Below are 72,089 nucleotides of genomic sequence, written 5' to 3'. Positions count from 1 at the left end.
TGAAGAGGTAGACCCAATGAAGAGGTAGACCCGATGAAGAGTGGTGGGCAGCAAAGTGAAGTTTATTGAGCTACAGTAAAGTTTATTGAACAATAGCACGAAGCTCTCAAAGAGGGAGGGCACCAGAGAGGGTCGCCACTGGAGTTTCTAAGCCTAGGGGGTTTTATGGGCTTGTTGGCAGGCTGTTTTAATCTGATTAACCCTCCCTGCACCTGTCATCCAATCAGGTTTTTGTCCTCTATCTATCATGTGGGAAAGGGTGAAGGGCTCCCTTCCTGTTAGGGCAGGGCCCTTGTCCCAACTACCCTCTGTAAGAGTCTTCCTGCCTGAGTCCCTAAGTGTTACAAAGACAAGCTGTGCTTAATATGCTGTATTTGAGTTCCTGGCCCATAGAATCTACCATCAAAAGAAAATTCACAGAGTTTTACTTGATATGAATATTTTGAGTGAGAAGCAAACTGTTCGCAAACAGGAGACTTTAAAACTGAAAGTGGTATTGTTAGGTAGAAGCTAGATCTGAGCCATAGAAGGAATGCCCTGAGGAACTTCATTTACTGACCCAAAAGATTAGAGAGCCCAAGTCCTTGAGGGGAAAATGATTAGAGTAGGCAGTTGGTTAGAATTGGACGGGAGCTGGGGGCAAGGACAGAGATAAACAGGTTACACATTAGAAGCCCGAGGGCACAACATCCTGATGTTAGAGCCTCCCAGACCTTGGAACTAAGAGCTATGAGTGCAAAGCATGGGCTCTCCCCTTCCATCTCTGCTCCAGACTCATGATAATACAGTTACTGTGTGGTTACAGCCCCCCTCCTCCATCCCATGGAAAAAGGCTGCCCCATGTCAGTTCTGGTACAAATTTGATAGGGTCAGAAACTACCCTCCCAACCGTGGAAGGAGTTCTCCAAATGACTGGAAGCAGCCTCCATTAGAAACTACCCCATCCATGATGCAAGACCCAACTCACATATAAGAAAAGGATCCCTGTAGTCTCAGGACAGTTGCCACCTCTGAGCCTACCTGCTTTGTCCTACCTTGAGAGTATACTGTCCTTAATAAACTGCTTTGTGCTTTCTACTCTGTTTCTGGCTATCTTCATTCGAATGTGGATCTTCACATAAATCTTTCCTGGAAAATCCAAGAACTGAGACCTCCATTCACACACAACGCAGACCCTCCCACTACTAACAGTATGAAGCTCAGGTCTCAGAGTTACAGCTCAATTTACAAAGCATGAATGAGAAAGTACATTGTTTTCTGTTGTGATTGATTACTAGCAACTTACATTCCATTTAGGGTAGAACCACTGTATAAGTTATGTGTAGCTCACTGGAAACTGAAGAAAACTTACATTCTGTAAGAAAGCTTAAGGTAAGAGTCAGTGATATGGGAAACAAAGGCAGAAGGAACTGCTTTGACAAATACTTGAGATGGCAGATTATAACATCCCTCCAGGGTCCTGTGTCTTATTTAGCCTAAGAAAGTCTTTTTGGAACTTCCCTTTAATAAAACCACCATTTTGCACCTCAGCAACACACTGACATTCCAAAACTACATCATTTGGCGCCATGTTGGGTGCCACACTGGGCCATATTGGGCACCAAATAATGCAGTTTTGGACTGGCAGTGTGTTGGTGAGGTTGGTAGGGTCTGGAGCCAATGGCCAAGAGAAAGTTCTTGAGACATCTTCAGTGCAAAGTGGCGGTTTATTAAAGCACGGGGGACAGGACCTGTGGGCAGAAAGAGCTAATACCTGCTGTTCCTAGCTGCCCCAGGATCATGAAAAGCAAGTGATTGTATACCTTGGGGTTGGAAAAAGTAATATTAAGGGCCACACCTGCTACCTTTCTTGTTTGTCAGGACAACAATTAGCATTAAATCTCAGCTTAACACAGCTGGAGATGTGCTGAGCCTTACAGGGGAGTAAAGAGACTATAGCCTAAAGAATTATATGAATGAACTGTCATATGATAGGGAGAATCAGGAATCTATGCCTGAAGTGGACTTTGAAAGTTCTTTTTTTTTTAACTTAAGATTTATTTGCGAGTGAGTGAGTGTGTGTGTGTGTGTGTGTGTGTGAGAGAGTGCCAATTGTGGGGTGGGGGGGGGGAGTAGAGGAGGGAGGGAGAAGAAGAAAGAATCCCAAGCAAACTCGATGCTGAGCACAGAGCCCAGCACAGGGTTTGATCCCACAACCCATGAGATCATGACCTTAGCCAATCAAGAATTGGATGGTCAACTGATTAAGCCACCCAGGTGCCCTGATTTTGAAAGTTCTTGATCAGTGGGGACAGAATGTACAACTGAAAAAGCCAGAATTCATTGACTTGGGGATACTTTATTAAGACTCAGGATTTAAAAGTCCAGCAAGGGCCCAGAGGATAGGTAAACTCACCACTGAGGTAGCCCCTAGAAGCTTGGGTAACTCTCAGTCAAGTGGAAATGTCTACATTTTCCTAGCAGAAAACAAATGAAGGAATTAAGTAGCTGAAGAAAGTGATTATGTGATATGGATACGTAAGGCCAGAAGACCCACCAGAAGATAATGTTCCACAAGAGGGCCCAGATAGCACATAGTTCACTAAGGCCATCAGGAAGGCACTGGTAAGAAGAGAACAAGCACCACTGAGAAATTCTGTGATGGCTTTCCTCTATATGTCAGAAATGCTGGTTCTAGAAATAGTTGCATAACTGGACTGGCTAGCATCCCTGGAGATGATGGGGCCTTGAAGTAATAGAGGCCAGATGGCAGCACTTGTCCATCAGGAGCTAGGAGGCTGTAATTACCATAATGACTGGCAAGACCGCAGGGCAGCCAAGGCTACTTGACCCAGAGGGAGTTATAGAGATGGTTAATAGAGCATAGTGTCTCTCGGGGCAAAACAGATGGACAGCTAACAAGGGTGTTGCTTAACATTACAACCAAATAAGCACAGACGATCAGAATGCTGAGAGTTGTTGCCCAACAAAGTCACAGTCACTTGCTCAGTTCCCAGATCAGGACACATTTTCACATTTATAACCAATTTGCTAAAGAAGGGGCTAAGATCCAGGAGGAAGGACTCTGCCACACCACAGCAAGTAACTACCATAACAATACAGTGTGGGCATGCATGATCTGAATTGATACATTTGGCAGTTGGAGTAATCCTCACATCATGTCGCTGGCCTCTGGAAAAAGAGTTATCATAGCAGGAGAGTCAAATGGAAACCTCTGAAACCAGCCCCCCCCCCAACACAATAAATTTAAAACATAATATCTCATGATATTATAACATAATATCTCATGAATAGGTGTTGCAAAGATAAGCATCAGGATTATATACTTGAAGGATGCAGGAATAGTTGATTGTATCATATCTCCATTTAATTTGGAGTCAGATGGATCCTGGAGAATAACTGTAGATTATCACAATGTCAACCAAGATTGTAAATTGTAGCTACTATGCCAAGCCTGTATAGTTGATAGAAAAAAAATCAATGTGGGGCCAGGGATACGAAATACAGTCATTAATCTAGTGAATGTATGTATTTTATTCAATCCCAATCAAGAAAGAGGATCAGAAACAATTTGCATTCACATGGATGGACACAATATTCAATTTTTCCCTCAGGGCTATGTTAACTCTCCTGCCCTCAGTCACAGTCCAAAGAGATGTAGACATCCCATAGAATATCATGCCTGTCCATGATATCCATGATATGATAGTGAGTGAGCAGGAGGAAGAGGTGATCAGTACGCTGGAGACCTTCGTAAGATGCATGCGCTCTAGAGGATGAAAGATCAAAGATTAAGGTGCCAGTCTTTTCAGTGAAGTTTTGAGAACCCAGTGATCAAGGGCATGCTGAGACATGCTCCAAAGTAAAAGACAGTAAATTACTGTATCTTGCATTTCCTAAACAAAGGAAGGAAGGAAAGCATTTTGAAGGCCTCTTTGGCTTCTGGAGGCAACATATTCCAAACTTGGGAATATTCATCCTGCCCATACTGTGGGATGACACAAAGGCTGCCAGCTTTATGGGGACACCTGGGTGGCTCAGTGGGTTAAGCCTCTGCCTTCAGCTCAGGTCACGATCCCAGGGTTCTGGGATTGAGCCTCACATCTAGCTCTCTGCTCAGCAGGGAGCCTGCTTCTCCCTCTGCCTGCTGCTTCCCCCCTGCCGTGCTCTCCTGCTGTCAAATAAATAAATAAAACCTTAAAAAGAAAAGATGCCAGCTTTAAATGGGGGCCCTTCGACTGCATGGCAGTGTAGAATGAGTTTTTCCAAACAACCTTCCTTCTCTTTATTCTTCACCGGGGTTTAGTCTTGTACCAAGATCTGACTGCCAACCCAGCCTTTGTCCAGCTCCTTTCCTATCTTCAATCCCAGATGTATAGCCTAATGAAATTCTGTCATGTCTACTCCCATTCAGCCTCTGATTCTTGGAAGATTTGGACTAAGACAAGTGTTTCAGGGAAAACTCATCTAAAGAATAAGGAATCACTGCCATACTTAAAAAGAGGCTCTGGAGGAAATAAAAGGGGGAAACCAAATTTACAGTGTAAGGAGAAGATGGGTACTTGGGTAAGAAAAAATGAGAGTATGTGTAGTAGTTCTCATCATTCCACCCTCAACTAAGAGAGACCAGACCATTGCCTGGTGTGCAGAAGAGTTAATAATAGGTGTCATTAGTATGACTTTGGTGGTGTTGACTACAAAGCCAGACAAAGGTATGAGATAGTGAATCCAATCAGCCCTTAGTAAAATATCATTACGAATTGTGTCTCAGTCAAACAGGAAGACTATTTTTTTTAAAGATTTATTTATTTATTTGACAGAGAGAGAGATCACAAGTAGGCAGACAGGCAGGCAGAGAGAGAGGGGGAAGCAGGCTCCCTGCTCAGCAATATGGGGGGAGGGGGGGCTCGATCTCAGGACTCTGGGATCATGATCTGAGCCGAAGGCAGAGGCTTTAACCCACTGAGCCACCCAGGCACCCCAAACAGGAAGACTATTAAATAGATGTGTCAACCAGGTAGTTAAGGATTAGTGAAGGAAGCTAGTTATTGCTGGGTCAAGAGGTACAATCTCAAATCACTAGAAAGTAATTTAATTAACTTTATTTAATTTAGTAATTTAAGACTCAAACTTGAACCTAATCATAAACAGCCTAGTCTGAAAACTATGGGCTTAATGTTCTCCTTATTGTGATGACTATAAGGCTCACCATGTCTGTCTCATGTTAGGAAGAACCATCTTGGCCATGTGCAGCCAAACTAGTTGAGTTCTATTCAGAAATCTGTAGGCTGTGGGTGATCAGAATATGACAAACAAAAATATGCGACTTTGTCATAAAGATTATTTTGAACTGAAGACGATTGAGAAATAGCAGATGCCAAAAAAGCCTCTGCCTTCCCCCACATTTGCCTAAAATCAAATTGAGACTCTGAATTACTGAAGACTCTTACAAGCCCAGAAACAGCACTGAGAGAAATCTATATGACATGACTTACCAAAACAACCCTTATCTTCCATTAGTTTCCCCCATATATTTGCTTTGGAAGCCTAAAACCCTTTTCCTTTGTTTTGTCACTTCTCTACAAATTTGTTTTTATCAGGATGTTATGTAAGCCCAAGTTCTAATCACCTCTTTGAGTTACTCATTCCTGAGTTTCTCTTGTGTGTATGCTCAGAACACATGTTAATAAACTGTTTTTCTCTTGTTAATCTGCCTTTTGTCGGTCTAATTTGTAAGGTCATAGCCAAAGAATCTAGAAGGGTAAAGGAAAAAGTGTTTTTCAACTTCAACTTGTTAGATGCTTTATTTTGGTCATTATTTATTGAGCCAGTAACCTCAACTTGTTTGAGATGATAAAATAATTCCTTCAGTGGAGGCAGATATACCAGGAAATGAGTGAAATTTATGTTCAGGGAACCTTACTTGCATTGCCCCTTTTAAGGTCCCATAGGTGATTTTGAATTCAAAATTTCATATTTTTCAATTAAAAGGAACCCTCACTGCCCATGAATTGCATAAACTTCAGGACCCACAAAGCCTGGATTTGTCCCAGGAGGCTTGTATAGCAGGTTGAGAAATTTGGATACTGTCACAAATAGGGATCCATATACAGATATCGGGTAAGACAGTGACATGTCCATATTTGCATTTTAGAAAGATTACTCTGAGAACAATGTAGACAAAAGTGTGAAAAAGGACCAGATCTGCAGGGAAAACTCTAAGGAAGCCATCATTGTATTCCAAGCAAGAATAAAGACCTTTTTCTTTTTATTTTATAAAAGGACTTGGTGTTTCCTTTGAAAGAACAAGATCCTCTGGGGCATTTCTAATTTTACTTATAAAAGCTTCTGCCTCCCATTTCAGAAGTATTATTCTTCCTCTAAGAAGCTGTGGAGATTCAAATCTTTTGCAGTGTAACAGTCTGTCTTTGCCTACAGAAAGTAAGATATGGAATTTTCATACTCAACAATGCTAAATTACTAGTATAAGAAAAATAGCAAGAATTTGTGCTTTAAAATTGACTGTCAGTTTACAAATTGAAAATAGAACAGTTTTTCAGAAACCTGTTTAATCTAGTAAGAGATTAAAATAGAGCATATACTATGTCCCTGGATAGTAAACTCAATATTATTAAAAAATATCCCAAGAGCACACACTTTAACATTAAACAAGTTTAGTGTTCATCCAGAAGAATAAATACATGATAATCAAGATTGAGAAAGGCGAGTTATTCTGTTAGAGAGTAAATCTTATTTTAAAGCCATGAAAACAAAAAGTTTTAGAGGCATGAGAATAAGCAAAGAGAAGTCTGTTCAAAGTTTGGAGTCTGGAAATGGACCAATTAAGTATAAACATGTCATATTAATAAGGAAAAAAATGGGCTGGTAGGTGGGTAGTCATTTTTTTCACAGCACTGTGGAATGAAGGGGAAATCATCAAATCTACTCTATGGGAGAACTGTGGGAAAGATCTCCTCTTTTTCCTGGGGACCAGACAACCACACAGTCTATGTACCATCAATTGTCTACTCTTCCTCAGAAAGATACTATGAAAAGTATTACTCTGCCTTGGAGTACTGGGGAGAAGGAAGAAAAGTTTTACACTAGCTTTATGAGTATTCCTTTGAATTCTGCAGCTACAGACACACACACACACACACACACACACACACACACACACACACACAGCATGCAGATCAAGCACAAAGACTTATTGGAAATTATAAGCTGTTAAAAAGTCATAGAAATAGTCTTTAGTATATGCTCTTGATTCAGGACTATTTTGGGATGATTTCTTTGGAATTTGCTTAAGCACATTCCAATTTGAATTCTTAGCAAATGGGCCACAGGTGCATAGTCTTCTCCAGATTCTGAAATATCTGATTGTATATGACAGACCCCTTGTTAAAGTTCTTAGGCGAAGAGAGTTAGCTTACGCCCCTGCACACGTAAGCAAAAGGCCGAGAGGCATCAACCCCCACATTAGACATAAAGGAGAGGAGCCATCACATTTGCTCTGCAGTTTGGCTCCCCAGGCTTGAGATCTCTTGCAGTCATATTGGTTCTCCTACTAGCGTCCCCTTACTAATTCCTCCCAACATCTCAGATCATAAGAAAAAAGTGCTATTAGAGAGACAGAAGGTATCATAGGCGATGGCGGTACAGAGGAGGCCCACCCAATTCTGTCTCGTGAAGGGGCAGAATGAAAGAAGTCTGGAGAGCTTTTTCGAAAGCACGCTCCTCTATATCATAGGTTGCACTTGTGAACTGACATGTGTATCCTGCATTAGGGTATGAGACATTTCAGCACAGATGCCAGGCTTATAAGCCTGTGTATCACTACACCCACACATAGTGCCTAACATATTATATGTACTCAAATATTTGCCATGCAAAAAAATTCTAGAAAATACTCTCCGTGGCTGTCAAAAGCAAAATACTGATCTTTGGATCTTTTAGTTTTGGCTTGCACATTCACACCTTCAGAAAAAAAGAAAAAAAGAAAACATTCTCTCATTATCAAAATCTTCCTAGATGCAAAGACAGAATGGATTACTTGTTATATTCATGAAGCAAAACATGTAGATACAGAGTAGAAATCATCTCTATAAAGAGCTAGGAATAAAAATAAGGCAATTGGATTTAATGTTTTATACCATATAATGGGTTCAGCACCAGCTTCCAAAAACACACAAGGTGCCAATAACTATTTCAGAAACTGGTTGTCAGAAAGGCTGGTGCACTATGCACTGAGAGGCCGAGTTGTACCATGAAGGTATAGCATCTAGCAGATTTTGCTTTTATTAGGCTCTAGAGAGCCCCATTAAGAAAGCTTGTTGTTAGGACATTTATTGTTTACTCTCCACTTGAATTTAATTTTTCCTTGGGGGAAAATGCCATCTCAACCTGTAAAATAAATTGAATTTTCTTAATCTAGCTCTTAAAGAGTAAACATTTCTATTTAACCTTCAAAATTCTGAAAAATCAGATCAGTCCTTCTTGTTAGTACTCAGTATGTATCAAAATCTTATTATCATATATGATGGAATAGAACTCTTTTTTAAAAACTAAACTGTTTCAATATTTTCAATTACTTATCTGCTATTTCCCCATCTGATAGCTTATACTATAGCTGGTCAATAAGTTATACCTTTAGCAGCCTTACTTTTTTGAAAACCGTAGCTTAACACCATCTTCACTACTTCAGTTCATATTCCACATAAAGAAATTCTGAAGTGTTGCATTTTAATGTCAACTCTCGTAGTAAAAGCTGCTGATGCCTACCCAGGTCCTTTCTTTTAACAGGCTGATATTCCCATCCCCCAGTCGCTATAAATATTGGCCATTCAGTATTCACAGCTGTATCCATCTCCACAAGATTATCCTTAGCCAATAGAAGCTCTTCACCCAGAGATGTCTGGGAAAACTCATAGCCAGTGACCCAGTGAGACAGGGATACAAAGGTCAATTTTCTTGCCTTAAAGTGGGTTATCCTTTTGTCATTCATGCTCTAGAGAACATCTCATTGTACCTGTTACAAAGTTCTGTTGAATTTCTTTGCTAATATCTAAGTATCATTTTTCCACTATTTTAATTGTCACTCATCTCAGTTCAGGACCATCTTTCACCTGACTATTCAAATTGCCTTCTGAATCAATATTCACCTTCCTATAGTCCCCTCTCTACAATATTGCTGGAACACTCCAAGATACGAATCTAAGCTTTGCCCTCCCTCCTTCAACACGTATACCCCTACTTATACCCTTCATTAATTATCTCCATCACTTACACAGAGGCAATAAATTGAACTCAGTTCACACATGTACTATGCGTCTCTCCCAAGCCAAAGAAACCATGAAACAAAGCAAAGCCTTGAAATATGTATAATTGTATCGGATTTATCCACCTTGAGAACCAAAGTTAGCTAAAGCAGTTAACTATAATCTTAATGGATTTAGAAGACTTCCATTGGTAGAGAAGAACTAGAAAATGAAGTAAACCCAGGACAATGGGTTACAAAACCACTTCCCTTTCTAAGTTACAGAGTCTATTATAGTAACTTAGGACTTAATGTGTCCCACCGGTGTTTTGGACAAGAGTCTCTTCTACCTCTGGCCCAAGAATCTCTTGGTTCATTGCATGGGAAATTTCACAGATTCTGGTTGGGATGATGATTGGTTCCCAGGTGGGTGAGTATATTTTAACCCTGGAAAACTGCAAAACTAAATACACTGAGGATGAAAGTCAAACCCACAATAGTAATAATTATGCTAAAGGATAATTTGTATGCATTTGATACTTAAGTATCTAATGTTTGAAAATTTGGCCCCTTAGAGAAACGGACTGATTTGCAATCCCAGTTTATAATATGCAATTGTGTAACTGATTTAGATTTAGTTTTACATTGAAATATGTTTACAAAGAGTATTGGAATATTCAACAGAATATATTTCCCTCCCCTCCCGCCATTTTTTTTGAAACCTGAAATTCAGGCTATTTTACGGCATCTGGAATGGTTTGTCAGAGAATGTTAAAACAAATATTGTAAGTGTATGAGCAGTTTAAAAACCTCTATAGAAATTTAAGTTGTAAATTCTACCCCCCCTTCCTTGACTATAACAAATTTCCTACATTTACAAGTTGAGTTAAGATTGAAAATCAAAATAAAATTTAAGAACGAGGTTTCTCAATTTTGAACTTCGACATATTAATACCTTCAACAACTAAAGTAGCCCCGAAATCATATTTTGCGTGGAGAGAGGTCATCCTCAAGAGAACCTCACACTGACATACAAATCCAGATTTAGATCCTTGCAACATAATACATGACAAAATTGGATCAAATTCCTAAATGACAAAAATGTCCCCTCCTTGAGATAATATATGAGTGCTCTAGTTCACCACAGTCTTCCCCACTGCTCCCCATCCCACCCCACCCCCCACATTGCTTACATTCCTGGTCCTTATAAAAGCATTTCCTGTTTCAACCCAAGCATCTAGAAAAGTGGTTCCCAACCAGGCCCAATTGGCAAAGTCTGGAGACTTTTTTTTTTTTTTTAAGATTTATTTATTTAGTTGAGAGAGAGAAAGAGAGCACACAAGTGGGGGAGAGGGGAGGAGCAGAGGGAAAGGAGGAGAAAGAATCCTCAGGCACACTCCCCACTGAGCATGGAGCCCAACATGGGGCTGGATCCCAGGACCCTGAGATCAAGACCCGAGCCAAAACCAAGAGTCAGGTACTCAACCAACTGAGCCACTGAGGCATCCTTGGAGACATTTTTGCTTCAACTATGCTGTGAAACATCCTACAATGTATAGAACAGTACCCAGCAACAAAGAATTATCCAGCCTAAAACGCCAATAGCATTAAAGGCCAAGAAATCCTGACCCAGAATATCTAAAATCCTTCAACATGGTCCAGAGGCTTTGGGATGACCTCTGTATATTCCAGAGACTAATCTATTGACATTTTATGGGTCACATGTATCGTTTTCCTCATTGTTTATATAGTTCTTTTTTAAATCTAAGTTCTTAAATTTTAATGAGTTTCTCTTTCCTTTAAAATTTGTTTTTTATTTCCTTCAAGAAATCCTTCCCTACTTGAGGTTAAAGATGCTCTTTTGTTCTTTTCTAAATATCCTGTAAGTATTCCACATTTATACCTTCAATCCAACTGGAATTTATATGTTGGAATTCAGAGATATAATTTTGTTTCCATATGGATAACCCATAATTCTAAGAGCATTTACTGAGTAGTTCATCTTTCTCCACTAATTGGTAACACCAATTTTGTCATATACTGAAATTCCAGATTTTCTATTTTCTATTTATTCCTGTGATGTCATTAAGTTACACCTTGATGATGAAACCACTATCTGATTATCATGATTCCCTCCCCAGTCTTCTTTAATTTGCTTTCATAGGGGCTTCTGGGTGGCTCAGTCGTTAAGCATCTGCCTTTGGCTCAGGTCATGAACTCAGGGTCCTGGGATTGAGCCCGGCATGGGGCTTCCTGCTCAGCTGGAAGCCTGCTTCTCCTACTCCCTCTGTTTGTATTCCCTCTCTCGATGTTTCTCTCTTGTCAAATAAATAAATAAAATCTTAAAAATAAAATAAATAAATATACATTTACGTATGATTTTCAGTATCAGCCTTCTTGCAATTTTATTCAAAAGTATATTGAGTTTAAAGATTGTGCAAAGATAATTAGTTTTTCTTATTCATGAACATCATATCCCTATCTGGATTGTTCTATGATTTTCAGTAAAGTTTAACAATTTCTCCATAATGATAATGATACACTTATTCCTGTGTGCTGTATATGGTTTATTTTTGAGGTTTTTGTTTTTCTAGTAAACTTTCTTCAGTTTGGATCTTGTTGTATAAGGCAAACTTGCTGAACTGTCTTAATAACTTGTCTGTAGATTCCCTTGGAATTTTTTACTTAATCATATCACCTGCAAGTTTCTTCTTCTGCAATACTTACTAATTTTTATCCAGCGTTCTAGTTCTGATCTCTGGTACAGTTTAGAAAAGTGAGTGTCTTCATCTTCATCTTAACTTTAAAAGACATTGCCTCTAATGCTTCACATTTAAACGTGACCTTTTTCTTTTTGGATTTTTGGCATTCACTTTCTATTAGGCTAAGAAAGTTTTATTCAATTAGTGATTTTCTAAGTTTTTAACATCTTGAAGTCATTTATAATGCAAAGCAGGTTTGCTCTCTTGAAGGACTTGTTCTTATATCTGGAAATGCAGCTGGAAAGCCTTCCTCCATCTTCGAACCTGCCTCCTTTTTACTGCTGGCCTTGCTCAGCATCTTTCAGGAAATCCATTTAGTTTAAATCTCCCTTTGATCAGAGTACCGTTCAGTTTCCAGAGATTAGCCCATTAACTCACAAAAAGATCTTAAGGGCCTTAAAAATTACCTCCAATCATCTCACAGTTTGTAAGAGATAAAAGTCCCTGTCAGAAGCCTAGCTATTAATTGCGGTCAACACATAGAGCCAGAGATAAATCTCTCAAGATTCCGAAAGGAGGAATGCACATGCCTCAACATTCTTTTCTCTTCAAGCCCTTGTCTAACTCCTTGGTCAACATAGGAACTAGTCCAGCAAAACTACGAACAAAAATGTACCCCAAAGCTTCCAAGTGGCTGAAAGAGCTGGAAGAGGATTTCAGTGTGCATTCTCACACGTGTGAAGGAAATACTTCCAGCAGGGAAAGAGAAGTGTTATCAACTATGATGGGAAACAAAGATTTCAGCAAACCTCATCCCCAGGCCTTATAAAAATGAAATGACATTTCAGTATTGTTTCCCATCTTTTTTTCTATGTGAAAACACAAAATGCTGAACAGTTGGCTTTTCCTTTCTTTTATTCTTTCTGTGTCACAGTTACCGTGGCACACTTTATATTTTAGTCTTTTTTCTCCTTCACAACAATGAAGAGGAGAAACAATTCTTCATACTGCTTTCAAGCCAGGATGCATCAGTATTGTGCTGGGGAAGAAAATGGCTAGGTTCTGGGACAGGTGGGGTTTTTTTTTCCCCCTAGTCAAAATACATATGTTGTTGGAGGGTTTCTCAGCCAAAATACAATGTTTGGCTATTTCATCTTGAGTGCTATATATAACTTTCTGAAAATGTCAGAACATCTTATGCAGGCAGAATGACTTGAGTGAACATCTCCCTGGAACCAATTTACCTGTAAAGTCTGAAACCTTTTTGAGTATCATTTAAACAGCCAACAGTTGCTTGTTGACTAACCAAGCATCACAAAGTATGTCTCTGAGCTTTCACTTTTCTTTTCCAATTGTAAAAAGCTATCTATCTTGTACTCTGAAAGTTAAACAGACTTACTACAATATCCCTCATCCCGAAATGTGGTGGCTGGGGTGGGGAATGTATGGGTGAGAAACACTCTTCTGAGGAAGCAAAGAAAAAGGCCAAATCTGCAGTAGGGTACAGTCAAAGCCAATTTTCCAACCTATCTTTATTAAAAGCAGCTGGCTAATGACTTACAGTAGGAAAGTAACATTATTTATTTAAAAAGCAACTCTCTGTGGCCCTTCCCTTTGGTTATCTTCTAAATTATTTTATGTATTTCCTTTCTCTGGTAAATGTTAGAAGATATTTGTCTTTCTGATTTTTCGCTTTAATAACTTTACTAGTATCAGAAAGAAGTTAGACGGATAGTAAAATGAAAAGTGCTCCTCCACCCATTTTCTAACAAAAACAAAAATATATTAGATAAATTTCAAAACTTCAGTTACATCAAAAAAAAAAAATGTGACTCTTCTGTCCTCTAGTAGCAGGTATAACATCAGAGATCTCCCCCAAATCACATCATAAACACAAATACATTTCCAGTCTCTTCCCACACATTCTCTTCTCCCATGAAACCTCCACACATCTACCACTTATCTCATATTTTATGCTGCATTTTGGAAAACTGCTTGACACACAAACCTGTTTTGAGGACTGTAAAGCTGTGGTCAGTTATGTCACCTTTCTTGTTTTCCTAATAGCTGCAGAGTACAGTAGTACCTCTCTTTAGCCACACTTAGAGCTGTCCTGCAGAGAAATTCAAGATAATCCCCTTTATTTTGTTGATTTTAACAAGGAACACCCAAATTTTATGCAACATGTAATGGGCTTGAAACCAGCAGGATGTGAATTTAGAATTCTTGTTTCAGAGGCAGAACAAATCCTTCCCAGTACCTCCTTTTTGCTCATCCTCTTCCCTTCTTTTCCCCACCCCTTCCCTGTTCCAGCGCCAGAATAACAGGGGAGAATTATAATACCTCAAGGTTTATCATATTCCGTTAAATACAGCAAATACAGAAACCTGTTGTTGGAAAGTTCCTGACCCAAAGGGAAACCTACGATATCGACTATTTTTGCAACCGTGAAAACTTTCAATTTTGAGAATAGTGAAAACACAGCAGTGGGAGTCTTCCTTACCCCTCACATGTTTCAGCGCTACCCGCTAACTCGGATACCAGCTCAGCTGCGGCCGGTAACCACCAGGCCCAGCCCGCCCCAAACCAGCTAACAACCCCCGGGCGCGCGCCACAGAAACGCCCTCCGCCCCTCCTCTGCCCGGAGGCGCGGCCCCACTTGGAGGCGGAGCGCCACGCCCCCACGAGGGGATGGGACTACTTCCCAGCCACCTCCTCCCCAGGGGCGGGGGATGGGTGCGGGCCCCGCGTGACGTCATTCAGAAAGCCCGCCCTGGTTGGAGGGAATTTAGAAGAAATGTGGGCGGGAAGGGGGCGGAGTCTAGTTTCCCTGGTGACCGGTTGCCCGGCGGTCGCCTGGTAACCGGTCGCGGCGGTCCTGGCTGCGGCAGCTCAGGCGGCGAAGGCCGCCGAGGACTGTGGGCCGGAGCCCACGCCGGGCGCTTTCTGCCTGTTTTGTGATGGCGGCCGCCGCGGCAGTGGTCACGCCGTCAGGTTTGGAAGATGGAGTGTCTCGGTCCCGCGGCGAAGGGGCAGGGGAGGTGGTCGTGGAGCGGGGGCCCGGCGCGGCCTACCACATGTTCGTGGTGATGGAGGACCTGGTGGAGAAGCTGAAGCTGCTCCACTACGAGGAGGAACTCCTCCGGAAGAACAACCTGAAGCCCCCGTCCAGGTGGGTGCCCTCGTCCTCCAGCGCCTGGGTGCCGGCCGGACCCCGGGGAGATGCCTCCTCCGGCCTCCTGGGGAACCTTGAACGCGAGTTAGCGCTTGCCTCCATCTTCGTAGCCAGGAAAGGGCACTTCACCCCAAACTTGGCGACAGAGGCCTCAGAGCTCACCGAGTTTAGCTTTGGTATTTTTTAGACAGTAAAGTTTCAGAATCGCTGAAAGAACCGGAAGACGGCTTGGCTTTCTTAGTCTTTAAAGCACACACACCCCTCCACAAAACACAAACTGTTTTTTTCTGATTATAAAAGTTATAAAAGTACCTGTTGTAGAGGACTCAGAAAAACACAAGAAAGTGCGTAGAAGATACTGATATTACCCATAATTGCATCCCCAAAGATGAATACTGTTACCATTTTAGCTCTATTTCTAGTTTTTGTTTTCCTTTGCGATAATTTGTCCCTACAACTGGTAACTGTGGGTACCTAGGACCTTGCTTGACTTTATATGAAGTTAGTAAACTTGTTGACTAATTGCTCTGGTTTAAAAGATTTCTACCTTTGTGATAACAGTACTTTCAGAAACTAAGAAGTGGAAAATACAAATAAAATGACAACTGAAAGAACTGTGTCTATCATACAACCTAAAGTTCTGCCCTTGTTCTGGTCGGGAAAAGTCCATCGTTCCCCGAAGTCACTGCCATTAGTTGTCGAGGGTTATGCACAGCTAGCACTTTTTTTCACAATCAGTGTAGCTTAGTGACAGCCAGATAAATAAGTTAATACTTAACATTGTTTATTGTGTAACATGGAACTTAGATTAAAAATCTGTAATACTTTCTTTTAATGGCTGTACCTTGGCTTAAATAATTTCCCCCGACAGTTTTGATTTCATTCCTTGCTCTCTTCCAATAACTTGAATTTTAGGATATGTAGGCTCTATGTAAACTGCCCATACTGCTAAGTCAGTCCAGAATAGGAGAAAAGTTAGAGGAAAAGGTAGTGTTGCTTGATCTATGATAGGAATTTTGGGATTGGGAGTTATTACTTCAATGAATCAATCAGGATAATATAAACAACCAACATTTTCTATGATAAAAATGCATTTTTGTTCCCAAGTGTATTTTCAAACTAAAAGAAAATGGCCTAAAGGCTCTACTGGTATAACCTCTGTGCTATAATCCAGGATATTTTAAATCATGGATTTGTGTGGCAAAATCCTAATTTAATGGTTCCCAGACTGTGGTTGTCAGATGAGCAGTAGCATGGCTTGGGAATTTATTATAAATGCAAGGCCACAGTCCCTTTCCAGGTATACTGCATTAGAAATTCTAGGGGTGGAGCCTAGAAGTCTATTTAACAAACCTTTCTGGTGATTCTGATGCATGCTCAAGTTTGAGAACCACTGCCCTGTGTCTGGAGGATCTGTCAGTATTCAGTCCTCTGTTCTGGAGTTGGTAACAGCCTGGAAAGAAAAGATGAGTTTTCAGCAGTGGGTACTTTGAAAGCGTTGTGCACATATGCCTGTAAGGACTTCCTGACCTTTTTCTTCCCAGCTACCTGTTATCTTTTAGAACATTTTCACTACCCTGCAGGAAAAAGTTTGGGAAACATGAAAGAGTAGACTGCTGATTTTTATGAAAAATAGTTATAATAGCCATAAATAAAATTATAAATGGCACAAAAAATTAATAATTGCCCATAAAACAAAATCAGATCTTTGATCAAACCGACTTGAGTATTGTTGGCAAGTTTTATTCTTAACCTATTTAAGTATAAATCGTACATTGATCTTTGTGGGACTATTTGCCTACTGGCTAGGGGATTTAGCAAAAGTCAACAAATGTTTGTTAGACTGTGGATGTGATACTCAGTGGTTCTTAATCCTGGTACCTTAAAACCATCTAGGTAGCTTTTGAAACATACTTGTACTGGGGCTTTACCCCCAGAAGTTCTGATTTAATTTGTTAGGGAAGAAGCAGTGTTTTGTCCAGTAGCAATAGTTCAACGAGCTTCTCGGGTACTTCAAATATGCACCCAAGATGAGAACAACTGTTTAACATACCTAATGTGTTAGGAACAGTATGTAAAGATACCAGTGACGTTGTAAAAATGCATACTAATTAATCATTAGAGTCTTTTTTTTCAAAGTCTGAAATTCTCTTAATTCCCAATTACCATTTTCAAGAGGTACTCTTATTCATTATTCCTGACATATAGATAATACTGGCAAAAGTTGTACATGATCGATCAGTTTTTTAACATGCTCTGCATTTACTGGGTGTAAGATCTTTGATCTAATATTTTGCCTATAGTAGTAATTGCTCTAGTTCTATTGATTAAAAACTTGAATATGAGTGTTGTGGATTACCAGAAACTTCAGAGTGAATTATAAATGTCTTTTGATTTTAAAGCCATTAAAAAAAAAAAAAAAGTTCTTTAGCAATTTTGGACTTAGTCCATTTAGTTGCTATAGACTTGTTTGCAATATGTCATATTCCATCCTCCCCACCTTGTTTTGAAACAGACACTATTTTGCACTGCCTACCAACCCTGGTGAACAGTTCTACATGTTTTGCACTCTTGCTGCTTGGCTGATTAACAAAGCAGGACGCCCCTTTGAGCAACCTCAAGAATATGATGACCCTAATGCAACTATATCTAACATATTATCTGAGCTTCGATCATTTGTAAGTGTAAACAACTCTCTTCTTTCAGAATGTTGTCAAGTTATGAATTTTAATATTGGTTATTCAGTGTAGATGCTACCCTTTTAGATTAATTTTCTGTGAATAACTATGTCTATTCACACACATACATATATAAAATTATATCTGGATTTTTCAGATAAAACCTCAGAATGTTTGGTATTATAATATTAATGCTACTTCTAAAAATGTTCAATGTACTCTTTATAGCTGAAAGTAATAATATTTTTTCTTAATCTTGTTATGTCTCAGAGGTAGATTATTTGGATACTTAGTTTTCCTTCTAAAAAATGCTAGTAGGAAGCTGAAACACTTATTTTGAAAGGGAGCTTTGATTTAATAGACCATGTAGCAGTTGTACTTTTCATTTCTGACTTTTCCTGAGGGACAGGCAGTAAGAATTTTTGGCACACATGTTATTAACTTTTGACAAGTGATTCACTCTGTCCTTCCTATGGTTGTTTAACGGTAGGATACCAAGGCAGTAGTGGTCTTTTTTCACCCTAACAGGATCAATTACTTGTTCTGTCATGAGGTTATTGCCTTTCAATTTGATACCTTTGACAATAAAATGTCTTCATTTTCCTGTAGTTTTTTATGTATCAATGGACTGAAAAGATGGATTTCTAAGAAGCAATATAATTACAGTTATTTTAAATCCTATTTGAAAAGTAGAGAAGTGGTACATTTATTCAGTAGTACTTTGCTTAAAATATTTTGACATTTGGAATATAAATAACAAGTAATACCCTGTTTATCTTTTGTATTTCAGGGCAGAACTGCAGATTTTCCTCCCTCAAAATTAAAGTCAGGTTATGGAGAACATGTATGCTATGTTCTTGACTGTTTAGCAGAAGAAGCATTAAAATATATTGGTTTCACCTGGAAAAGGTAAACATTACCTAACCTGGCAATAGTAATTTTATGTGGATAGCTTTTTCCCCCATGGGTTCAGAGCTATTTAATTGAACTGACAAGAAGTATTTCCTCTTGACTATTCTAAACTGAAAATGCCACAGGTGATTAGAAATGTCTGCATAGACAAGATTGGAATATCCGGTATATTCACAACCAGTTCTGATTTTATCATGCCCCTTCCCAATTCAAATATATAATTATTAAAGGTTTAACTGAATATCTTCGTCAGTGTAGGAAATTTTTTCAAAGTCTACTTATACACACAAAGATAGTTACATATGGGGGTAATTGATAGCTGCAGATTTAAGGAAAAAATGGAAATTAATATACTTTTTTTTTAAAAGATTTTATTTATTTATTTGTCAGAGAGAAAGAAAGAGCGAGCGAGCACAGGCATACACAGTGGCAGAGGGAGAAGCAGGCTCCCTGCGGAGCAAGGAGCCCGATGCGGGACTCGATCCCAGGACACTGGGATCATGACCTGAGCCGAAGGCAGCCGCTTAACCAACTGAGCCACCCAGGCATCCCGGAAATTAATATACTTTAAATGGGATTTTTCTCTTTTGCTTATAGATACTGGGCAAGAATAATAGCCACCTGAAGAAGCCACCTGACACTCTCTTAGGCATTGTACATTGCTTCTTTGTCTGATCTGAGAGTGATTTGTTTATAATTCTGTGCTTGTATTTATCCCATGGTATTGAAATCGTTTTTTACAGGTTTGGCTTTCTTGCAAGAAACTATGAACTCTTCATATGTACTGTATGGCAGTTAGCATAGCACTTTGTATGTCATAGATGCTCAATAAATGTTAATCACATGGATAAGAGAATAAAATATTCAGAAACTGTCAATTTATGTAAGATATAGTTAGGAAATACAAAATTTTGGTTCTTTGAAGATTGGAATTATTGACTGGTTAGAGATTGTGGAAAACATTATTTAGGTAAAACCTGAGCAAGAAGTACTTTGGGATGAGAAAAAATTTCTTTGGAAAGGTGTATATATTGTTCCCTGTTAATATCTTAATGTATATTCAATTACATTCTCATGTAAATAATCTATTCTCTTATTAAAAAGTATCTTAAAAAATGTACTTGACTTAGGTCATCATCAACTTGAACCAGATGAAATTGCTGATATTCACCTGTGATTGAACTAAAAAATGGCAATTTCATATGCTTCAACCTAAATATTACCAGTTAGTGCAGTATAAGGAATAACTATATGGATTCACATTACTTCCTTATTAGACTCCAAGAAAAGTTATGAGATGTGCTACTCCATTTTGGCATTTTTAGATGTTATTAAATTTACTGCCCAATGTGTTCTAAATTCACCTGAAGTGATTAATATCTCAACCAATATTCAGTTTTGTACTTCCTTTGTTTCTAGGCATATCTAATTCTTGACCATGTATTCTGATTTGAATAATTTATAAGGACTGTTAAAATACATGGGGAAGAATAAGAGGGAAAATATTGAAAGTAGGCATCAGATAGTATGTCAGCTATATAATATGTAAATTACTTAGAAGTTATATATTTATAGATGATTATTTTATATATTAAATATGTCAAAGCAAATCCTAGAAGAACATTGCTTTTGAGGTAGTCTCTAATTCTAATCAATGAAATAGAGAACTTATTCCTTAAGAAGATTGATTTGGTTCTTGGTACTTTCTTTCCTTAATATTAAATGTTGATTTTTATATTTTATTAATATGTCTGAGGGTATGGATTTTTAAATGAGTTTCTAGAAATAAACCTAAATATTTTCAGGTATTTTTAATATGGGAAATACATGTCGTTAATCTTGTTGGAGAAATGGTTGTTCAATGCTTAGTGTTAGGACCACTGATGAGATTTTGAAGAAAGCTGGAACCCTTCTTATTCCATCAAAATAAATTTCAAATTGGTCAACGATGTAAATGTGAAAAATGAAACTGTAGGAGTACTAAAAGGTCAAAGAGGGGTGGAATGTGTCATGTGAAGGAAAACCTTGTATATATGATGTTAAAACTGCTAGCATCCATGCAAGGAAAAGTTGCCAAATCTATGTAATAAGAATTGTAACAGTCCTGAATAGCCAAGATTTTAAGTGATAAACTAGGAATATTTTTAATACAAGTTAGGCAAAGCATTAATTTTCTTAATATACAAAAGGGCAAAGGCCATAAATAAGCATTTCAATGAAAAAGAAACACCAACAACCAATTAAAACTTGAAAAGGTGTTCACTTACTCTCTTAAAGAAATGCAATTAAAAGAAGAGATTTTTCACTTATATGATCGGCAAAGATTAAAGTTTGTTTGCAGTATTTGTGAACATATGGAAATGGAGTCACTGTTGTTGGGGGTGTAAATTAGGGTAACATTATGGAAATTGGCTTTTGGAACATATGGAAAAACAATAAAATGTACAAAGTTATTGACCCAGCTATTATATACATTTATTCTAAATGATGGATATAATGATGAATGTACAAGGATGATTTTTTGTTTAGTAAAAAAAACTAGAAACCACCTTAATGTTCAGGCTAAGTTTCTAGTTAAATTAGTTATGGTACTATTGTTCAGTGGAATAGTGCATGTGTAGGGGGGAAAAAGAGAAAAATGTATATGTACTTAAATGTGGTAACTTAGTGAAAAAGAATGTTGGATAACAATATGCATTTTATCGTCCCAATTGTGTATATTTGTTCTTTAAATTTGGAGATAAACATTTTTGCTTCTTTACATAGAGCTAACACAACTAACATAACTAACATAACTAAAAATAGAAAGTTTCAAAAGTATACATCAAACATGTAGTAGTGATTATGGAAGGGGGCATAGTAAAAAAGAACAAGATCTGGCATAGAGGGGATTCTTAAAATTCACATTATACCTTTCTGTCTTGCTAAAATGTTTTGTTTTTAACTCTTATCACATACTAAGCCTTATTATTTTAGACCAACATACCCAGTGGAAGAATTAGAAGAAGAAACTGTCCCAGAAGATGATGCAGAATTAACATTAAATAAAGTGGATGAAGAATTTGTGGTATGTGTGCTACTGAACTTTTTGTTTCTTTTTACCTTTGAATTCCTTTCCCTTCTCCTAATTCCCCCAGACTTCCATTTTTAGGAATGTATTTCATTTCATTGTTTCTAGAGAAGAAACGCTTTTAAATAGGGTACCAAGTATCAGTTGTTTAGACCATTAGTTAAGTTAATGTTCATGTTTTCTAAAGATTGAAGTCTGAATTGTAGCAGAAGTTCTTAAACTGTAAACAGGAAACAGTGGACTTCTAGTTATATGAGTAGTTTGTTAGCAACCATTCATGATTTGAAATAGGCCATAAATAATATAGAATTTACAAAAGAATAGTAGGGTTTAGGATTAATATATTCTACTTTGTAAGAACACTCTTCATTTCTCAGGAACTCCTATATGCTTCTAAAATTAGGATAAGTACTACCCTTTACGAGTTTTTAAAAACACTTTTAAGTACCAACATTTTTTAAGTTGTTTGGCAGCATCTGGGCCTTTACCATTCTTAACATTCTATTCATATTGTGAAACTACATGATCAAGTCTCTATAACAGATTAAACTATTAAAATGGTAGGAAAAAAAAGCACTTTCTCAGAACCAGAGCTAGAGTGACCCTGATATTTTAGGAAGTATACCTATGATCTGAAATTAAAATAGTAGGGGGAAAAAACCCTTTTTTAAAGTGTATTTTATTGCCATAAACCAATTACATTTTCCAAGTGAATTTTTCAGACATTAGATAAGGGGTGCCTGGATGGCTCAGCCTTTTAAGCATATGCCTTCAGCTCAGGTCATGATTTCAGGGTCCTGGGATCAAGCCCCGCATTGGGCTTCATGCTCAGCCGGGAGCCTGCTTCTCTCCCTCTGTCATTCCCCTTGCTTGTACTCAAATAAATAAATAAATAAATAAATAAAATCTTTAAAAAGTAAATAAATCATTAGATAATAAGTATATTCTATATTTCAGCTAATTTATTAAGCTATTATATGCTACATTGTTTTCTAGCAAATGCTGAAACTAACCATTAAGTAAATTAGACTATTTCCAAATAGTAGAATATTATGTAGCCATAAAAATTGTTTACAAAGAAATGTTGGTGATATAGAGATGATAATTTCTGCTGTATGCATAAACCCAAGTATGTAAAATATACAAAAAAGAAAAAATAATAATATGTTAACATTAGTTATATATGGGTAGAAGGGTTATGGATGATTATTTCCTTTTTTTAAGATTTTATTTATTGGAGAGCGAGTGAGAGGGAGTGAGAGAGGACAAGTGGGAGAGGGAGCAATAGACTCCCCACTGAGCAGGGAGCCTGATGCAGGGCTCAATCCCAGGACTCTGGAGTTATGACCTGAGCTGAAGGCAGACACTCAGCCGACTGAGCCACCCAGGCACCCTGATTATTTCCTTTTCTATGCTTCTTTGTATTGTCAAAGTTTTTAACTTGAATTTTACCAGCAGTATAAATATTTTAAACCATTAATAGGAAAAAGCTAATTCTGTTATTTATAGAAGGAAAAGGACCATTGTAAAATTAATCAATTTATAAGATATATTTTAAAAGTATGATACATTTTAAAGGTTAAGGTAAGTATATGTTCATTCATTCCACTTGTGTTTTATTGAGTACCTGTTGGGCAAGACCCTGGTGGAAATGCATGTACATAAGCTCTGAGGCAGGAGCGAGCTTAGCTTGATCAAGGAACTGAGAGACCACTGGGGCCAGATTTCCTAAGTATGGTGGGTGTATGCATGTGTGTGGTTTAAGATTCACAGGAAAGATAGACCAGGTCCAGATCATTTTGGCCATTTTAAGGAGTTTTGACTTTATTCTTTGTGTAATAGATCTTCCCATTCAGGCTCAGAAAATGTTAAGTTCTTGCATACTCCCATTCGTTGACCTCATTTACTTTACTCAGGTATTTTCCTCATCTTTACTTTTAATAAGTATTTATCAGTTAATGGTTTATCGATAGAAACCTGGTCCTAGTGCATCAACATTTAGCTTCAGGGACATAACTCAAAACTGCCAGTCAGGGGACAAAAGTATAAAAACCTACTAGTCAGAAAGAAGACTATGTAGGGATGGAAACCAACTTTGCATTTTTTTTGTATCTCCATGTTACTAGTGCAAAGTGGAGTGTTCCTTAAATATTTGACTCATAATCAGCTGTCAGCAAATTGCTATGTAACTTTTAGAAATTATAGCTCATTTTTTTCTGAGCACCTTTAAAGTCCAAAGCAGCATCATTAGGTGTGTAAATTAGAGAAACGAATTAGAAAACAGCCTCTTTGCACATTTCTTCCCAACTGTACAGTAAAGACCTTCTACTATCATTAGACCAAAATGAAGGTCTTCCTTAAAGGGTTGCCTCTGAGGCTGCTGGCTCCCTTATGTCGAGTCTCTTGAATTTTTCCATTTCTTTCTTTCTTATTGTCATCATGTTGTCTAAGTAGCCCTTCATTACTTCTCTCATCCCTCTTGCTAAGGTGATGAGTGCCAAAAAGTGGTTGGATGGTGGGATTTTACATTATTTTGTTGCCAGAGTTTGTGCGGTGGCTAAAGGGTGGAAAAAAATTATTTCTGACAGAGTAAAGTTCTGCTATAATCATCTAGAAATTAGAACCCTTCAATTTTAGACTTGTCAAGATAGGACACGTTGATAACTCTTGAAAAAAAGATAAAAGAAGTATTGATTACAAAACAATATTTCACCTGCTGTATATAATCATATACTTATTAACTGGCAGTTAGAGAATTAAGAGGGTATGAAGTACTTATTAGGCAAAGAAATAGTGGGAAATTATTGAGTGTCTTCTATATTACTGAAATCCGAATCCTCTTGGTTTATTTTGAAACTTTTTTCTAAGTCTGTTTATATTTGAACTCCTTTTGAATGCTCTCAGTAATATTTAGTAACATAAATCCTTTTTTTTGACTGCCTACTATTAAAGCTTTTTACCTATTAGCATTTAATCCAGTACTAATTCAACGAGTATTTATTGATTCACTATGTAAACAGTACTGATTAGGTTATGATAAAAGCATAATAAACTTGTCTCTTCTTCCATGGGCATTGAGTCATTGGCAGTTTGGTCATTTACTCTGGTTGTTAAGTAGGTCATTAGCAGTGCAAACACAGAATACACTGAGCTGGATCTCAAAGGTGTGCATCTGCATTTATGGCTAAGATTTAAGATGTAAACAATCACATCAATTTTGTCTACACCTCTGTGCTCCACTGCCCTGCCTCTCTGAAAAAGTAACATAAAAAAATGTAAACATAAAAAAAGGAAATGTCACTTGAGTGTATTTATACTCTGCATTTATATTGCTTCATATTTCATAAAATCTTTCTAATTCCCCCAAAGATTAGCATAGTTCTCATAGCTTACCTTAGTGTCCCCACCCCCGAGTTTCAGAGTAGATCTGGGATGGAACCTTAGAATCTGCATCCTAACAGGCTCCCGGGTCTTGCTGGTGCTGATGCTGATGCTGCATGTCTCAGAACCACTCTTACATCTGTCTAAGTTCTTGAAGATAAGGATTATCTTTGAAATCTCCCACTGCAGCTTTGTAGAACTGTATGTGTGGAAATGTCTGCCAAATAACACACACTTACTGTTTTGTTTTGTTTTTCCTTTGAGGACCAAGTTCCATTCACTGTCTTACCGTGTCCTTAAGTCCTTACTAGATTGGTTTCACCTACCTAAAGACCTTTGAAGAGAAAGGGGAGCTTTTTTTTTTCTTTGTTCTACATGCTTTAGAACCTCCCCAGACTCCATTTTTGTATGTTGGGAAAGGGATTGCCTCTCCAAGGGTCACTTCTGACCCTGCCCCCCATACCAGTTGGCCCAGGGATCAGGACCAGCTTGGAATATACCTGAACTATCCTTTTAAGTAGTTAATACAAGGTTAGGGTTTAGGGGCCATGGGCCAAACAGTACTAATGACTAATCTTATTAATTTATTAAACTTGAGCATGTAAGAGATGAGATGTCAAAAATATGCATTAATGGGACTGGTCCTGGGAGCAGGTGAAGATATTCTGTGTCTGTCAACCTTATTTTTGTCCATTTTAGTCATGTTCTCAAAATTGCCGTTCATTTCTTCCATTATCTCTTCTCTTTTAGATATGCCACTCTTCAGTGTTTCTTGTTTTACTCTTTTTTTATTATTATTATTTTTATTAACATATAATGTATTATTTGCCCCAGGGGTACAGGTCTGTGAAACGTTAGGCTTACACACTTCATAGCACTCACCATAACACTCTTGTTTTATTCTTATGTTTCTTTATCCCTAGTTTTACAGTAGCAGCCCTTCCTTCTCCTATTTTTTTTTCCTTTTTCAGTGACTATAAAAAGGCCCTATCTTAAAAGGTACCGTCAAAACCTCAAAAAACAGATGAGCTGCTAATAACATTATGCCTTACTTTATGCACACCACTAGGCTTTAAAAAACCCTTTCCTGCATTAGTCTTTGTGTTGAACTTAGTGTATTATGCATGTAAAAACCGGAAATACATTCTTTAAATTACAACTTTTTACAATTATTTACTTTTTTTTTTTCCCCCTAAGGAAGAGGAGACAGACAATGAAGAAAACTTTATTGATCTCAATGTTTTAAAGGCCCAGACGTATCGTTTGGTAAGTAACATGGGATACACACAGGACCAACAAGCAATCAGTACACTTGTTCTGCTGGAAATTAAAACAAGTAGAAACCGTGTTTGCCATTGTTTTGTGTGTCATGTGAAAAGTAGCTCTCAAAAAATTGTTTTCCTATATATAAAATGTTATAATTGTAACAAATACAAAAATCCAGAGGGACAAGTGGGGCAGCCTCCTGTCTGCACCATGAAAAACCAACACAGTGCTTCTCACATAAGCTGAAAATAATTTGTCATTTTTTATTATAGAAAGACGTTATTTGATTTCAAGTTATTTTCCATTATAAGTGGCTAGTGTTGAATGGTCTTGATTATAGGAAAATATTTAATTGGTAATTATTTGAAATAAAGTAGATTATTTTAAGACTGGTGTATGGATAGGAGTCAGACAGTGCTTTAAGTCAATGTTTGCTCTGTTTTAATTAGGAAATAAATCTGGTCTATAAATGAGAACCCACTCAATGAGATACTTGAAAAGTATGTATGGGATTTTTGTATTTTCCTATTTGTATATTTCAGTAAATTGATACCTATTGCTTGCTCAAAAAGGTATGTATAGAATATAATAGTCTCATTTGCCCTTTATTTTTCTTGTCTAAATTCTGCAAACAAGTTTGGATATAACTTTGGGCTCATATCATGAAGACTTTGGTGGCCATCCTATCCCAGGATGATCTCTTCATTTATCATTTACTGTTAGTCAGCATTATTTGTTATCGTTAATGATACATTTGTTGTTTTCTGCCCAACTTGTTGTTTTCTGCCCAACATAACGAGTAACGTTGTAGCTAACTTGCCTAAATGCGTGAGTTAACTTCAATACATTTAATAGTTACTAGATGTCTGACCTTGGGCAGGTTTCCAAAAATTCTTGTGCCTTATCTTCCTCATCTGTAAAATGAGAATAAAAATGTTTTCTTTTCATAGGGTTTTTAAAGATTAAAAGAGTTACTACATATAAGGCGTTTATAATGATGTCTGGCACATAGAAAGTGCTCAGTAAATGTTGGCAAAACCCAGAACCACATCTTCCCACATTCCCCTTCTCAAATCTGATCTGTATAAGCTCCTTGATTATAGGAGATAACTATCATTTTTTATATTCTTCATGTTATATTATAACACAGAATTATTTATTATAACACAGAAACTTCTGTGTTATATTATAACACAGAAGTTTCCCAATAAATGAATGTATTTTTATTGCTTAATTGAAAATTGAGAGTATAATGTAATCTGATACAGGATATCAGAATACTGTGTTAACATTTTAATACAAACAAATAAACTCCAGTTGTAACAGTACATTTGCAAATCACTCTGTAGTTTTCAAAGTACAGTTGACCCTTGAACATGGGTTTGAACTGCATAGGTGCACTTAAACATGGACCTTTTTCCAATAAATACAGTACAATACTGGAAATGTATTTTCCTTATGATTTTTTTCAGTAACATTTTCTTTTGTCTTTATTGTAAGGATACAATATATAATACATATAGCATGCAAAATATGTATTAATTAATGAGTAAGTCTTCCAGTCAATGGTAGGCTATTAGAAGTTAAGTTTTTGGAGGGCACCTGGGTGGATCAGTCGGTTGAGCGTCCGACTCTTGATTTTGGCTCAGGTCATGTTCTCAAGGTAATGAGATCAAGCCCCACATTGGCCTCTGTGCTCAGTGAGGAGTCTTTTTGAGATTCTCTTTGTCCTTCTTCCTCTGCCCATCCCCAACTTGCACATGCACACTCTCTCTCTCTGTCCAAAAAAAAAGTTTGTTTGTTTTAATTTTAAAAAATAATGAAGTTAAATTTGGGGGGAGTCAAAAGTTATATCCAGGTTTTCAGTTATTGGGATTCTACACCCCTAACTCCCACATTGCTCAAGGGTCAGTTGTACTTTAAAACACATCCTTTACTGACCTTGTGAAGAATTTGAGATGTTGTTATCTCCCTTTTACAGTTAAAAAAACTGAAATTTATAACCTTGGGATAGTATACTCTTAAAAAACTTAATAAATCTACAATAGCTGAATTAAGTTTGCTCTAAACTTCCCTTTCCCTCATACGAAAGTTCAGCAGGGTAGGTAAGATTTGATTCCCACATTAAGGAAAGACACTGTGGTGCTCAGTATTCCTATATGTGTTGAAGATGACAACAAAGTTGTCCTAAAGTATAAGGAAATAAAACAAAAGAGATGAATATACAATTATTCTCAGAACAAAACTGTCATTTGTGTTATTTATTCTTCCACTGATGGTGTAAATAGAGACCTCTAAAGGCAGCCTGGGATTCCCTCTGGACAATGTAGTGTGGGAATTGGGAAGGCCTTAAAGTAATTTAATTTGTTTCTACCACTACCCACTACTCTTAAGTTCCTGTAGGTCCTGCTTTCAATTTTTCACCTTAATTGAACTATGTAAGTTCTCCCCTACCTGTGCCTTTATAAATTATCTAGGTATTAGATTCTTTGGACAAAGATTATATAATATAAACCCCTTCGAGCTAAGGCTGTATATGGTTGCATTTTCATAAGAGGAAGAAGTCTGAACACCAGGTGTTTGTGGATGGTCAGCCATGAAGTACTAATGAGGCAGAAAACCCTTTCATATTTTAAAAAATCTGGCAGGCTTATGATGTTGCCCACTAAAGCCATCTGCCTGAGACAGCTGTATCTGACTCTAGCTTATGATGGCTTAGGCTGCTCTTTCCCCAAGACTGAACTGCTATATAGGTTAGTAACATAGATTTAAGATTTTATGTTTGATGCCGCAGGTGGACTCACGATGCAGAGGAAATATTATTTTAGGGAAGTTGCATGCAATGAGTTTTGCACTAGAACAAAAATGTTATGTTCTGTCTAGAAAATTGATATATGAAATGTGGATGTGACTAGGCCACCCCAGCCATTTATGGATGATAGCAATTCCTCTCTACCTGTGGTTTTGAAACAACAGATGCTTCTCCAATCATTCTCTATTCTCTCACCTTGCTTTATTTTTCTTTCCAGACCCTGGCAATGTATTCATTTCTATCTATTGCCTATCTCAATCACTAGAATGCACCATCCTCTAGAGCGAGAACTTTCTTCAGTACTTTTTCACCTGTGCCTGGCATGTAGAAAGTGCCCAGTATTGAATAATATTGAATGAATACATGCTTGAATGAATGCTATTTTATATTTGTAATTTTATAGGCAAAGTATAGTTTAATCTTCAGAAAGAAAAGAATTGCTCAACAGTAATTATTACCTCTTCTATGTACCAAGTAAGGTGATGCAGGGAAGAATCTACTTATATTCCCTCCTTTCATTAAATAATGTGATGTCGAGATCCTAAAACATGTGCTTGTTCTTAACTTCCATGATAATGCAAGAAGATGAGCATACCCAGCATTTTCTTGACATTTGTGGTAAATGGAGCGAGAGAGAAGGGGCATGGAAAAGACGTGCTAATGATTACGTTCTCTGGAAGTGGACAGTGAGACCAGAGTTTGGGGTCCAGGATGTTCATTGTGAAAGGAAGGGGAAGACTTTGGGCTGAGGGAGATGTCTAGCTGTGGTTCAGGCCTGACAAAGCTTTCGGCAACCTGCTGAAAAGGTCTGACGCCAGTATTGCCCGCTTGGCTCAGTCACTGGAGACAGGCTGCCCTGGGGAGGACATACTGCCAGGCTGAGGTGGCCTCTCCGGGGGACACAGCCTGAGGGAGCCAACAGCAGGAAGCTGTCTGCTGACCACAATGCCAGCAGTGAGGCAGTGCGTCTTTCTCTGGAAGGAGACCTGGTGGTCCATCTTCCTGACTACCACAGTGGATTTGAATCCTCTAACTGCGAATTTGAAGAATTTATAAAGAGCTACCAGGTGCCCACTGACTAAACTTTGAACCGTTTGCCTACACAGAACCTGAGCAGTAATGTTTCATGAACACTGAAAATGGCGTTCTAAGAAAATGTTTCCTCTAGTCAATATTGAATGCTTACATAGGTGAAATCAGTTTGCTTTGGAAGCAGTTGTTTTTCAGAACATTCATTTACTCTGAGGTTCAAAAGGTACATTTTAATGCCCTTTTATTGTGCGATTTCACCCTCTAATTCTCTTACTGCAGTTACGGTTTTGCCAAATACAGTATTTTCAAGAAAATAATTTTTGCAGTTATTGAGGGGTTGCTTTATCTTCTGAAATTTTATCTGTAGGTTAGTTATTTGAATTTTCATCGAGCTTTTCTTAGAAGGGGAAAAAATGAGTAAATAGCAGTCTTCAAGTCTAGCCCACAAAATTCCACATTCTCTCGGTCACTCTCTGATTCCTAAATATTCTTGAAATCCAAAATTTAGCCAAAGACTCCTTGAGAACGGTCATGGGGGAAAACACTGGTGTGCTGTATTAAAGCTCTCACAGTTGGGCAGAGCTCCTGATGAGTAGGGGTGCAGTAGAATTTCAGAGATGTGTGGGGTGGGAGCAGGAAAGGAAGGTGCTGGCGGTGAGGTGTTAGGCAGGTGTTTGGGCCATTTCTAGTTCTATCTAGTATGTTAATTGGAAACTGCCTGCATGGTTGTGGCAGCTACACTGTAATTACAAGTGGTCTTTGTAGCTCCCCTCCATTCTGAAGCTCAGTAGAATCACAGCAGCAGTGTTGTGGCAGCATAACGCAGATGTGTCATTCTCCTCCCCCAGTGGAAAAAAGATGGGAGGGAAGCTGTGCGCTCTGAGTTCTATTTTTAAATGTCCATCACTTCATTTCAAAACATTTTTTTCAAACATGCCATAGATACCATTCTTCCTTGAGATGCTAAATTTGAGGTTTTAGAAACCAAATTCTGAGTTAGACAGCATAAAACTAACTATCTCAAAAGGTTTAAACACAATTGGTTTTTAATTACTTAGCAAAAAATTCATTGTACCAAGAATGAGAGAACTTTTAGCTTAAAAAGCAAAAGCTGTGAGGAAGCAAAAATCTGGGCTTGGAAAAAAATGTCATCTCAGTTTTAGAGTGTCATTGTGGCAAGTCTGCAAGATTATAATCAAAAAAGGGAAGAAGATGGATCTACTTTGGCTAATATCTTAAATACTTTAAATTTCTTCATTTTACGTTTGATTTACATTTCACTTCTTGACAAAATGTCATTTCTGGGTAGGGCAGGGAAAAATAAGTACTGTTCTGCAATATAGCTTGCCCCCTAGGTTATCACTGGTTCTGATTCCTGCTTGAGGAAAATGGTTTTCCTCTCCTTTCCTAAAACATTTGTTTGCCCTCCTGTATTGTGACTGAGAAGTCTGCGGTTGGTATTTCACAGGAGAAACAATTAAAGCACCACATGTCTGAGTGTGATGGAACACATTTTGACTGAGTAAATGCTTTTATTTCTCTGGTAACTAACCTGTACCACCCCATCAGTTTTACATCTGGAGGTGAATCGAAAATGTAGGTTAGAGGAAAAAAAGCTGTACTCTGCATTACTCAGAAGAAGCTCAAATGGCAGTTCTTGCTGGGTGTAAAAGAGGGTTTTGCTTGATCTTTAGTGAAGCTTTTGAATCCACACTTGGAACAGGAAAGATCCTTGTTTCCGTCCTGGTTTTATTGTGAGCCTAAAAAGAAGTGTGAAGCAAGGACTTCTCAAGGTCCTTTCCAGATCTGAGTACATACCTTCAATGTCGACACCAGGGTGGAAAATAATCCTTGCATCATACTGGGACTGCGCATCACTAGACACTTAACCTTAGTAAATTAACCTGTGACTCTGCTTATTCTGTACGATGGTGACACAATTCTTCCCAGTGTTGTTTTGAGATTAATATAACTTAACTTGTGGACAGCACATAGCTTGATGGATTTCTTATTTTGTATAATTTTTTACCTTTCCTAGAGTTTGGAACTAAGAGACTGGAATGTTACCAACATTCTTATGTGCTATAGGAGGGAAAAAAGCCCCAATCTCTCAATGTAAATAAGTTTCTAGATTGCCACAAGTATTTTTGAGTAAGAAGCTTATATAGGATATAAGTTATCAAGTAGGCTTGCATTTTTGTATTAATTAGGAAGTCTTGGTGATGTCATGTCTTTATTTTCATACTATGGCACATGGATTCTTATTGAATGCCCCCTGGACTAAATCTGCTATCACATAAGGTCTCCCCTACAGAAATGACTAAGAGGAATTTGATGAGAACTAATATGATCTTTTTCAGGATTCATTTGAGAGCTGTCATTTTATAAATGGATAGATTATATTTCCTCAATCAATGCCAATAGCAGATATTTATTACATAACTCCGTGTATTAGATGGATACCCAGAACGTGTGCTTTTTTCGGTCCTATAGAAACCTATATTCTTTAAATCCACCCAACTCCACCCATTCACCTCTAGCCGTGTTAGTGCTTGAATATTTGTCTAATGATTTGTTTTAATCCAGACATCTACTTGGTCTCACTAAGACCTGCAGATGCTGCTTTTGAAAATATTTCTCATATGTATCCCTTTAGCTATCTTTCAAGGTCATGTCTGCTTCATCTCCTTTCTGGATTACGTAACAATAATGGCCCAAATGGTCTTTGACCCTCTTCCCTCAATCCCACCCTCACCCTTTTGCACAATATTTTTCACTACTCTTTTATCTTATTTATTGCCAAACGACTTTCAAAAGGTCATTCTGAGTTCAGTAACTTTTGATGGCTTTTCACTGCTTACAGGTAAATTTATGTAGATCATAAAACAATAATATTTTAGTCTGAATTTCCAGACTCTTGGCAATTTGACAACTTGTCCATATAGCCAACCTTATTTTCATCTGCTGGAATAACTTTATTCTGCATAAATGGATCCTCCCAAGGGTTTTCAAACACCTTATGAGCATATCTGTTCTCATCTTTGTCTCCTATCTAAAATGTCTTCTCATCATCTCTCTACCTGAGTCTTAAGTCTTCAAAGTTCAGCTCAAATTCTGCCTTTTTAGTGACACCTTCCCAGTTACCCCAGCCCCATTCAGTTCTATGACCCACAAATCTATAACCCGTAAGTCTTCATAAAACATGATTAGAATGTTCTTTCATGAGGATTTTTAACATTTTATTAAGTGTCCCTGGTATTGAATAGTTCCTGGCATATAGTAGGTGCTAAATAAAGATTTCTTGGATAAATAAAGTCATTTTTACCTTGCTTATAACTCTTCCTGACTTCCCTTCTGGCTTAGAGGACAAAATTCATATTCCTCACCTTAGCTTCTGAGGTCTTTCACAAAGTACTTAACTCTTTTTTTACTCCTCGGTATTTGCCTTTCTAAGCCCCTAGTCGCTCTTGATAGGATCTTCACCAGCCATGTGCATTTCTATTTCAGTATCTTGGCTTATGGTGCTTTCCTGACTATAAACACTTGGCTTGTCTCTTTTCTGCCTATTAGCATTCCATACATCCTTATAAGGTTAAACTTAGATCTCACCATCTCCATTAAAACACACTTCTCTCTCTCATTCAAATTCCTAAAGCATTTACACCCATACCAGCTAGTTTCTGGAAGTTTATCAAATTTATTATTATTACCTGCTTTTATTGAAAATACTTTATTCTTCTTTAAAGTGAAATATATTCCTTATTTTTTTAAACAAAAGTGCAAAAAAGTACAAAGAAAAATCTGAAAACATCCCCAAATCTCAGCACTATACTAGAAACACTGTATCACTTTATACATAATTTCCCTGAGGTTATGTAAGATGCTAACGTTTGGTGAATCTGGATGAGGGCATATGGGAATTCTTTGTACTATTTGTGTAATTTTTTTTGCAAGTCTGAAAAAAATATACTGACACAGAAACAGATTGATGAAGTACAGAGTTCATAAAATAATCCAAATATATTGTAGTATTAATAATGTAGGAAGCAATGCAAATAAGTGGAGAAAACTGGACTGTTCAATTAAAGGGTGATGGAATAACAGGCTGTCCATCTGGAAAAAAAGGTAGGCTCTTCCCTCATATTGTATACCCAAATAAAGCCCACATGGATCAACAAATTAGAAAATAATGAGGTACAAAAACAAAAACATGAGTGACAAGGGTTATACACACAGGTTGAATTTGGCATGATAAAGCCTGGCAGGAAAACTAAAAAACACAAAAGAAAAGCACTGATAAATCTGAATGCATAAAAATTAAAGTCTATATACGAAATGATGATGGGGAACACCATAAAGTTAAAAAGACAAGTGATAAACTGGGGGAATGTAGTTGTAACTATATAACAAAGGATTGATGGGCATTTGTTAAGGTATCTAAGAGCTTGTGTTCTAGAGTAACATCACCTGGACCCTGAACTCTGCTAATTATGTGACATAGGGAAAATTAGGTAATTGCTCTATACCTCACTTTTCTCATTTGCAGAATGGGAATAAGTCTCCTTTGATTCATGGTGCTATTATGGGCATTTAACATAGGTGAAAGAATCTAGAATCTAGTACCATGCTTGGCATATAATAATAGTAAATGTAACTGTGAAAATATATTGTGGCTTACTTTGTGCCAGGCACTGTGCAAGCCTTTTAAAATACATCATATAATTCAATCCTCACCACAACCCTTCCAATGAGGAGAGTACCATTATCCCTATCTTACAGATGGCAACCCTGAGATTTAGAGAGGTATGCCACTTGACCAACGGCTAATAAGTGATAGAGGTAAGATTTGCAGAGATGGGATTCCAGACCCATCCTCTTGACATTTTACACCACAGTGGCAGTTCTCAAAACAGTTTAGTTCCCTTTTCCTTGAGTCTTGGGACTATGTAATCTTGACAGTTAATTGGGTTTTCATGTTCTTCTCAGTACGTATATGAATTGAGCTCTTCAAATGTATTTGGGCACTGGTATATCCATAACGTTGCCATCTCAGAGAAAAGAAGCCTTGTAGAAGTTCACTCCATAAAGAATTAAACTTCCTTTGGCATACTCTGTAACACCAACTATAGTGTCTATGGCAGTTTTTCCATACATACTTCTTGGGGTGCTTTCTTTTGGTTTTTATCTTGAGAAAATTAAAAATCAGGGATGGTTTTACCTTTGCACTTACTGTATATTAAAATAGCTGAAATAGTGGCAAAGACAGGCATTTGAGATATTAAACAGAAATAATTACTGGAAGTTGAGTTCTCATTCAAAAATAATATCAGAATTCTTATTAGAAAATTAAATTAATTTTGTGTTTAGGGAGCTTTTTAACTTTTTTGATTTGTGAGCATAATTTATTTAAATCTTAGGCCACATTATAACAATAAAATTTCTTTTGATAGTCTTAAAATTGAATTGAAAACTTTTATGAACTTAATATATTTAAAGACAGAGGCTATCATCTATCTATTTCTTTTGATGGATTATAGCCAGGGTTTAATTTAGTTTTTCAGAACAAATCTGAAAATACTTTTTGTACGGTATTAAACATTTTTCTTCATAGTAATATAGTGTTAAATCATTTAAAATCTAATTTGAAAAGAAAATAGTGAATCAGACTCATGATTTATGCTTCTTTAATCATGAAGAAGAATTGACTTGTAGGGACATGAAAGGTTTTAACTCTGTGCCTTCAATGTGATTTGTTAAAATCACTGGATTTCAGGGGAACACTTTTCTTGATTGAAATACCTTATTTATCCCTCTAACTTTTTATTGATCAATGATAAAGAAAGAAGGACATTAGATACCATTAGGAGAAACCCTGTTTAATAAATAGTAATGCCAGGGGCACCTCAGTGGCTCAGTTAGTTTAGCACCTGACTCTTGAGTTTGGCTCAGGTCATGATCTCAGGGTCCTGGGATTGAACCCTGTGTTGGGCTCCTTGCTCAGTGCAGAGTCTGCTTGAAATTCTCTCCCTCCCTTTCCCTCTACCCTCCCCCTCCCATACTCACTCACTCTCTTAAATAAATAAATCTTAAATATATATATATATATATATATATATATATATATATATATATATATATTTAGTACTTAGCTTGTTGGCCACCTATTCTATTTCCTCTGTGGAACAAAGCATCAAATTAGGAAGATTCCAGAAAGGACTCTGAACAACCAAATTAAGTAAAACCACTACCATTACAAAAATATCTATGAAGGGGCACCTGGGTGGCTCAGTCCATTGAGCATCAGGCTCTTTTAGGGTCAGATCTTGATCTCAGGGTGGTGAGATGGAGCCCCAGGGTAGGGTTCCGTACTCAGTGTGGAGTCTGTTTGTCCCTCTCCCTCCTCCTCTGCCGCTCCTCTGCCCCCACTCACATGTGTGCATGCTTGCTCTCTCTCTCTCTCAAATAAACAAATAAAATCTTAAAAAAAAAAAATCTGTGAAGAGTCCCACCCTCATCACCACCACCACCACTCTCACCAGCTCTCACATATTTCCCCTGTATTCTCACTTTGCCTAAATTCTCACAAGTTTGGATATTAGATTTCTAAGCCCACAGAAGTTTAGGAGGAAGAAGAGGTGCTACAGAAAATCAAGCAGACAACCAGAGGTGATCACTGGCATCTGATACCGAGGGGCTACTGGAAAACTTTAAAAGTAAACGTAAGAATAAAAAACTTATAACTATCTGGGAACTTTTAATGCAGGATCAGTCATACCCAGTTTTCTCAGTCCTGAGAGCACCATTGTATTACAGAATTAGTATAATAAGAGACATCATAAAAGATTTAATTATGGTTAGTAAATGTCAGCATTTACCAGTATTCAGTCTGACAGTGATATCTCGTTCTTGCAAAAGGCCTTGGTAACTGAAGATTCAAGAGCCTCTGTTTGCTCTTGCTTCATTAGTTCAGTTATCTCCCATTTTCACCAGGAAGTCTGTGAATCCATTTTCTGCCCAGGCCCTCACGATCTAGTTTTTCTTGGCCAGGCTCCCATTTGAACTTAAGATCTCTCTGTTACTTCTGATGCAGGATCCCCATTCCTAAGGAAACATCTTCTCATGGATGCCTGAGCCTTGAGCTTCACTCTTGGGTCTGCCCATGCAGCCATATATTTTCCCTTTACTAAACAAGGTGTTTCTCTGTCAATAAGGGGAAGTACTATAGTGTATCCATGATTAGTCAAATTTTAGAAACTCTACTTCATCCTACTTCTAGCTTTCTTCCTTCTTCATTCCCAGTGGAGTATCTTAACCAGAGCTAAATGCCCAACCTGATTTGGACCCTTGGGATCAAAAGATCTATAGCACTAGATTTTTGTTACTATAGCAAAACTGAAATGAATGGGTAAGTGTTGCTGATATCAAGAAGTCATAATCAACAATGCTTTGTTCAGTAATATTTAGTTCCTTTTCCCTTATGGAGTTTTCCAATAGTGAGTATGTACTACATACTAGAAATAGTTTCATTCCAAAGAGGTTTTTTTTTTTAATTCTTTGCTTAAGATTCATCGGGTCTACCAAAAACGTGGTCAGTGCTTCTACTGTATCACTTGTAACAGTTTTCTATATTAATATTAATATTAATTAATATTTGTTAATGGTAGTTGCTTTTTGACTGACTTTTTTCACTTAGCATAATACCCTCTAGTTCCTTCTACATCATTGCAAATGGCAAGACTTCATTTTTTGATGGCTGAGTAGTATTCTATTTTATATACACACATACACACACACACACACACACACACACACACACACCCCACATCTTCCTTATCCGTTCAGTTATCAGATGATTTCACTCATATGTGGGATTTAAGAAACAAAACAGAAGATCATAGGGAAGGGAGGGAAAAACAAAATAAGAAGAAATCAGAGAGGGGTACCATAAAGACTCTTAATCATAGGAAACACACTGTAGGTTGCTGGAGAAAGGGGGTAACTGGGTGATGGACATTAAGGAGGGCACGTGATGTAATGAGCACTGGATGTTATATAAGATTGATGAGTCATTGAACTCTACCTCTGAAACTAATAATAGACTATATGTTAATTAATTGAATTTAAATTTTATAAAAAATATACTTGTTAATGGGCCAGTCTCTCCCTGTTAATATCAAATCCATTACTTCCCCTACTGGTAGTCATGGCCTACCTGGAGTCCCCAGTGTTAATTAAGAGGTGAAGGTATTTTTGAAGGTCTATCAAATTTTGTACTGCATTTAAACTAGTGTGACAGAACATCTTCGCAGCAGCATATAGGCTACCCAACAGCTCAGAAGCTGCAAAGGGCTTTACTTACCCTCCCTTGTTGATATGTGAGGCCTGCCCTTATTCTACCCCTATAACCATAAGACTAGATACATCCAATTTTATAAATATACATACATACATACGTTTATACACACACAAACACACATTCAATTTTATGTGTTTATATATATAAACAGATATACAGAGTATAGTATTTCTTCAGATGCTTAACCATCCCATTAGTATTACCTGGAATAGTATTAACATTGTATGTTTGATCCTTGAACTGGCTGTTGTGGTATGCCCCACTATTTGAGCCCAGGTTTATGTTATAGGATGGTTTAAACTATCTTCAGTTCTTCCATTGACCGTTTTAGGGTCAGTTTTCATATTTTTTTTTTCCCCTTGGGTCCATTTATTACCTCCATAAACTAGCCTGAAACTCCCCCTAACAGGCTTATTTGCAGGCAGGGATTAAAGGCTTTTATCTTCCCACACCAAACACAGTGCCTGGATTCTTACCTTGTGTGTTGTAGAAGCTTTACAAATGGCTTACTGGTAAATTAATTAATTATAAATGAGACTTCTGGATAGCTTGTGTCTTATTGAGCTTCTAATTGTTTCTTCAATTTCTTCAGCAGCATTAGCTAGAAAACACAATTTCCCAGGAGTTATGCTTTATCTTAGTTGATGTTTCAGAGAGGGACTGGGACTTTGTCATGCTGATATAAAATTTTGATTAAATGGAAACAGCAGTTTATTTCTCTTTTACTAATATCTCCACATAAAATACCATTTGTTAAATGGACATACAATTGGGAAGGGAAGGTTTTCTCAAGTTATTATAACCAGGACACGATATAGTTTTAAAGTGATTTCTACTTCAAATGTAGGGCTCACTCAGTTAATGTATCCATTTATTAGGCATTGGGAAATTTTGACTGAGGGACGAGGTTAGGAAATAGATGTGCAAACATGGAAACAGAAAGAGACCATATAGTTTGAATAAGTTATTCCTGCTCTACCAAGCCTAATGTTCTCTTTTTGCCCTTCCTCATTTAGTAACTAGGCCATTTCCCCCCAGTATATTAACTGTGGCCTAGGAGTGAGTGAAGACATTTCAGCTGGTATATTAAATCACTTTAGGACATTGGGAGTCGGAATTTGCAAATCATTGCTTAAGGGAACCAAATAAGGACTTAAGAAGAGTACTTACTTACTAAAGGGCCAATGTAAACCAAAGAGCAGCTTATGCACTGGGATGTCTTAATTCAGTGTTTGAGCTCCGTGTACCTTAGTAACTCTTAGATTCTGAGTCTGATTCAGAGAGGGCCACTGCTAACCCATTTGCCTTTAGGAAAATTAGAAAAATGTGCCCTTCCTTGAGGAAAATCTTTGAGGATGAACAGTCCTATGACTTGAAGACTGAAGAAAGTGGGACTGTGGATGTCCCCTCTCTAGCCTCGTTTGGTGATTCTGGACTCCACCCTCCTGTAGGGAAGGGAAAAAGAAGGAATGGGGAATGAGAGAATGGAGTTGAGAATTGGCTCCGGGATTTAATCAGCAGTACCAACTTCAGTTCACTGAAATGGTGGTTCCATAAACGAAACTTATTTGTAAATCGGGGACCAGAACATCTACATTCTATTAAGATTCACAAAATTGCTGCTGATTGGACATGTCCCTTTGTCTCAGTGGCATGACACAAAACTTTCCTCACAGCTTTAGGTTTCAACTGAGAGACTCAGTCCCACTTCTCCTGCTGTCACATTTGTCTCATAAAACTTCACACATATCTACTTTGTGAATACTGGCCTCCCCCCCCCCCCCGCCCCCGCCCTGCTATGGTGTTCTTGGGCTACCCTGATTCACTTTATGATGTATGTAGGGTTCTGTTAGTACTCAAAATAATACAGTATTTCTTTTTTTTTTTTAAGATTTTATTTATTTATTTGACAGAGATCACAAGTAGGCAGAGAGGCAGGCAGAGAGAGAGAGAGAGAGAGGAGGAGGAAGCAGGCTCCCTGCTAAGCAGAGAGCCCGATGTGGGACTTGATCCCAGGACTCTGGGATCATGACCTGAGTTGAAGGCAGAGGCTTTAACCCACTGAGCCACCCAGGCGCCCCTAATACGGTATTTCTATATTAAAGTGAGCACCTTAATGTTTAACACAGAATCTTGAGCATTTTTCACTTAGAGTTTCCATATTTTACTTATATTAATTAATACTTCTATTTTTTATACTTCTGGTTTTTTAAGTAGAATGTACCTGAATAAATTCAGACCATGTACTGTAAAATGGGAAGGCATGTATTAGTTATCCATCCTCTAATTGTGTGGTTAGAACTATATAGCCCCCTGAATTTCTGAATAAAAAGCAACATATGCTCCTTTTAGGGCTCTGAGTCTGTTCAGGTCTTGCTAATATGAAGTAGGAGGTAGGAGAGAGAGGCTTTCTGATGCCAGCAGTGCTCCTGGGACTCAGTCAGGAGTTTAAAGCCCCTAAAGACCTCAGTCTCCCACCAAAATACAAATCCCGATATAAGGTTATTCTTATACTTAGCATTAGACTGAATTGGAAAGACTAGTCTAATGAGCTTTTGTTTAAGAAAAGTCTTTTAGTGACATAAATTCACACTGAGAATGAAATTTCACCATGAGCTTATTTATATAATCTTTTATTTTTAAGTTTTGTATTATGGGGAATTTCAAACATAAACAGAAATGGAGAGAACAAGATAATGAACTCTTATGTAATATTACCCAGCTTCAGCAGGTAGTAGTTTGTCAACCATGTTTCCTCCAGAGGCCCCCTCTTTTTCCTTTGTCTTGTGGCATCTTGAATTTCAGACATCATGTCCGTTTACCTATAAATATTTCAGCATTTGTCTCAAATTTATAAGGCCTTGTTTTTAAATGTAACCATTGACATTATAATACCTATAACATTAGTCATAATTCCTTTTATCATCTAATGCTCTTCCACATTCCAGTTTCCCTGATTATCTGAAGAACATCTTCTTACGGATTGTTCAAACTAGAATCGTGTACATATGTATTTGGCTATTTATGTCTCTCAGGTCTCTTTTTTTTTTCTATATGAATACATTTTTTATATGCTTTCCCTCCATTTTCTTTTAACTTATCAAGGAAGCCTAAAGGAAAAGTTGTTATCAAAATTAATGTGATAGGGGCGCCTGGGTGGCTCAGTGGGTTAAGCCGCTGCCTTCGGCTCGGGTCATGATCTCAGGGTCCTGGGATCGAGTCCCGCGTCGGGCTCTCTGCTCAGCGGGGAGCCTGTTTCCCCCTCTCTCTCTGCCTGCCTCTCTGCCTACTTGTGATCTCTCTCTGTCAAATAAATAAATAAAATCTTTAAAAAAAAAAAAATTAATGTGATAGGTTTTATCTTTAAGTCATTAATTTGTATATTCTTTATAGTTTCAGATCCATATATACTTAATGCCCAAATGTGAAAGGCTAAGAAAATGAAAAAAAAAAGTGGGGGGGAGGTTTTTCTTTTGTAATTGAAAAAACAAGCATGAATTGATTTTATTACCCAACAGCAGAAACCAAATGCAGAAATGTGGCCCCCACCCTATTTAAGTTCAAAGACATCTGTATTAAATCACGGTTTAAAGCTGCGTAATTTGTAAGTAGTGTCCCCTTGGCTTCTGGGATCTTATCTTTTTTGTCTTTCAGATTTGTGGTTTGTATTTCAGTATAGAAAATTCAAACTGAGACAATATTTTCCTACCAAGTGTGTGAATGTTTGTATTCCTTTACTGTTATCAATTAACATAACTAAATGGCTTGTTCATTTGATAGTATTCCCATTGAGTTCACACTGATATCTCAAAAGCATTGTTGTTGTTGTTTTTGTCAAAATGGTTGAATCATATATTTGCTTCTTTTTAAAAATGCTAATTTTGCTATTCTACCAGGTTTGTGCTTTGTTTTCTTTCAACGTGTCTAGGAGGACAGATAAGAACTTCTTCTGCCACTGTAATTTTGACTCTACCATGCTTGATATAAATTGTGCAGTCCTGCTAAAATGCCTCAAAATTTTACTGTTTCTTTTTATAAGCTCTCAATCTTGTGATATCTTTCCTTTCTTAGGATATGAACGAGTCTGCCAAACAGGAAGATATTTTGGAATCCACAACAGATGCTGCAGAATGGAATCTCGAAGTGGAACGTGTACTACCACAACTGAAAGTCACGATTAGGACTGACAATAAGGTATAGAGGACAGAATACATTTTGTTCAAATAGAGCTTCATAAGGCAATTTCAGGGTCAGGGGTACTCCCAATTATATGAATGATTTAAGGTGGTAGGATTCAGCTTCCAGTGCTCTGACTTAGCAGAGATTTAGTAGATTGTTGCTGAATGAATCAATAGTGTCATATTAAAGAAGGAAAAAGAAAGCAATAGATCTTTAAAGTGGTTTGAAACACTTGTCATGTTTCCTTGGGATTGAGGGGCATTTTCTCAATATATTTTGATGTATTTTCATAGAAATCATATTTTGTTCAGGTGAATGGTGAACAAAATTGGAATTTTATGACTGTATACCAACTGATTATAGTTAGAAAATGGTTTTGGAACCCTGCTGGATGGGAGAACAGAAGACATTCTTGAGGTTGTCTTACATAATCTATTCAGTACATATGATTAAAAGTCAAGTAGTAAGCAAATAAGCAAAGCATTTGCATTAAGATTTGGGGATTGGGCCAGATGAACTGACCCATTTAATCAAGTTTCTACTTCTTTCTTACCTACAATGTACAAGAACTTCAGAACAAACTAAGAGGTGACTAAACAATACCATTCTCATTAATACTATACTAATGTCTGCAGAAGGGACTAGAGAGACGTGTAGGTAAAGAAACTAAAGGGTTTTTTATCCTAGGAGGCTGGAGAAAAGCACCAGAATTATGGAACTAGGTTCTAAGGAAACTTGTTACTCTGAAAATATGGTCTACCATTTCTACCCCCAAAGATCACTGCTTTCAGAATTCCTTGGAAACGAATTCATTCTCAGAATGTCTGGATTTGAGCTTATAAAACTGTGTCCTAGAGAAGGTAAGAAGCAGTCTAGACTCCTAGGGCAGTCCTAGATTAGGATAAGGGCAGCAAAGGTCTTACTAGACTGAATAGCTGTGGAACAAACTTAAAGGTAAATGGGCAAATCCTGCAGCCTTTTTACCATGTATTTACCCAAACATTATGGACAGACATTATTTGGCTGCTTTAGGGGTGAATTTTTTGTTTGTGTATCTCTTATATATTAATACATGTTAATACAGATTTCTTCATTGATTTGATCTCTGCTGGATGTCATAATTTGCAGAAACGTGATTTTGGGGGGGAATGTAATTTTTAATTCTTTAATAAAAGAAGAAATCTGATAAATTTAAAAATCACTATTATTGTCATTCTAGTTAGAATGACGTGTTAGAATAACCATGTAGTGAGGAATTCTCAGGTACATCTTAATCTCACAAAGAAGCAAGTTTAATTTATTTACTTTCAAGCTAAGTAAACTCTTGAAATCCAGCATCTCATTTAGAGCCTAATAGGATCACACCAGAGTATTTTTTAAAGCATGTTCATTGATTTCTACATAATAGGAGTAACTGAATGAAGAAAGGATATAAATGCAACTTCTGACACATACAGTTTTACAAAACTAAGTACAGGTCAAATCTACTACAAACAAATATTACAGTAATCAGAATCCTGGGTTCTTAGAGAGTCAATGATCTCCTGATTTGGGGAAGAATTAACTAGGTGAAAGTTGGCCTCTTACTCTTGTGCCATGTATTGCCAGCCATGATCTTATGAGGATATACTGTGCCAAATTAATTTATATGGTCAAATTTTACAAGCAACATCCTGAAGTGTCAGATGAAGTTTTGAGGGTTTTTCTTTATATGAATAGCATTTGAATTTAGGTTTTTGCAGTAAAATATACTGACATAAAGTAATATCTGATTGCTTTTTCGGAATTCTTTTCTAGATCATTTGGTCTTTGTGTCCAGTATTTCACAAACTCTTAAGTGTTTCAGAGGTATCAAATGGGAAGTACAGGTTTTGGGTCTTTATTCAGCTTTACTTAAGAAAAATAAAATTATACATTGATTTGAGAAAGTAAGGGGCTAGTGAATAAAGAGGTGCTTTTCATGCCTCGGAAATAAAAGTAATCTGGTCACAGATGAGGTTTCTTACGGGCTCCCTATCCTCCATCAGAAGAGGTTGACTCCTGCATCGTGGTATATCCTGTTCTTCTCAACTCCTGACGCTACCAAAACCAAATCCTCCTTTCTTCTTGGCCAAAACAGTTATCTTTCACTCAACACATGCTATTTAGGACATTTAGAGAATTCAACTTTGTGTTTGAGGGAAAATTAGTTTTTTTCAGATCAATGTGCTTTACTGATCACTGTTAATTTTTAAATAGCATAGAGATGTGGGAAATAAATAATAAAGGGCCTCCATTATTTAGACCCATTATAAAGTTCTTGAAAATGACCTTGTGTTAGGAGTAAGTAAGTTCCATATTTATTTAGCACTGGATCAAATGTTTGTTTTGCTTTCTTTTCTCACAAATTCAGTTTATTCCTTGTATGCTTCCTGGCAGGTAATTGCAAAAAAAAAAAAAAGTAAATCTCCTTGTCTTTCTTTTTGCATATTGTAGTATGTATACTTTGATGAGATCCTCTCATATACTAATATTTTATTTTATATTCCTCATAATGTTGTAATTAGGTTTTTATTGCTGGGCTAGCTTATCCTTTTTTCTGGCACCACTTGTTACTGTTGACAGTTTTCAAAGAACGCAAACAAATTTTAATATTAGCTTAAACAAATGACAATTGGGAAAATACATATGTTGCCAAAAATACAAATAATATGTTCCACAGCTGAAAGTGAAGGACTTCTGTCATATGTTAGCTTGAACAGACCGTATTAGCAGTTTCCTTTTTAGGGTTGGTTATAGAGAATGCTCCTGGTGATTACTTCTAGAGTGTTAAATACCCAGCAACCAACTCAGCTCTGCTTTGACTTGGAATAATGTGTCTAAACACATAGTCAGAAGTTCTGCCAAGAAAGTCAATAAATTCAGCCAAATCCTGGGTCATTCCATTCAGTTAATGCCTCAGTTATGACCAAGGAAGTAAAGCTCTAGAGTCAATTCCTTAGAAGGGCAGTCTGAGGACAGCTAAATTAGAGTAGATAACAGTGCCACCTAATAAAATCATCTGTGAGTATTTTTAGTACATTGTGACTGTGTATCTTGCACTTTTTGTTCTTTCCCTCATTTTTTCTCTTTATATCTCTTTCCCTTTCTTCTTGTGTGTTTTTATGTCTTTTTTATTGTTTTTTGTTAGAGCAGCAGTTGGTGCCCACAAGTGTTACATAAGTACTCTGGTGAAATTTAGAACTAAGAGCAAACATCTGTGATTATAATTAGAATAAACTTAAATCTATAACTAGTCAAGAATTCTCCTGATCTCTAAGTCTTTTTTTTTCTTAAGATTTTTATTTATTTATTTGATCAAGAGGGAGATAGCACCCACAAGCAGGGCGACCAGCAGGCAGAGGGAGAGGGAGACCCCAGGATCATGACCTGAGCCAAAGGCAGACGCTTAACAAACTGAGCCATCCAAGCTTCCTTCTCTGAGTCTTTTTAAAATACACTTCTGTTTTTGGGCGCCTGGATGGCTCAGTGGGTTAAGCCTCTGCCTTCAGCTCAGGTCATGATCTCAGGGTCCTGGGATCGAGTCCCACATCGGGCTCTCTGCTCAGCGGGGAGCCTGCTTCCTCCTCTCTCTCTCTCTGCCTGCCTCTCTGCCTACTTGTGATCTCTCTCTGTCAAATAAAATAAAATCTTAAAAAAAAATAAAATAAAATACACTTCTATTTTTAATTATAAAAATAATATGGAAGCAATTCAAGGGGAAGAGGGGTGGGAAGTGTGCTATGAGTTAGAAGCTAGTGATCCCACATTTATTTTCACTATCAATTCCTGATTTATTGGGCCAGAGTTTCAGAAACTTAGTGGAACTGGGGAAGTCACAAAGATCAAGGGAAGGTAGAGCCTATCTTAACACATCTTCCCTTGCCACCCAGAATTCATATTTCTACCATTTATTAGATGTGTGATCCAGAACAAGTAACTAAACCTCTCTGTCCCTCCTTCTCCTAATCTGTAAAATGGGACTAAGTGTATTACTTATCTTACACAGTTGTTGTAAAGCACCAACAACAGTGTCTGAGACATAATTAATGCCTAATAAATAAATGTTAATTATTGTTAAGTTATAGTATTGTTATTATAATATTATTGTGTTCTATCATGGCCCTCATATTCAGTGCCTATATCAATATTAAGGAGAAATTTACAAAATTTCTGTACTAATACTTCCATCATTTAAAGGAATATTTTAAAATATCAGCCTTAAAGTCTTACATGGGGATATAATCAGACTCATAAAAGTAATCAGGCTCAAAGTATTCACTTTGATAAATCTTTCCAGTTTTTTTTTCCCTAGTAAAGGTATATATAATATGGTAATAATAACTGATATTTACCAAGTGTTTACTATGTGCCAAGTACAGTTCTTAACACTTCACATATATATTTATCACTTCATCCTTTCCACTGCCCTGTTACATACAGGTATGTTTCACTGCAGGGGAGGAAACTGAAACACAGTGAAGTGAAGTAACTTGCTTTTGCCTACTAAGTGACAGATATTTGAACTTACAACCCAGGCTCTTACCTATTCCATTAATGACAATATCGCATACTGGTTAAAAGCACAAATTCTGAATCCAGGTTGCTTGAGTACAAATCCTGGCTCTAATACTTACTAGCTGTTGGACCCTGTGGGCAAGTTTTAACCACTATGTCTCAGTTTCCTCATCTGTACGATGGAGTTCATTATAAAACCTACCTCAAAGAGTTATTAAAGGGATTAAATAAATTAGTGTAGCTTAAGCACTTAGAATGTTGCCAGAAGAATTGCTTAATATATGTTAACCACTATTTCCGTGTGCTTTTCTGTGTATACAGTTGAGGTTACACCTCTGTTTTTAAAAATATAGAAGTACATCATGAGCAGTTCCACACATCCTTAAAACGTACAAGCCATAGCTTCAACTGAGTGGTAGGTAGCAGAGATGGCTTGGCCAAGCTCAGCAGGCTGGGATCAAACCAGGAGGCTTAAGATCTTGGTGGAGAAATGGCCGGCTGGACAGAGTCATGCAATAGCTGATAGTTAGAATATGAGCAAGCATAAGGACTGTAAGATCTGAGAATACAGACCAGTAGCAAGAAATGAAATCTGCCAATGAGTTATTTTGGAGAAACAGGTAGTTATTGGTGGTGGAAGTACGTGGTGTCATTTATTGAAAGATAATATTTTCCTTCATGATTAAAATATCTTTAATTCCGTAACAGTAATTTTTTTAAATGTCTAAGTAAATCAGTTGACAACTACTAGCTGGAGACTGAGCTGCCAAAGAATTCTACATGTTCCATAATTTCTGAGGAAATAAGATGTGGTTGCATATTCTTACAGATTTGACTTTCTGTGTTTTTTATTAATTTTGAATCACTAAATAATGCTGTTTCTCGATGAACATTATTCTTTTTTAATTTTCTTATTATTATAAAAAACAAGCCTATGTTTGATTTTATGGAAATAAAGGAGACCACCTAAATGAGAACAAAGACTACATATTTAGAGCTTGCCATAGCCAGGGAGTTAGCCATCATCACCTGTATTTGGCAGAGACTTAAAGGCAGGAGTATTTAAAAGATTTATACTGGGAAAAAGGGAAGCCTTCAGCAATGTTCAGATATGACTGGAGATTTGGAGGCAGGCTAACTAGAAGCAGGGCCTCCTACGTGTCTGGTTCGGAGAGGATACATGGCTCTGTCTGGCTGGTCGTACATTGGAAGCAGGTGGGTGAGGGGAAAACCTGGGGGAGCCAGCAGTTACTAAGTCCTGACTGTTTTGGTCCAGTTTCACTCAGAGGTTATGGTTTGACTTCCTGGACTAGTTGCTGCAGATTGTGGGTCAGAATAATTCTTCTTCTTCTTCTCCTCCTCCTCCTCCTTCTTTTTTAACACTTTATTTATTTGTTTGTCAGAGAGAGGGAGAGAGAAAGTGCACAAGCAAGGGGACCAGCAGGCTGAGGGTGAGGCAGACTTCCTGTTAAACAAGGAGCCTGATTTGGGGCAGGATCCCAGGACCCTGGGATCATGACCTGAGCCAAAGGGAGATGCTTAATGGATTGAGCTACCCACATGTCCCGTTAGATCAGAATTCTACTTTTTTTTTTTTTTTAAGATTTTATTTATTTGCAAGACAGAGAGATCACAAGTAGGCAGAGGCAGACAGAGAGAGGGAAGCAGGCCCCTCACTGAGCAGAGAGCCCAATGCGGGGCTTGATCCCAGGACCCCGAGATCATGACCTGGGCGGAAGGCAGAGGCTTAACCCACTGAGCCACCCAGGCGCCCCTCAGAATTCTACTTTTGATAATGGCCTGGACATTGTTCTCCATTCGTATATTCAGTCAGCTTCATCCATTGAACCGAGGGAAAGTGGCTTATTAAAATGATCTGTCTTATCAGTCTTAATCAGGAGAATGACTTTTTTTTTTCAAGTCGAGGGTTTTTACCATAATAGAAACCAAGTAAACATTAATAATATTTATTCCTGTTCTCCAGAAATAAGAAAGAGCAGAAAGTGTGAAATCAGTTTTCAGCTAAACCTTACATAGACCCCTTTCCTCAATTATACAGTATTTATCCCTAAACAATTGTATATTATAACGATTTAATATGGGGTATTTGATGCAATGAACAAATGTTCTATCATGCTTTAATGCCCTGTGGATATTGTAATTAAAATTTTGATTAATGACTTAAATTGATTTTTTTTCCAAATTATAATTAAATTTTTCCTGCTTTGTTGTTTTAAAAGATAGTTGGCTAAGTACCCCCTTTATTCCTCCAAAATGTCTCCTACTCATTATGTAAATCTTCAGGTTCATTACAAGAATTTAGATAAAGAGATTATATATGTATTTTAAAGGCTTTGGAAGTACTGCAGCATGTGTTTCTAATTATTTCAAGCCTTTGATTCACTGAACTGCTTTTTTATATCCTTACCTGTTTTTCAGTGTCTGACTTTCTCAGGGTGCAGTTGTAAAAAGAACCTTAAACTTTAAATTTCAACTCCAAACAACTGTATTTTGTTTTAACGTAAATAAACCATACAGGTGTTGCCTTGGGTAATTCACAGCAGGAAACCTTTCTGGAAGAGTCATTGTGCTAAGGATGGAATCATTGCAATAGTCTTGAGCCCTTGGGCTCTCTAGTCAGTATGAGAGCTAAAACCGAAGAGGGAGGAGAGAGGCCTTTATTAATCAGCAGGTGGAATTCCATTTAAATGAACCTGGAGGGACCACAGAATTACTATATTAGATTTAAGTCTCTTCAAATTGGAAGCCAGATCCTGCAGAAAATGTACAATAGTAGGCTTTCTCTTTTTACCGTTATAGACAAATCTGTATCTGGAAGCAAGAGAAAGAGGGTGTTTTTCTCATTCCAAAGCAGTGCAGAGAGTAACCTGCTTTGACCTTCTGCCATCGCTATGTTTGGATGTAGTGTAAGAAGAATGTTAATAAAATTTAGCTTTCTAAATATTTCTGGCCTGCAAGGATTTATGAATTGTTATAGTTTGGAAATAAAGAACATTTCTTAAGACTTGTACTCTGGTTGTTGGATAGGCTACATTGATAGGATTCTTACATCTATGAGCAAAAAGATATGATATATTCTGTGGGCTAGGATACAAGAATACAGTTTATGTATGTATTAGTCATTAAAATGTGATTCTGCTAGTTATTTGAGTAATGAAGAAACTACATTTATAATTTTTAAGGATTTTCTGGTAGAAAGACCTTTTGTTGAGAAATATTCACATAAATAAAAAAATAAGGCACCAAATTAAAAAAAAAATCAGCTTTTACAATTACCAGTAACAAATGTAAATACAGGTGGCAATAAGTTGGTCTCCATGAGGCTCCATGCAGGAATAATAGCTCCAATTACTGTCACAAATGTTTGTAATTGTATCTATTGCTGCCAGACAATAAATGCTTTTTAATATAGTAAGGCCATAAATGTACATGCTGCTGTTGTTTAAACAAAATACAATTTCCAGCAAATTTATCCTTGAAACACCTGCTATAATCAAAAAGAGGTGAATGCTATCAAAATAAACTGCCTAAATTAACCAGACACATTTTTAGAGCAGCCTGCATGATTACTCAACTGCCACATTGTCTCAAAGAATGAGGGGAAATATTCACTGATGGACATTTACAGGCAAGCTTTCTTTAAAGGAGACTACAAGAAAGAGAGGATTGCTTTGGATTTTTGTGTTATTTTTAAAACATGGTGTTATTTTGTAGACTTAGAGTTTTATTCACTGTTTCTTGTTTTTCTTAAGCTGATCAACTATTGTTTTTGTTGTTGTTTTTGTTTTCTTTTTAGCATATGGGTCATGGGCAGATATCAGGATTGTGAAAAAGAATACTGTGCTTAAAATTATATGTAAAACTACTGCAAAGGGGTGGAGAAAAACCCAGCTATCCTTAAGAAACTGAAAACAATTTTTAGCTGCTTCTGTCACAGTCTTGTTGAACATTCAGGATATTCTGTTTAAAGATAGTTCATGATGCCTTCCTTCCTATTTACCCTGAGTGTGATAAATGTTTCAACTGGATCGAGGAAAGGTCTCATTTATCACAAGTCGAAATAGGAGAACAAGTGTTTTCGCTTTAGAGAGTACCATCAGCTCTAACTAAAGAGCATCAACAGTGGTAGCAGATTTTAAGGAAATAACCAGTAAAGACTGCATATTATATGAACACTACAGAGGGAAGTTCGTTACTAATGCCTCACAGCAGATATACCTCAGATAGACATTTGTGATTGAGAGCAGTGAATTAATATATATTGATTATAATTAAAACTTCTAGACTGCCTAAATATTTCATTATTACAAAGTATGATTTAATGTTTCCTTTAAATTATTTAATGTAAAAATATGAATTGAAACAGAAACCATTTGTCATATGGACCTCCCTATGAAATGTACTTTTTAATTGGTTTGCTTCATTTCTCCAATCAATATTAGAGTAGTTCTCAGTATCACTGTTTCATTATTAAATTTCTTAATATGTGGACAAATTTTACTCCCATAGCCTTTATCCCATTTCATTTGATTCTGTTTCCTTATGCCAAGGTAAAGACTTAGGTTTCTTGGTTCTTCAAATATGCAGATAGCTCCATTTATTTTTTCAGTTTTTTTTTGTTTTTTGAGTATTGTAGGAGATCAAGGTTTTGATTAGTAGATTCTTGAAGTTGAGAGGGACTGTCAAGGTTATCTTCTCCGGCTATGCCTCACGGTTACTCAGCATCCTGTGAAATAGTTACATTCTCATTTGGCCTAAGAGTGCCCCTACATTCACAGAAGGGCCCCCACTCACTCCCCATCTGCCTTGCCAGGTCTCTTCTCTGAGCTTGTAATTCCTTCTAAAGTCTAGAAACCCTCACTCAGAAGAATTTTGTGGCCATAAAAAAGGGGTGTGGATGGAGGAAGCACGAATAATAAGTCAGAGTCAACATATGAAAACACTTTAGAACAGATGGTAGTCAGTAAAGATCATCTCTGAGCGCACAATTAGAAATGTAATTATTGGGGGAGACAAACCATGAGAGACTGTGGACTCTGAGAAACAAACTGAGGCTTTTGGAGGGGAGGGAGGTGGGGGGTTGGGTGAGCCTGGTAGTGGGTATTAAAGAAGGCACATATTGCACGGAGCACTAGGTGTGGTGCATAAACAATGAATTTTGGAACACTGAAAATAATTAAATTAAATTTAAAAAAAGAAATGTAATTATTTAACTAACAAGGTTTAGAGATTATGGATCTCCAGTTTCAGTTCAACTACAGGCAGGTGTGAGAATATTAGTGATTTATTTGTGATAGCCTTTGCTTACCCTCTGTGCACACTGTCTTATCCTTCTCTACAACAAGAGGAATATCTAGGAACCAGGAACTTTCCTGAGGAAACTTACATTTCCAGCACTAATGGATTCCCATACTCCCTGCAACAAATATACACATACAATATATATCACACATACATACTCAACTCCTAAGTCGTATGTTTAGTATGTTTAGTTCTTTAAACACTTACAAAGAAAAATCATGTTTTCACACAAGTGTGTATCAGAGAAGACTTTAAGCTGCTGGCAGTGAAAGAAAACTGTCACATTAAAAAATTCAGAAAGCCACATTCTGTGATTACCTCACAACCTGATGGGCATTTTTCATTCAGAAAGTAATTCAGTCTCATGAAAAAAAAAATCTGATGGACACTCTCGCTCACTCCTCTTCTCTTCCTCTCACACACACATACACAAATAAGTGCACAAACGTGAGCCATGGTGAAGACGCAAATTAATGATTAGAACAAGAAGAAGAGATTGCAAAACCACTTGTGCGAAGTGGCAAAAAGAGAATATAGATAATGTTCTATTATTAGGGAAGGTAGTATTGTGGGTGGAGGAGGGAAATTTGCTGCTCTTTTCCTTGCACTGAAAGCATGATGAATTATCGACCTATCCCAGCAACATTTGCTACAGTGAACGTAGACATACGCAGCCACTTCTATCAAGCTGTCTTTTCTGCTTTTTTCACTTAACCTGATTCCCTCCATCCGATTTCCAAAGAATTTCATCATTGACCATGAATGGGGTATTAAACATGTCACAGGAACATCAGTATTCCACGCTGAAATCTCGAGACTGATCGTTTTTGGACTGCCGCTCACACTTGGCCCTACCTCTCTACCACTGCAGATACAGTTATAATCTTAATAACTGCGTCTCTCTCCCTGTGACTGAAATGGAGATGAAATGTCCAGATCCCTTTGCAAGCAAGGACTTGCTGCCCAGCCACAGAGTGTCGTCGACAGACAACCCCTAGCTGCCTGAGCCTTTGATGGCAGACAGCTTCCTAGCCCAGGTCATGCCCTTCCAGAGGAGCCCACATCTGGGCTTATGTGAATTGTTTATAGTATTATAAATAATACTGCTTTGAAAATTCTTGTACATGTCTCTTGGTAAACATCTGCACACATTTCTACTGGAATTTCTACTAGGTGTGGAATTGCTAAGTCCTGGGGTATGTACATGTTCAGCCTTAGCAGACCTGCCAAATAGTGTTTGAAGGTGGTTATACAAATTTTTATGCCTCCCAGCAGGGTATGAAAGTTGCAGTTGCTCCGCATCTTTATCAACATTAAGTATTGAGTCTTTTTCATTTTTGTCATCATAATAGCTATGCTATAGTCTCACTGCCATTTTAATTTGCATTTCCCTAACAGCTGCTGAAGTCGAACCCCTTTCCATATATTTGACATTTGGATATCCTCTTGTCTTTTGCTATTGGGTTATCTGCTTTTCCTTTGATTTATAGAAATTATTTTTATACTCTGGATATGAGTCCTTTGTCAGGTATATGTATTGCAAATATGTACTCTTTAGCTTTTCTTTTCACTTTTATTGGTATGTTATGATAAAGAGTGGCCTAATGTTAATGTACTCAAAATGACTTTTTTTGGGGGAGAAGGGAACATGGTTAATATTTATTTTCTTTAAGAATCTTTGCTTACCCCAATGCTATGAAGTTATTCTCCTCTGTTTTCTTTTTGAAGCTTTATTGCTTTACTTTTTGCATCGAGTTCTGTGATTCATCTAGCATTTTTTCTTATGTATGGTGTAAGGTAGAACTCAAGACTTATTTGGGGGATACATATATATAGATAGATAGATATGCACATATACATATATATGTATACATATATATACATATATATACGTGTATATACATATATATACATATGTATGTGCCTATCTATCTATATATATCTGACCCATTTTAATGAAAAGGTTATTTTTTCACCAGTGCACTGCTTTGTCATAAAAAGCCTGTATGTGTGGATCTGTATCTGGACACTCTGTTTTATTGCCCTAGTCTCTCTGTTTTTCTTTCATACTACTGAAATGGTATCTCTTTAGATTTTATTTTCTGTTTATTGCTGTTATATAAAAATAATTATGGGGTCACCTGGGTGGCTCAGTTAGTTGAGCCTCTTGATTTCAGCTCAGGTCATGATCTCAACGTCATAGAATCAAACCCTGTATTGGGTTCCATGCTCAGCGTGGAGTCTGCTGGAGATTCTCTCTATCTCTTGCTCCCCCTGCTTTCTCTCTCTCTCTCATAAATAAATAAAATTTTAAAGATTTAAAAATTTTTAAATTTGCCTTATATAGTGGTTAAGAATTTTTGTCTATGTTGGATATAAGTGGTATTAGGGAGAAAGCTTTTAATATTTCAATTTTACCAGTAAGTATGATGTTAACTTTATGACTTTATTTGCCTTTACTAGATTAAGGAGCTTTCCTTTTGTTCCTAGTTTGCTTAGAGTTATTATGAATGGATGTTACATTTTTTTCAAATGATTTTTTTCTTCATCTATTAAGAGGACCATGTGATTTATTTCCTCTTTTTTTCCCTCTCTTGCTATGGTGGATTATACTGGTTGATTTTTGAGTATTAAACTAACCTTGCATTTTAGAATAAATGTAACTTAATCATGATATATTATCCTTTTTATATGTTACTGGATTCTATTTGCTGGTATTTTTGTTGAGAACTTTTTTTTTTTTAAAGATTTTATTTATTTATGTGACAGAGAGAGAGACACAGTAAGAGAGGGAACATAAGCATCAGGAGAGGGAGAGGGAGAAGCAGGCTTCTCGCTGAGCAGGGAGTCCAATGCAGGGCTTGATCCCAGGGCCCTAGGATCATGACCTGAGCTGAAGGCAGACGCTTAAGCATCTGAGCCACCCAGGCACCCCTTTTTGTTGAGAACTTTTATATCAGTGTTTACAAAAAATACTGATTTGTAATTTTTCCTGTTTTTTAGGTGTCTTTATCAGGTTTTAGTGTAATGCTATCTAGTAGGCCTCATAAAACCAGTTGGCAATTGCTCTCTTTTTTTTTTTTTTCCTGTCTCTGATATTTGTGTAAAGTTGTTGTTATTCCTTAAATATTTGAAAAAATTCACCGATGAAGCCGTCTGGGTCTGCGTATTTCTTTGCGAGAAATTTTTTTTTAAGGAGTTTTATTTATTTATTTGACAGACAGAGATCACAAGTAGGCAGAAAGGCAGGCAGAGAGAGAGAGGGAAGCAGGCTCCCTGCAGAGCAGAGAGCCTGATGCGGGGCTCGATCCCAGGACCCTGGTATCATATCCTGAGCTGAATGAAGATAGAGGCTTAACCCACTGAGCCGCCCCCGGGCCCCCTTTGTGAGAGAATTTTTAATTGCATGTGTTTATCCTAAAACTTTTAAATTCTTTTTTTATTATACAGTTGATATATAAATACATTCTTGGTAATATTCAGATATTACAAATGAAACTAACATCTCTTTTAACCATTACCCCCTTAAAATTTTTAGTTATACTTCGCTACGTTTCATCAGGGAGATAAGTAATGATAGCGTGGTCTCTGCAAATTTGCGCTCTACTGCCCACTTGCCTATAAGATTGGGCAGTCTACTTTAAAGTAGCTAAATCTCAATTTCCTTATCTTATGAGAGTTTTTAAAAGAATTGTATGTGATGATGTATGGATAGTGCTTAACATAGTGCCTGACACATACTAGACATTCTTGAATGTTAACATTGAAGCTATCATTAGATGTAAAAGGATCTCGGAATGGATGTGACTATTGGGAAACTACTCTATAACAAGGAAGGAAAAAGAAAAGGTTTCTAAGTAGCCAAAATAGAAATCACAAAAAACTATGTACTAAAGCTCATGCATTTTATTTATAGGGGAATCTGATAAACCCTTCTTTGGAACTTACATATAGTTGTTTCAGAGATTATTCTAACAAGGTTGGTTAAACAGACTGTTCATCCACAGCAGATTAGAAGCAGCAAACCTCCCATAGCATCTAAGCTTTAGCAAAACAACTGAGCTAAGAAACACTTATTTAATGTGCAAACTTGAATAGAAAGTTGTCAGTTTCTTTTGCTCCTTATTGAAATTGGGTGACAAAGCAAGGAAATGAAAGAAGCGGGTCAGTGTAATGGAAAATCTGTAAGGGAGAGAAAAGACATCTGGCTTCCTATTCATTTTGTAATTGGCATAGTAAAAATCATACCACCTCAATTTGTTACCCAATCAGTGAAATGGAGATACAAGATTTCCTCCCCAGAGTGATCTTGAAAATCCACAGAGAAAGTGAATTCAGGGGTGAAATAGAGGCCCAATGAGAAAAATGCAGTGAGGACCCTTAAATGCAGGGAGCCCATAAAAACCCTAGTACATGTTGTCATGTTCACTAAAACACAACTGCAAAAACAGAACATTAAATTAAGATTCCATTAGTAATTATTCATAACACAGTTGGGGGAGAACCAGTAAGAATAGAGGGAAAAGGGAAAGTAGATGGCAGAAGTAGCATTTTTGTGATGGAAAGAAATTCAAAATACATCTGAGCCTTGGGGCCCTGCTCCCGCCCTTGGGGGCTGAAGCAAAGGTGCCACTAGAGCCACAGACTATGAGACTCTGCTGCTCTGGCATGGACATTTCCTGAGCCCAGGAAAAAACATCCCAGTATACACCAGAGTGCCTTCCTCAGCTTTGTTCTGTCAGGACTCCTTTGGCTCTCCGCCTCTCTCTATTCAGAAGCTCAAACTTGGGGAAAAAACTGACAGTTTGACACTTTAGGAGTTGTAAATTAGTAAAACGTATATACAGATAAAAGTTCCATTTACCATCTCTAGCTCGTGTGTCGGTCTCTCCCTCCGCAGCAGTTTCAGGGAGGAGCTTGGAGCATTGAGTTGGGGATCCAGACAAAGAAACCAAGTGTCTGTGCATCATATGTAAAGTTAGTCATTCAGGGGTTGTGCTGTTGAAGTAAAACCCAGAGATCCTTGTAGTCTTGCTGGTCACCTTAATGGCTGCAGCTGGATCTCCTACATTTTGACTTTACGGTATGCTGTGACTCGCCACCTGTTGACAAGGCATTGTAATTCTCCAGTTTTTGAAAAAGGGAGAGAATATAATTTGGCACTCAGGAATTTGGAGTGGAGAGGAGGTTATGGTTACAACAGTCGCTTTGCTGTCTACCTCAGAGGTGACAGAATTATATAAGATTTTTTATGAAAGGATTTTTAAAAATAGTCTAAAGAAATGATATACTGCATCATTATTAGTCGTCTCGTTTCCTTGGAGAGAGGAAACATGCTGGATTAGTGAAAAACTCAACGTCTACAGAGAGGAGTGGTCTCACTTGGTATATAACAAAAAAATTATTGGTTTACCTTAGATACTCTGTGGTAGTTCGTTTTATCATAAAGAAAAGCAGCCTATGGTATGTGGAAAATGCACTGGTCTGGGAGTGCTTTCCATTTTCCAGACATGAAACCTCAGAAAGGTCATTTAATTTGCCTGATTCTTGGTTTTCCTCCTATACAATACGTATATATAGTCAGTTCTTTTGTATCAAAAGCAAGCCCAAATCATAGTGGTTTATGATCATAATAACAACAAATATACTGTCACTCAAGATACGTGTCTGCTGATGTGTGACTCAGCTGCAGCTCTAGTCCTGCTGTGTTTCATATGTCTTATTCCCAGGCCCAGGCTGAAAGTATAACCCCTATGTGGGGCATGCCTATTATAATGGCAGAAAGAAAGGGAAAGGGGGCCGATGGATGCCTCTTTCACCATCTGCACAGTCCTGGCATAGGCCATACCCACCACTGTTCCACTGGCCAAAGAGAATCACATGGCCAAGGCCAGCATCAATGGAGCAGAGAAGTACACTCCTCCCACAACTGGTCTACAAATCACATAACCCTCTCACAGGGAAGGGTAGAAGTGAAAAAGAAGGATGACAAATTGACATAGCACAACAAACCTTTGTGAGTCTCAAATAAGGAAATGTATATAAAAGTGTGTTGTAACCTAATGGATTCTCTACCAATATACGGATTGCTAGCATTTTGGGGATCAAGTCCTTCATCACTTCTTCATTCTTACCACAAACCTTTGTAAACTTTTTAACCATCTCCATTGTAGTTTTTTAAAAGCTATGTGTTTTGCTTTTTTATATTCATGTTTTTAAAATGTTACAAATGTGATCACTTATATTTTCTGCTGTAACTGTGTTAAACCCCTTTCGAGAACTACTTGGACATCCAGACTTTTTCCCCTTGATGATTAAAGTGATGATTAAAAATTCTCTGGCAGGAAATTTGGAAAATTTTGGAAGGATAAAGAAGAAATTCTAAACATCGATATCCAAATTCCTGGCTTAATATATGCATGCACGTACAAATATACACAAATATTAATTTTTACTAAATTGGACACCTAATAGGATATTCTTTGGGGAATGTGTTTCCACTTTATGTTGTTTGCGTGTATTTTTGCTGAATAAATTTCTATTGAAAACATGAATTTAACATTTTGATATGCAATACATATATATTTATGGAGCCCAGTAATATAAAACAAACACTCATGAACCCACTACTGAACTTGAGAACTAGACCATTACATGCCCTTGAAATTACCTGGGTGCTCCTCTGCTGCTGCCCTTTGCCTCCCATGGGGAACCACTGTCCTCAAGTTTGTGTATCATATATTGTCCTTAGCTGCTGCTTCTGCTTCCTCTTCCTCCTCCACTTCCTCCTCCTCCACTTCTTCCTTGTCCTCTTCCTCTTTTTTAGCATTTTAGTGTATCATTGAGCTTTGCTTCATTTTGAGCTTTATAAAAATGGTATCATACTGCATTATTTTTAGTGGTGAAATGGATATCACAAAATTAGTTTAAACTATCCTCTACTGTTAAACATTTAGAGAGTTAACTATTCAGAGAGCTCTTTTACAAAGAACTTGTACATTCCTCTTTGTATGTATCCCCATATATTTCCTTGGGAATAATTTCTAGAGGTGAAATTGCTAGGTTAAGAGGTTAGAACATCTTTAAGGCTTTTTTTTTTTAAATAACTATACATCAGGAAATGTGTCCATCTAGATTTTAATAAAACATTCAGATTTATGTGCCAGATAATTATAAATCATTATTAGATTTTCACTTTAAAAGACAGTAAGAGTACATAAATATGTCCCAGTGGATTATCATATTAAAAAGTCCCAAACTAAATCCTCAGTATTTCTGGGTCCCTGAAATCTATTCTCCTCACTGTGATATTACTAATATCTTAGTCCCTAAGACTGGAAACGTTAAAGACACCTCTCTACCACCCCATCTCCACTTCAGCCACTCCACACTTGCCCTTAGTCCTCAAGCCCTGCTAGTTCTGTCCCTGTGATGTCCCTTGAATCCATCCCTTCTCTTTCATTCTCACAAGCGCTGCTCTACTGCTAATGTTAACGTGGGCCATTACACAGCCTCTTAACTGGTTGCCTACCTGCCTTCAGTCTCTTGCCTTTCTAATTCTTCCTTGCCTTCTAGTCCTTCCCTCTGTTACTTTCTCAAAACACAAACTTGTCCTAAAACTGAAACCAAAAATCTTTAATAGCTCTCCATTGTCCACATGATAAAATCCACAGTCCTCAGTTAAAGCCCTCCACCTAACTTAACCTACCTCTCCAGCTTTGCTTCTTCGTGATTCACCCTCTCCGCCCCACTGTGCCCCAAGAACTTTGTGTTTTATATTCTAGCCAGCCTGGGCTCTTGTTCCCTATATATTTCCTGTTTTTTTTCTTGTTCTAGTTACTCCCTCAGCCTAAAATACCCTTCCTCTCCCACTCCTTTCCAGCCTGTTGAAATGCTACTAATGCTTCAAGCTTGCACTGAAATGCCAGCTCCTCCATGGAGTTTAACATCAATGTAAGTTATCATAGATATACATAGATGAGTCAGGCATGCTTAATTCTCTCAAAATACTTTATCAGAACATGAAAAAAATGTAATGGTTAAAGATAAGGCTGGGTAGAAAAAGCAGAACACAAACTATATTAAACACATCAGTTACTATAAATAAAATAATAGATACAAAGTATACATATGTGTATATGTATGTGTTTATACATGTATATATCTACAGACACCGAGACTGTAGAAATACGCTTGGTGTTTTGTTAAGCTTATGAAGTTTTTTTTTTTGGAATCAGTCCGGACGAATACTGTTTTGGAAAAATTACTAATATAATGATACTTATTAGGTTCATTTTCTTTCGTAAGGATGCTTGCTTGGGCTTAACCAGTCTTCCATTTTGAGACTTAGTAACATATTTGGTCCAGCTGCAGCAGGCCAGCCAGTAGCCTCTCCTCCCCGTTCCAGTGTTGACTGGCTGTGTTAGAGAGGCCTGTTTCCTTGCCAGATCTGTCTAGTCATAATCACGGGTGATGAACAGTCCCCTCAATTGTAAAATGAAAATGTTTCACCAGGTGACTGTTAAATGGATGAGTAGATGATCTTTAAGGTCCTTCCCAACTCTCATATTCTGAGATATTTTTTGCTCATGAGACAGAAAAATGCTTATGGACAAAAGGAAGTACTGATTTGTTCTCTGCTCTAGCACCTGCACCGGTGTCAAGTAGCCAGTTGCTCCTTTTATTAACTCTGACCTGCCAAAATGTGGTCTGCGAGAATTAATACACTTGGCTTCTAAGCCAGGTGCACCACTACTCGTGTGGGTTTGGGTGTGTCCCGGGTGTGCCACTTTCTGTCACGGGGCCTCTTGCTTATCTGTGAAATGATAAAAGTGAGCCTAGTTGCTCTTTGAGGTTCTTTAATATATTGTAATTTTATCACTGGTATGTGTGAAGTCACCCAGGCTTGCTTTTTCACCTGGTAGTCACTAGCCCATGTTTCAAAGTTAAGGAATCGGTAGAATAGGACAATTCACAGTATATTTTTGTCTTACAGAATAGTGTAGATAGCAAAGTGGAGCATCAGGCTATGCAAACAGATATGTATAATTGAGGAATATCCTGGTTCCAGTACTTCAACTTACCATATTTTTTCTCATCATGGTTATTTCTCCAGTCTTAAAATCATTACCTTTATTAAGGTAAACCAAAAGATTTTGAAGATATCTTGTAAGAAATTAAAATGTTGGCATTGATTTTAAATATGCACACAGCCTAGTAGTAATGTAGTATATCTCAAAATATATGAACTCTAATAATCATTATAGATTTCCTTTTTTCAGAAAGAGAAGTCTTCCTGAAGAAGAGAGCTTTATCTTAATTTTCAGGGGACAAACTAATACTTGATGTATGATACTTGATTCGAGAGTTGCTTCTGGCAATTGTTACTATTTAAACAACTATTTATTTTCTAGTAATTATATATTTTTTTCATTTTGATGGGTAGTCATAAATATTAACCACCAGCAGTGCAGGAATAATTTATATTCAAATTGTCAGACATCACTCTGTGAACACATAAAATAATTTACATTTATTTAGAATCTTTAATCCTAAAGTGCTCTACACATATTTCTTTATAATCTGATTGCAAGCTATATATAGGACTTTCCTACCTGAAATAGGGCAGCAACCAAAGTAATTAAAATGAAGAATACAGGGGCGCCTGGGTGGCTCAGTGGGTTAAAGCCTCTGCCTTCGGCTCAGGTCATGATCCCAGGATCCTAGGATCGAGCCCCACATCGGGCTCTCTGCCCAGCAGGGAGCCTGCTTACTCCTCTCTCTCTGCCTGCCTCTCTGCCTACTTGTGATCTCTATCTGTCAAATAAATAAATAAAATCTTTAAAAAAAAATGAAGAATACAACCTCAAAAACATAGAGGAAAGAAGGAAATGTGTATTTTACTTGTTCCTGTTATGCTCTTATGCCAATAGGATTGGAGAATCCATGTTGACCAAATGCACCAACACAAAAGTGGAATAGAATCTGCTCTAAAGGAGACCAAGGTATGTGAATTATTTCAAGTGAATCAATGTACATTTACTCATCTGTTGAACACCTGTTAAAGGAAAACATGAAAAATAAAAAGACACAATCCTTGCCTTTGACGAGCTTATAGATTGAATGTACCATATTATATCACCCTAACGTACTTAAAGTAACTTTATATCAAATCAGTATAATATATACCTAGTACAGAGAGAGATAAATATCTCTAATATGTATGTATACTATACAACTATATATATGTAAATTGTGCAATATACAAATTATATACATTATGTATATTGTATAATATATACAGTTGTGTATTATTATACAATTATACAATATATTCAGAAAGAAAAGAATGATGAAGTGTTTCTCTCTAATATATATTAGATTAGATCTAATGTATATTAGATTCTCTCTTTATATCTATATATATTAGAGAAACATTTCATCATTCTTTCCTTTCTGAATCCCATGGGGTAACAGAGCACCAGGCCAGCAATGCTTAGAAACTACAACTTCCTCAAGCTTGCCGCTCTGACAGAAATAAGGACTCTTGGAGGATGCCATAAGGAAGCAAAGTTGGAATGAGAAGTTACGGGTCCCAGGCTAGAACTATAAATTTAATGACTTACCTCCAAAGGGAACATTCTAGTCATCTTTGAACTGTGCTATAAGAAAGTCTTGTTATTCCATTACCTACTTTGATTACAAACTTTATATAAAGCAAATTCCACTCACGTACAATTTAGATATGCATAAGGGCTAATGAATTGACTAACACTACCAGGTGCTTTTTTATTTTAACATTCTGCCAAGTATGACTAAATTATTTCTCATTACAGAATTCTTTTGCTGTTGAAAATCTCAAGCTAACTTCTTTTTCACCAGTTGAGAATTTGTGGGATGAATTGAAGGAGATTTAGCCCGTTTTATACTATTCTTAAGAAATATATTTGTGAATTCTTTTATCTACTAAAATCCTATGGAATTTCTAGGGATTTTTGGATAAACTTCATAATGAAATTAGCAGGACTCTGGAAAAGATTGGCAGCCGAGAAAAGTACATCAACAATCAGCTTGAGCACTTGGTTCAAGAATATCGTGCAGCTCAAGCCCAGCTGAGTGAGGTAACTTAGGAATGATATCTGGGATTTAGTTCAGCTGATGACACTATTTCCCAGACGTGACACAGCACTTTGCATTTGTGAATCATGAAATGCTTTTCACAAACAGCAACACATGGATTCTCTGCCCACTTTAGGAAGCCACGTGAGGCCTGAGCACTTGCCATCTTCGTGTTACGTGTAATAGAAATTATCTCCTGGAAGTCTTTAAATGCATTTCTTCTTTTGATTTAAATAAATGAAGGCATGTATTGTTGGGGAACATTGCTTAGAACAGGAACGGAGTATCAGGACACCTGGTTTTGTTTCTAAGTCTGCTGTTAATTTACCCTAGGAGTAGGAGGAAAAAGAATAGTATGCATTTACATGTGTCAGTAGGAAAAGACATCATTGCCTTAATGACTTACAGCCACATAATAAAGAATATGAAAGCATGACACGTTCAAAGACAAGCAGTTTAATTAATTTAATGAGCAAATTTTTTAATCCTTTCAAGGTTTTAGAATTTCAACCAAAAAAAATAAAACCTTCAGCCTTTGAAAGCAGCAGTTCTTTGTACCCCAGTAGGGATCTAAAGGCTTTCCTTGGGAGTTATGCACCCTCTTTCCTGATACTGAGGAAGACTAGTAAGAACACTTGCAAGTGTCAGTTAAAAACTGTTTTTTTTCTTTTAGCAAACAAGGTTGGAAGAATGGGAGAAAAATGGAAATGAACTTGAGATACCTCTGCACTTTCAGAAGTTCTCAAAGACCAAACAAAATAATTTTCACTTTTTAATTATTTATTTAACAAGTATTCCCTCACAGACACCTCTACTCGTGGATGTTTTACTTTCAAAATGCTGTAAAAGACTGATTGAAGCCACTGTGTATCTGTCAAACATTGATATTAAATAATTGTTAGATTAGTTCCCAAGAACATATTCTGTACTGTCATACCATTTGTTAATCCTTATTAATTGCTCATCCTGACGCTCTATTATGATTGATTTTTTAGAACTCGTTTTCTCTGCATTGCATGCAAATTAGATCGACCAAGAGCTACTCTCCTAAACTGTGTAGGAATAGCTGAGGACAGTTTTTATTGTGAACCATGCCTGTGTGAGTTACACAGTCAGTATATGAAGGTTAAGGTAGTTTATCATTTTATAGTGCCTTAGTTTAAATACATGGTGTCTATTAGAGACATAAAACAGCTACAGTTAAATGTCACTTTCACAAATGTATTCATAAATGGAGGGTGTGTCATAAAATTATATGCAGAAATTGCAACACAAAGAGGTCACACTTAAGTAATCTGCTTCTGTTTTGAATTTGTCATTAAACAAAATGTTTTCTCCCTTAGGCGAGGGAGCGATACCAGCAGGGTAACGGTGGAGTAACGGAAAGGACCAGGCTCCTGTCTGAGGTACACATTGTGCTCTTGCCCTCTTCTCACCGTCAGCTGAGCCCGGGCCGTGCGGAGCCCGGGCAGTTTAATACAGCTACAGCCGGGTGCTGTTTGTTTCGGTAACTGCTTCCCATGGCTTTAAGTCCTTTTCTTTAAGGAGAAAATCCCTAGTTTCCTTATCAGTGACTCAATTATGTATTTATATACTGTTTGTTTCCATAAAATGCCTGAAGTTGTTTTATTAAATTCAACACAGAACCTGCTGATAATATTAGCATGTTTATAACCTTCCTTAATCTTTTTAAAAACCTAATAATTATGATTAATATATAGAAGAGTAGGTAAAGCACTGGCTTAAATGTCTTACACAGATTTTACTGTTAGTCTGTAAGATGTAAGATTTGTTTTTCCTGATTGCTGCCGATGTATGTGATTCTGAGTATTTCTCTCCGCACAAACTGGAAGTGGCTTGTAACCCTTTCCCTCTGAGAACTTATGAAATATTTGCATATATTGTTATATTGACTTTCAATATCATGTAAGAGAGTAAGATCTAATATATATTCCAATTTTTTACTGAAGAGCTGAGAGGAAAAAAAAATCTTATAACAAGGTCAATAGCCAATGAACAAGATTATCTTTGGTTAAAATCCAGTGTCCCAGACTTTTTCTATATAATAGAATTAAGCTTCTTTTATAGAGATTATTTGAGGCATAAATAGTTATTTTAAATACTAAAAATACAACTTTAGTAATATTTAGACTCTAATCCTGTGGTGCTTCTAGGCAAATAGAACGTTATGTGGAAAGAAGTAAAGTGCTCACTTACGTTAAGTAAATTAACACTTGAAGGGAGTCCAGGGACCCATTTAGTTCTTTTGGAGGAGGTATTATCCCCAGTTGTAACATTGCAGGTGCCTAAAAAAAATTAATTTGCTTTACTTGGATGAGCACTTTATTCCCAAGGAAGTTTTTACTCACCAGTATGATAAAAATAAAGCCTACTAAGTTACAATAATTATGGCTTAGTTCTAGGTCATATAAAAATATTTTTAATTTTTTTAAAGATAATATGCCAGTTTGGAATTTTGCTGATAGAGGCTATAGTAGTATAATTTTGAGTATGACGTAGAGTACAGATAGGAGCTGATATGACAGCACAATATGGCTCTTGGAGCTCATGGTTTGAAAAAAAGCAGTTGGAATATTTTTATATTATAGCCATATGGTATAAACATTATTTTTAGCATCCTATAGAGGAAAAGATGGCATCTTCTCTTATAAAACTATAATATTAAGAAATATAACTAGTAAGCCTCAGAAATCCAAAATCTTCTCAGGATGTGTATACGGTTTTAATTAATGACTCATTATTAATGACTGGCATGGTTGGGGTGCCTGGGTGGCTCAGTTGGTTGAGCATCCTACTCTTGATTTCTGCTCAGGTCATGATCTCAGGATTGTAAGGTGGAGCCCCGCATCAGGCGTGGAGTCCACTTAAGATTCTGTCCCTCTCCCTCTGTCCCTCCCTGCCCCCAGCACCCCCACTCTCTCTCTTTCTCTAAAAAAAGAAAAAGAAAAAGAAAGGACTGACACCATAGATGCTAGAAGATAACTGCAAAGTTTGCATGTCTGATGCGTAAAACGACAACTCAGATCATTTTTTTATTGTCATGTGACAACCTGAGGATATCATTTGGTGAAGTTTAATGTTAGGAGCACACTCAGAAAATGAAAAGCTTTGTGTGTCTGCCGATTTTATCTTATTATTCAGATTATGTCCAGAAGACTCCTTATATTTTTAATGTCCCTTTACAGATGTATTAGATCTAAATTTCCTTAACACATCATTCAATGATTTTGAAAGTTTATTAAAATCCAGAGTGCATGAAAACTTTTTTTTTTTCAATTAAAGGTGACAGAAGAACTGGAAAAGGTAAAGCAAGAAATGGAAGAAAAAGGCAGCAGCATGACTGACGGTGGTGAGTACACACTCATCCTAAGGGGAAAATGAGCAAGAGGAGAGTATTTCTCAAGATATCTATTTAACAAAATGCTATTCATAAATCGGGAGTCTGCTTTTTAAAATGAGTTTGGGGAGAGGTAGGTATGTGGTACAAAAATGATGTCTGATAATCCATATACTGTTTTCCTCATCAATCACCTCAGGAGAGTCATATTTTTTTACCCTTATTTAGGATTTTTTTATTCTAACTGTGTTGATTTAGAGATAGAGTGGGAAATACTTAAATATACACTTTGTTATTCCAATTTAAAAAAAACAATATTTGCTGTTTTCTCAAATGAGCTTCATTATTCCACTTTATGTGCAAAAGAGCACTAAGTGTGTGCCCAAATGGCATGAAGGCAGCGATGGGGTGACCTTTGTTTATCTTCCTCTCCCCCAGTGGACCCGACTGGGCAGAGGGGTCAAATAGAGAAGAATTAATAATCCTCTAGTAATCATGCTCCATCATGAGCTAGTCACTTTGACATGGTCTGGTTCATTGCCTAAGGCCCTTCTGTGTTCTAGAAAGATATTCCAGAGTTCTGATGATATATACTGAATGATTATCCAAAAGGGGACGTATAGAGATTTTGTACTATGTTTGAATGAACACATTAACTCTATCTCTCAGGTAGTTCGTTCTTCCTTTTTTTCTCCCATTGTATCCCTTTTCCTTCAGACAAATATTCTAGCTCATAAAATTTATTAAAGACATCCTTAAATACCCCTTTAGCACCTCTTCCCCAAGAAAAGGAAGGAAATTTAACCTCAGCTCAAATGCTGCATCATTTCACATCCTAAAAATCTCAGGTATTTAAAATACCACAGCAAAACCATGTGAATGTCAGTATGATGTTGGCTGTGTTTTTAACCCTGTTTTTGGCTTAAGACAAAGTGAGGAAAATGTCATGCAATTCTGTAATACACTGATACTCCAAATGAACATTTTTATTGCATGTTATTTTCATTCTGCAGCTCCCTTGGTAAAGATTAAACAGAGCTTAACAAAGCTGAAGCAAGAAACGGTTCAGATGGACATCAGAATTGGCGTTGTAGAACACACGTTACTCCAATCAAAACTGAAGGAGAAGTCCAACATGACTAGGGACATGCATGCCACAATCATTCCAGAATCTGCAATAGGCTCTTATTAAAACACTGTTTTTCATGCTTCTGATTAGTTGTTTTTTCTATCAAAGTGTATTTCATGTGGCATAGATTTCCAAACACTATTATACCTCTCAAAGCATGTTCAGTGGGTATATTTTTACATATATACATATACATATTGTATCATGATGTTTATGGATGGCTAAAGCCTTTTAATTGAATATGATAATTAATAAAATAATTAAAAATTCTCACTTTCAAAGAAGCTTTCAGTAATCATTACAGATGTTAAAACCCCCACCCGGTGGCATATTTTTCTCATTGTTCCTTGTGTAAGCCAGTGTGTACGACCCATGTTTTCTGCAGGGGCTCCTGCTGCTGTCACCACATGGACCTTTGACACAGCCTGGCACCTTCAGTTTGGTCCACCTCTGCAGTGATCATAAGGGCTTCTGCACCCGGCAGCAGCTAATGAGGGCTGGGGATCCTTCTTAAGAACCCAAACTACCCTTGCCTCAGTTTTATGGTTACCTAAAATTACATTTCTCTTAAAAAGCATATGAAAAGACTTAAGTGTCCTTATTAAGTATTGAGTATTTCATGACTAGAATGATTTTATATCTTCTCTGATTTAAGGCCATCTAATAAGTAAACAAACGAACATTTCAGTCATGTTTGACTCTGTAGTGACAGAAAAGGCATATACATATCTCAGTTCTACTTTTTTCTGCAGTATCAGCTGTACTAAAGAATTATTTTACAGCAGAACGGGAGACGGCAAGACATGTGAAGATCAGCCTCCTGGTGCTGGTGATCTTTGCTTGCACGTTGTACTGAGCAACTTTCTAGTCTGGGACTTCTAACTTGGTAAAATAAGCAATAGTTAAGTGACCAGGCTTAACAACTGGGGGAGACTGGCAAGGAGAGCACAAATTAGAAGATAGCCCACATTTATATTTTAAAAAGAAGAAAGAGAAATCTAGAGATAAATTTTGGTAAGAATACTATATATATACACCTATATATATAAAATGTAAATATAATATATATATAATAAAGGAATTTTATTATTTTTGTTGTCATATATATGTATGACATATATAATAAAATTCCTTTCTCAATTTTTTATGTATATATGACAACAAAAAAGATAAAATTCTTTTCTCAATTTTTATCCTAGTATGTTCTTCCCTCAATTTTCTGCCTTAGTCTTTACTTTGTATATGACATATGCACACAAATCTTTTTCTCTTCTTCTTACTGTTCTTGAATTTAAGTTTAGATAAAAGAAAATCAGGGTGTGTAAACTATTCTGTGGCTCAAGAGGGTAACAATAAATCCAATGGCAAATAAGTCAGTTCATTTAGTTTGGGTTAATAGGCAGTTTGAAAAAATAAAAAATTTCCCTTCCCTTATTTTATGGCCATTGAGTGAGGCCTAGAAAAAAGAGGGAAACCCCAACTTGGATCCCACAGGCAAACACTGATTCCCTTGGAACTTACTTGCATAGATATTGTTATGGCTGCAGCTTTTTGATGAATTCAATCAATGCAGAGACCCTTCTAGATAAATCAGAGCTCTCCATAAAGTGTACTTTTGTTCAGAAACAAAGTACACTCTTCATTTTGTGTAAACGTGCAATAATCTAAGAACTCTTACAGCAAGTAGTGTGGGTGATCTATTTTGTTTTCTTCCCCAGAGTAATCCAGTTTACTCAGTTTGACCTGGGCACCCCTTCTCTCTGATTCAATAGAACACTGTATACCTCTAATACAGAATTTATTGCACCGCATTGTAATTATCTATTTTCTTCTACCCTCTCTCATAGACTGAGCTGCTTGAGAAAAGGGAAAAAGTCTTTTTCATTTCCATATTTCTAGGAGTGCCTGGGCGGCTCAGTGGGTTAAAGCCTCCGCCTTTGGCTCAGGTCATGATCCCAGGGTCCTGGCATCGAGCCCTGCATCAGGCTCTCTGCTCGGCAGGGAGCCTGCTTCCCCCTCTCTCTCTGCCTGCTTCTCTGCCTACTTGTGATCTGTCTGTCAAATAAATTTAAAAACAAAGAAAGATTCATTTCCATATTTCTAGCCAACTACCTAGCACACCGAGCATGAGTTTCTAAGAGGATGGGTGGTTGACTAGCATTACCCAGTTCCAGAATGTCTCATAGTTCCTATTGTATTGCATGACAAATTTAATGACTTCAAGTCTATGAGTTTTGACACAGTTTCAAGGTAGTAATTGTAAATGTTTTTCTACCCCCTGTGGTATTGTGTTGGAATTGGAAGCATCAGCGTGGACACATGGTTTTTTAATACATACAGATTAATAGAAATCAATAAGTATATAGAAATCCATGTACATATACACCCATGTATTTACTATTTCTGTCCTCTAAGAAGGCCTAGAAGCAGTGATGCATAGTAACAGAATGCCTCACACTCAGATCTTGGTTTTTAAATTTTCTACTTAAAAACGAAAACAGGCTTCTTAGAAGAATGACTGATTCCTGGGCTGGAGCAGGAAAGGCACAATATGAGCGGGAATTCCTTTTCTGCCAGAAAGCAGAGAACTACTCAAAGAATGATGGGAAAATGGCTAACGGATACAGTCAGGTTGAGGGGCGTCCCAATCTGGAACAACTGAACATTAAAATAAATAATGATAGAAATGAATTATTACTCACAGAATAAAATAAGAAACCATGAGTCCATTACAGATAGAAATCGTGAAAATTAATGAAAGAAACCTCACTTAAAATAATGGAGTCACCCCTGGGGCTAATCATACATTATATGTTTATTAAAAAATTTAAAATTTCTTAAAAATGGAGTCAGACAGCTTGAGGGGGGAGCTCTCGTGCACGTACGACTTGTTTAGCCTGCCTAACAGAGAGGAGGAAGATAAGAATTATCTTGACAAGGAAAGACATTTTTCACATAGGAATTTCATGTTCTGCTTTTCAGGAAAAAAAAAAGGGAAATCCTTCCCCCACTGCAGCAACAAAGTGCTAACCATCGCTTGCAGCCAATGAGAAACTGCCACAGCTGTAAACCCTTGCTCCTCTCCCATGACCTTTCCTTCAAAGCAACCCTCCCCTAATAAAAGCTGACTTTCCCTTTGTCTCTTCAGACTTGCCTATGGTTGGTTCACCATAGCTTGCGTGTCCCATGTTACAATTCCTCTGCTATCTCTGAATAAACTAATTTTGCTAGTAAAAGTAACTGCTTATATGTTGACAAAATAAGTGAATCAATGGAAGAAGAGGTCTTTCTTAGAAGACAGTGACAGCTAATGTAAAAAGGATATTGCATTTAGAAATTGCCATCTGGGGGCGCCTGGGTGGCTCAGTGGGTTAAAGCCTCTGCCTTCCGCTCCGGTCATGATCTCAGGGTCCTGGGATCGAGCCCCGCATCTGGCTCTCAGCTTCCTCCTCTCTCTCTGCCTGCCTCTCTGCCTACTTGTGATCTCTGTCTGTCAAATAAATAATAAAAATAAAAAAAAAAAAAGAAAGAAATTGCCATCTGGCAATTACCATAGTAGTAATTGTTTTGGGCAAGAATCATCAAAGTGTATATCAAAGGATTTCAATCTAAAATGGAACCAGAGAATAGGAAATGGGAACTCTTATCCATGTGGCCTCAGAACAGAATTTAGGAACTGAGAGACTGATTTCTCATAAATGCCTGATTTATAGAAGACCCAGATTCTTCTCCTGATCAATGAACATAGGAATATCTCACTATCCTCAAGCCAATGAACTTAACAGACTGGACTCTGGCTGGTCT

The 72,089-nt window shown here is 37.2% G+C and overlaps 1 protein-coding gene across 1 annotated transcript; it reads left to right on the top strand.

Moving 5' to 3' along the window:
* Positions 1–14,819: 14,819 nt before the first annotated feature.
* On the top strand, positions 14,820–68,854 carry IFT57 (intraflagellar transport 57). The gene is made up of 11 exons (XM_080820418.1): positions 14,820–15,133; positions 17,652–17,814; positions 18,605–18,723; positions 21,703–21,793; positions 26,375–26,443; positions 42,715–42,837; positions 62,613–62,684; positions 63,669–63,800; positions 65,142–65,204; positions 67,102–67,168; positions 68,170–68,854. Exons 1-11 carry the CDS (start codon positions 14,922–14,924, stop codon positions 68,346–68,348), a joined length of 1,290 nt encoding a protein of 429 aa, XP_080676544.1. The 5' UTR covers positions 14,820–14,921; the 3' UTR covers positions 68,349–68,854.
* The last annotated feature ends 3,235 nt before the right edge of the window (positions 68,855–72,089 follow it).

Source organism: Martes martes, assembly GCF_963455335.1.
Source record: "Martes martes genome assembly, chromosome: 1".
Taxonomy (NCBI): domain Eukaryota; kingdom Metazoa; phylum Chordata; class Mammalia; order Carnivora; family Mustelidae; genus Martes; species Martes martes.
The sequence above is the reverse complement of the archived record's forward strand: the minus strand, read 5'-3'. Positions and strand labels throughout refer to the sequence as shown.

What these genes read in the sequence shown, in the direction of transcription:
- IFT57 (XM_080820418.1), top strand. Translation starts at nt 14,922, where the DNA reads ATGGCGGCCGCCGCGGCAGTGGTCACGCCGTCAGGTTTGGAAGATGGA. An exon ending in ATTGGTTTCACCTGGAAAAG is followed by an intron (nt 18,724 to 21,702) that starts GTAAACATTACC and finishes TTATTATTTTAG; the next exon opens with ACCAACATACCCAGTGGAAG. An exon ending in CTCAAGCCCAGCTGAGTGAG is followed by an intron (nt 63,801 to 65,141) that starts GTAACTTAGGAA and finishes TTTCTCCCTTAG; the next exon opens with GCGAGGGAGCGATACCAGCA.